General features: G+C 40.5%; 4 protein-coding genes across 8 annotated transcripts; all 4 read left to right on the top strand.

Moving 5' to 3' along the window:
* Positions 1-5,394: 5,394 nt before the first annotated feature.
* On the top strand, positions 5,395-8,543 carry LOC100711395 (collagenase 3). Its single transcript, XM_019364088.2, has 10 exons — positions 5,395-5,779; positions 5,946-6,193; positions 6,282-6,430; positions 6,583-6,711; positions 6,799-6,960; positions 7,089-7,212; positions 7,330-7,463; positions 7,567-7,726; positions 7,835-7,938; positions 8,096-8,543. Exons 1-10 carry the CDS (start codon positions 5,681-5,683, stop codon positions 8,203-8,205), a joined length of 1,419 nt encoding a protein of 472 aa, XP_019219633.1. The 5' UTR covers positions 5,395-5,680; the 3' UTR covers positions 8,206-8,543.
* A 19,903-nt stretch (positions 8,544-28,446) lies between these two features.
* LOC100711668 (collagenase 3) lies at positions 28,447-36,013 on the top strand. 2 transcript variants are annotated; one of them, XM_025910930.1, is made up of 11 exons: positions 28,447-30,366; positions 32,720-32,872; positions 32,971-33,218; positions 33,307-33,455; positions 33,754-33,882; positions 34,002-34,163; positions 34,266-34,395; positions 34,496-34,629; positions 34,712-34,871; positions 34,965-35,068; positions 35,416-36,013. In XM_025910930.1, exons 2-11 carry the CDS (start codon positions 32,774-32,776, stop codon positions 35,523-35,525), a joined length of 1,425 nt encoding a protein of 474 aa, XP_025766715.1. In that variant the 5' UTR covers positions 28,447-30,366; positions 32,720-32,773; the 3' UTR covers positions 35,526-36,013. The 2 variants fall into 2 exon arrangements, with proteins under 2 accessions (XP_025766715.1, XP_003449887.2); XM_003449839.4 differs by lacking the exon at positions 28,447-30,366 and having other exon boundaries at positions 32,555-32,872.
* Positions 36,014-37,890: 1,877 nt separating this feature from the next.
* On the top strand, positions 37,891-46,870 carry acat1 (acetyl-CoA acetyltransferase 1). Its single transcript, XM_003449807.4, has 12 exons — positions 37,891-38,032; positions 41,053-41,100; positions 41,186-41,303; positions 41,484-41,579; positions 41,838-41,938; positions 42,164-42,307; positions 42,392-42,542; positions 42,634-42,729; positions 43,124-43,237; positions 43,945-44,009; positions 44,935-45,092; positions 46,476-46,870. The coding sequence occupies exons 1-12, from the start codon at positions 37,982-37,984 to the stop codon at positions 46,594-46,596; spliced, it is 1,263 nt and encodes a 420-aa protein (XP_003449855.1). The 5' UTR covers positions 37,891-37,981; the 3' UTR covers positions 46,597-46,870.
* Positions 46,871-47,551: 681 nt separating this feature from the next.
* Positions 47,552-58,091, top strand: tmprss2 (transmembrane serine protease 2). Of its 4 annotated transcripts, none has more exons than XM_005454600.4 (14): positions 47,552-47,645; positions 49,122-49,181; positions 49,400-49,550; positions 51,025-51,117; positions 51,245-51,361; positions 51,447-51,576; positions 52,141-52,257; positions 52,348-52,388; positions 52,683-52,851; positions 53,766-53,932; positions 54,037-54,132; positions 56,894-57,036; positions 57,122-57,274; positions 57,619-58,091. In XM_005454600.4, the coding sequence occupies exons 2-14, from the start codon at positions 49,167-49,169 to the stop codon at positions 57,625-57,627; spliced, it is 1,401 nt and encodes a 466-aa protein (XP_005454657.1). In that variant the 5' UTR covers positions 47,552-47,645; positions 49,122-49,166; the 3' UTR covers positions 57,628-58,091. The 4 variants fall into 4 exon arrangements, with proteins under 4 accessions (XP_005454657.1, XP_005454656.1, XP_025766661.1 ...); XM_005454599.4 differs by lacking the exon at positions 47,552-47,645 and adding an exon at positions 47,870-48,005; XM_025910876.1 differs by lacking the exon at positions 47,552-47,645 and adding an exon at positions 47,943-48,011.
* The last annotated feature ends 7,892 nt before the right edge of the window (positions 58,092-65,983 follow it).

The following is a 65,983-nucleotide window of genomic DNA, read 5'->3' as shown; positions in this document are numbered from 1 at the left end:
CTGACATTAATCTCTGCTTTTCTAAAATCACTATTATATTTTATTATTTTGTGTGATAATGTAGGTACAACGAAGAACAAAAGTGGATGGAGGGATCACCAATGTCTATTGAGGAGCAGTGGCCAGGGATCCGAACGCCTATAGATGCAGCTGTCTTCTATGATGGTACTTACGCCACTTTTCTGTTTCAGCCCTTTAAAATGTCAATTTCTCATAAAAAGAAATTCAATCCAACAAAATTTACAGTACATTTACACTAACACTTGATATTTTTCTGCTCCTTGGCTGTTTGACTCTCAGATTAATAGAATATCTTCTCTGGCCAACTGTGACTTGGATATAGACATAAAGTGTTTTTTTTTTAAGTATATAATGTATAAAGGTTTTTAACCAAGGCAGTACTATCCAAGGTACTTACTCCTTTTCATTATGAATACTTTTGAATGCACTGTATGCCACAATGACTCCAACTTCAAACGCGTGCTCTCCATCAGCCACGTTAATGAGCTGCTGGAATGTGAAGTACAGGAAGGCAATGAAACAGTGACAGAGAGGAGATGAGTGAAGTAATGCTTCCCCTGGAAATTGACGGTGCTGTGCATGCACACACAAAGTTTTTCAGAATCTATATTCAGTAATGACCACAATGTATCTCATAGAAAATAGAGAAGTGGTTGGTGTGTGGTTAGTCTTACCTCAGTGTGTAATGCAGTGATGTAATATTGGAATTTGTACAGTTTTTGTGATTTGAAATGTGTGTTTAATTTTAAATCTCTCTATACAAACATCAACATGTGATATAAAGCAAATCAGCCAAATATAAAATTTATTTTAAGCTTCCATCAGAGTGATTTATTTCTTACTTAGCAAAGAAAAATTGATATTTTCCTGATTAAAAAAACTTTGCTTTTCTGTTAAAACATATTCACTATGTGTGTGTGTGTGTGTGTGAATGTCTCTTTTTACTGCTGTTGCCTAATTTACCTGAGGCTGAACATTACTTTATAAAGTCAAAACTATTCATCTCTGTGTCCAGTATGGTGTAGCACTGACAGAAATGTAGTTTGCCTATAACACTGACACATAGTGGTTGGTGGATAATTACAGGTAAGGTGGAAAATAACCACCTGCAGTTGACTCACAGAAAAAAAAAGTTTCCAGTTTCCAAAACTTTGTGCGGTTGGGCACTATTGAATGTGTAGAATAAACTGACTTTAATGTTTTCGTAACAGAAATGATGACAATGCCAACATTAATAATCCTTTCCTGTATGTGATGTGCAGCACTTTAAACCCTCCGAGACCAATTCCTGGCAAAATACTTCTTTTCATTTGGAATCATGTTGGATCATGCAAAAAACAAAGTGTGTATAGTGAAAAAAACCCTTTCAATTCCTCTATGCAGTGTTTGACAGAATATTAGATTTATGTTAACACATCTCCTCCGTGAATCGCTACCTTATCGTGGTGGAGGGGTTTGTGTGTCCCAGGGATCCCAAGGGCTATGTTGTCTGGGGGCTTTTTCCCCCTGGTAGGGTCTCCCATGGCAAATTGGTCCTGGGTGAGGGACCAGACAAAGAGCGATTCAGAAGACCCTTATGAAGAGAATATCGAGGGAACAGTTTACCCTGCCCGGGATAGGGTTACCGGGGCTCCGCCCTGGAGCCAGGCCCGGGGAGGGTGCCCGAGGGCGAGCGTCTGGTGGCCGGGCCTTAGTCCATGGGCCCGGCCGGGCACAGCCCGAAGAGGAGACATGGGCCCATCATCCCGCAGGCCCACCACCCGCAGGAGGCGCCATAGGGGTCGGGTGCATTGTGTGCTGGGCGGTGGCCAGGAGCGGAGGCCCTGGCGGACTGATCCCCAGCTGCCAAGACTGGCAATAGGGACATGGAATGTCACCTCTCTGGTGGGGAAGGAGCCTGAGTTAGTGCGTGAGGTTGAGATTTTTCCTATAATGGTACAATCGAAAGCACCACGGCTAGATATAGTCGGGCTCACCTCTACGCATGGCTTGGGCTCTGGAACCAGTCTCCTGGAGAGGGGCTGGACTCTGTCTCAGTCTGGAGTTGCCCCTGGTGAGAGGCGGCGGGCTGGGGTGGGTATTCTAATATCCCCTCGGCTGGCTGCCGGTACGTTGGGGTTTTCCCGGTGGATGAGAGGGTTTGTTCCCTGCGCCTTAGGGTCGGGGAATGGGTCCTGACTGTCATCTGCGCTTATGCGCCGAGTGGCAGTTCAGAGTACCCAGCCTTCTTAGAGTCCCTGGGGGGGTACTGGAAGGTGCCCCATCTGGAGACTCTGTTGTCCTGCTGGGAGACTTCAATGCTCACGTGGGTAACAACAGCGAGACCTGGAGGGGCGTGATTGGGAGGAACGGCCTCCCTGATCTGAATCCGAGCGGTGTTTTGTTATTGGACTTCTGTGCAAATCACAGTTTGGCCATAACGAACACCTTGTTCGACCATAAGGGTGTCCATAAGTGCACGTGGCACCAGGACGCTCTAGGCCGCAGGTCGATGATCGATTTTGTAATCGTATCACCAGACCTGCGACCATATGTTCTGGACACTCGGGTAAAGAGAGGGGCTGAGCTGTCAACTGATCACCACCTGATGGTGAGTTGGATCAGGTGGCGGGGGAGGACGCTGGACAGACCCGGTGCACCTAAACGCGTAGTGAGGGTGTGCTGGGAACGTCTAGCAGAGGCCCCAGTCCGCGAGATCTTCAACGCACACCTCCGGCAGAGCTTCAACAGCATTCCGAGGGAGACTGGGGACATTGAGTCCGAATGGACCATGTTCAGCGTCTCCATCGCCGAAGCTGCTGCATTGAGCTGCGGCCGCAAGGTGGTTGGTGCCTGCCGTGGTGGTAATCCCCGAACCAAATGGTGGACACCAGAGGTGAAGGGAGCCACCAGGCTGAAGAAGGAGTCCTATCGGGCTTGGTTAGCCTGTGGGACTCCGGAGGCAGCCGACAGGTATCGACAGGCCAAGCGGAATGCGGCTCGGGCAGTGGCTGAAGCAAAAACTCGGGTGTGGGAGGAGTTCGGAGAGGCCATGGAAAAAGACTTTCGGACTGCCTCAAAGAGATTCTGGCAAACCGTCAGGCGTCTCAGGAGGGGAAAGCGGTGCTCTACCTGCACTGTGTATAGTGCTGGTGGAGCGCTGCTGACGTCGACTGAGAAAATTGTCAGGCGGTGGAAGGAATACTTCGAGGACCTCCTTAATCCCACTGACACGTCTTCCGAGGAGGAAGCAGAGTCTGGGGATGAGGGGAATGACCCGCCAATTTCCGGGGGCGAGGTCACTGAGGCAGTTAAACAACTCCTTGGTGGCAGAGCCCCTGGTGTTGATGAGGTCCGCCCCGAGTTCCTGAAGGCTCTGGACGTTGTAGGGCTGTCCTGGTTGACACGCCTCTACAATGTTGCATGGAGATCAGGGGCAGTACCCCTGGATTGGCAGACCGGGGTGGTGGTCCCCATCTTTAAGAAGGGAGACCAGAGGGTGTGTTCCAACTACAGGGGGATCACACTCCTCAGCCTCCCTGGGAAAGTCTATGCCAGGGTGCTGGAAAGGAGAGTTCGTCCGCTAGTCGAACCTCGGATACAGGAGGAACAATGCGGTTTTCGTCCTGGTCGCGGAACACTGGACCAGCTCTTTATCCTCTCAAGGATACTTGAGGGTGCATGGGAGTTTGCCCAACCAGTCTACATGTGTTTTGTGGACTTGGAGAAGGCATTCAACCGTGTCCCTCGGGGTGTCCTGTGGGAGGTGTTGCGCGAGTATGGGGTGTCTGGCCCATTGCTACGGGCCATTTGATCCCTATACAACCGTTGCAAGAGTTTGGTTCGCATTGCCGGCAATAAGTCGGACTCGTTCCCGGTGGGTGATGGGCTCCACCAGGGCTGCCCTTTGTCACCGGTTCTGTTCATAATTTTTATGGACAGGATTTCTAGGCGCAGCCAAGTGGCGGAGGGCTTTCACTTCGGTGGCCTCAGAATCTCATCTCTGCTTTTTGCGGATGATGTGGTTCTGTTGGCTTCATCAGGTGAAGGCCTCCAGCTCGCACTGGAGTGGTTCGCAGCCGAGTGTGAAGCAGCGGGAATGAGGATCAGCACCTCCAAATCTGAGGCCATGGTTCTCAGCCGGAAAAGGGTGGAGTGCCCACTCTGGGTCGGGGATGAGTTCCTGCCCCAAGTGGAGGAGTTCAAGTATCTCGGGGTCTTGTTCGCGAGTGATGGGAGAAGGGAGCCGGAGATCGACAGACGGATTGGTGCTGCGGCTGCAGTGATGCGGACGCTGCACCGGTCCGTCGTGGTGAAGAGGGAGCTGAGTGTAAAAGCGAAGCTCTCAATTTACCGGTCGATCTACGCCCCTACCCTCACCTATGGCCACGAGCTGTGGGTAGTGACCGAAAGAACGAGATCGCGGATACAAGTGGCAGAAATGAGCTTCCTCCGAAGGGTGGCTGGCCTCTCCCTTAGAGATAGGGTGAGAAGTTCGGCCATCCGGGAGGGGCTCAGAGTAGAGCCGCTGCTCCTCCACATCGAAAGGAGCCAGTTGAGGTGGTTCGGGCATCTGACAAGGATGCCTCCTGGGCGCCTCCTGGGTGAGGTGTTCCGGGCATGTCCCACCGGGAGGAGGCCCCGGGGCAGACCCAGGACATGCTGGAGAGATTATATCTCTCGGCTGGCCTGGGAACGCCTTGGTGTTCCCCTGGATAAGCTGGAGGAGGTGGCTGGGGAGAGGGAGGTCTGGGCTTCTCTGCTTAGGCTGCTGCCCCCGCGACCTGGCCTCGGATAAAGCGGATGAAGATGGATGGATGGATGTTAACACATCCATTCCAAGAAAACATAGGTGATAGTGTTTAATAACACTAGAACATCTACATACACTGTGATAACTGTTCTGAGCTTCTTAAGTCCAGATACCAAATACCACTGAGAAAACTAATTTTTAAATAATAACAGCTAAGCTGAAAGAAGTAAACCAGCTTTGAAAACTATATTAAAATGAAGTGAATCAATAATAATAATAATAATAATAATAATAATAATATTAATAACAACAACAACAACAATAATAATAATAACATTAATAATAATAATAATAATAATAATAATAATAATAATTGTGGAACAAACACACAAAGAAAATCCTTGAATATATGATTAAATCTGCTTTAAATCAGCTATGAGGTCAATTCTGGAAAAGAAAAAACTGCATGCTTGTTTTCTTTGTTCAAGAGCTTGAAAATATGAATAGTTTTAAATTTTATTTCTAGAATTTTCATAAAGAGGAAAAACAACTTTACCCTGAGGTCACAGAGCTTCTGTGAGCTTCATGAAATCAATTTGATTTTCTTCACACTGTGGGACATGGAGGTCAGATCTGAATAAAAATCAAATGAACTAAAATCTGATTAATACAGATTTTGGGGCTCTTCTAATCTTTCTCTCATGAACAATTTCCTCTGCAAACTGCAACAATGATGCAACATCATTGTTTTGTTTTTTTGTACATGTAACACTGTCATGAGCAATCACAGCCAGAGTTCCCCTCTCCTCCATAAAAGGATCATTTCTTTAGTCACTGACGGCAGGTAGTTGCTCAACACATCCAAACTCCAGCCTATATAACAGCTTCTCCCAGCACTGAGACACAAGTTGCACACAACGAGGAAGCATGAAGACTTTGACTCTGAGCATTCTGCTTGGTCTGGCAGTAGCAGTTTACTGCATGCCAGTATCTCAGATTACTGGACAAGATGAAAGTTTTGCAAAGGTATGTGTACTTGGCTCTTTTTTATTTTTTGGCATAGGCTGGGGTGGACAAACTTTGTGATTAACTTCGTAATTGTCCATCCCATGTTGTTATTTGTCTTGTTCCTTGAGCTTAAACATGCTGACAGATATTTGAGGGTAAAGCTCTGAATATTTCTCTCTTCCAGAACTACCTGAAGAAATTCTTCAACCTCACAGAGGAGGAGGGTCCAGCTGTCAGAAGGGGCATCAGCCCACTGAACAAGAAGCTGGCTGAGATGCAGAGATTCTTTGGTCTCAAGATCACCGGGTCTCTGGATGCTGACACTTTGGCCATGATGAAAAAGCCCCGCTGTGGGGTTCCCGATGAACAGGTCGCTCGTTTCTCCACTTTTGAAGACAACCTCAAATGGGAGAAAACCAGCCTCACATACAGGTGAATGATCTAAAGATACAACATAACACACAACATGAGAAAATGTGACCACACTAATGATTTTCTTGAATATTTCTTTGTCCTGCAGGATAGAGAACTACACACCTGACATGTCTGTGGCAGAGGTGGATGACTCCATATACAAAGCTCTGCAGGTGTGGGCCAAAGTCACTCCACTGAGGTTCACAAGGCTCTACAGCGGCATTGCTGATATTATGATCTCCTTTGGTCGCTGGGGTGAGTCTAAAACAACATTAAGTAATATAATCACTGAATTTTTTTATTGTATTATTGCACAAGACACGATCATCCCACCTATCTCACCATCTCACCTATATTTTTTAGTGTTTTTTTGTTTTGTTAAGTCTAATACTTCTATCTTCTAACAGAACATGGTGATTATTACCCCTTTGATGGCCCTAATGAAGTTCTCGCCCACGCCTTTCCTCCCGGTCCTGGCATCGGAGGGGATGCCCATTTTGATGAAGATGAAACGTTCACGTTCCGCTCAAGCACAGGTAAGTTTGTTTACTTTTAAGAACTGTGGTGTTCAAATTACTCTGAGTTATCCTAAGCTGTAACCAATTCTGTGTTTTCTACTTCAGGCTACGTCCTCTTTATGGTTGCTGCCCATGAATTTGGTCACTCTCTGGGCTTGTCTCACTCCGATGACCCTGGTGCTCTCATGTACCCAGTGTACTCATACAGTAACCCTGACACTTTTGTTCTTCCCCGGGATGATGTTAATGGCATCCAGTTCCTCTATGGTGAGTGCTAAATTCTTTTTTTTTTCTTTTTAATTAAAAATATTTGACTTGACCAAAATCTTAAAAGAACCTGTGCATAAATAATTTTACGACTTACAACAATGTGATATTTATTAAATTACCTCCAGGTCCAAATCCAGATTCCGTTGAGCCTGGACCTACAGCCCCCATTACTCCTGATGCCTGTGATTCAACAATGGTTTTGGATGCTGTTGCCACACTGCGAGGAGAAATGCTCTTCTTCAAGGACAGGTATCACAAAATGAATGCTTGAATATCTGAGTGAGAAATCTCTCATAGCAGAGCTGGCTTCTGACATTGGCTGATTGATCATTTACATTAATTTACATTTTGTGCGTGTGTTCACAGATTAGTGTGGCGCAAACACCCTCAGTTCAGCACACCTCAGCAAACTCTCATCGCAAATTACTGGCCCGATGCCCCTGTTAAAATTGATGCTGCTTATGAGAACCAACAATCAGATCGTGTCTTACTTTTTAAAGGTATGCTTTCCCAGTGTCCACCTAATGTCGCACTTTTTTCAAGTCAGCATTTTTGTGCCTTTACATAGATTTACTATAAAGTCTACTTCTTGTTTGTTCACAGGTCATAAGGTGTGGGCTTTCAGCGGCTATGATCTTGTAAGTGGCTATCCTAAACCAATATCCAGCTTTGGTCTGCCCAAAACAGTGAAGAAAGTTGATGCGGCCCTCTATGACGAACAAAGTGGGAAGACTCTGTTCTTTGTAGGCAGTGAATACTACAGGTGTGTTCCAGTAAGATCTGAGAAAATTAGGCAACCGATTTCCATACGGCAGCTTACTAGTTGTATTACAAATGTTAAATGAATCTAAACACATTTTTCTCTTCCCAGTTATAATGAGGCCACAAAGAAGATGGATGAGGGATTCCCCAAACAGGTGGATGAGACCTTCTTGGGAATGACCTCCAAAGTGACTGCAGCTCTGCAGCACGGAGGTGAGCAGCAATTCAGCCTTGAGGACCAGTGAAACGAGACAATGATTTCTGTTTTTGATATTTCTGTTTTTATCTTTTGAGTTTACATGTACAGCTATTTACAGCTATTTTAAAAATCCCTTATGCAGCACTAACATGTAGCATCTCTGTTCTGCAGGGTACACCTACCTCTACAGTGGACCACAAATGTTTGAGTATGCCATGTGGAGCGGGAGGCTGTACCGTGTGCTGAGGAACAGCTACTTCTTGCCCTGCACCAAATACTAGAGGAGCCAGTTTTCTAAGTTGTTTACAGAAGAGATTGAATGTTACATAAGGCACAGTAAAAAAAAAAGAAGAGAGAAACTGTATCAATATATTTTTGGATATCTAATTTTATCGTTAAACAATTACCAGCAGCTTATGTACTTAATTTTGTTTTTGTTCTGTTAATCATTGCTTCATTTAGGTTTACCTTTTTATTTTGTTTTATTTATGGCACAGTCATTATTTAATTCTTCCACTCGCTAATTGTTTTTGTTGTGTTTTCAAATTTAATTACTGTGACTTTATGTATACAAAAGATCAAATGGAGTACAGTAAAAATAAATTGACATCATCAATAAGCAAATTTTAAGTATGTTACTGTTGTGTTACAATGTTACAACCAAAGGTGGATAAAGTACACACACTGGTAACTTAAGTATAAGTACATTTCTTTTATTTACAAAATACTGCTGCAAAATTGAAGAACTGCTTCTTTACCTCTCATAATCCAAGTATGAAACAAAAAGTAGCTCTTTGGAGGTATTTTTAGATAACTTAAACTTAGTTTGTCATATTATAATAAAAATATACAATAGAAAGGAATAAAAATTTAATTTTAACTTGCAATTAAATTCTTATGAATGTAGGGTAAGTAGAATAAAAGTGATATAGAGATAAATGACTAAAATAAAACAGGAAGTGAGAACTAATGACTGAGTAGTGTTAAATATCAACACTTCACCGAGTTCTTCTGATCCCTCAGAGGCATCTGATGGAAGACAAAACACTGTTCAGTTGACCATTTCACACTTTATTCTCTTACACAATACTTCTAGAAGGGAGAAGCGTCCTGCATGACACGATGCCGCGCATCTCAAAATGGAGTGTGCCCCTAACAGTTTTATTACAGAAGCGCTCTCATTCTAGTCTAACAACAGTGTCTCAGTAACTTTCCACCAAAAGATGGTCCCCTGTTATCTACTTTCTCCCAGGCAAGCGTGAGCGAGAGTCTACAGCATTCTACCCCACAAGGACACGTAGTCTAATGCCTTTATTTTTCAGGGCTGTGTCCACTTAATACTACACTATAAGGTTATATAGCATTTTAGTTAATATAAAGCATAGAATTGAGGCACTTCAAATAATTTAATCCCAACAGTCGGGAAACTCAGACATATGAATGAACTTAACAAAAGGGATTTGACAAATGAGGATGGGCCAGAAATACACTAAGAAAATACATAAAGAAGAAAATATAAACAATAAGCAAACTAAGAATCAGATATTACTAATACATGGAGCGTGAACTTCCACAAACTCAAATACTCAGAATCATGACACCACGAACACCACAGCCGCTGTGATTAAATATGGTAAACGCCTGTATAGCGCTTTAGTTAGTCCCTATGGAACCCAAAGCACTTTACACTACATTCAGTCATCCTGAATGTGTGTGTGTGTGTGTGTGTATCATTCAGATACAGACACACACACACACACACACACACCCCGGGGCGCACTAACAGAGGCCCTTTTAGCTCGAAGCCTTACATACTTGAAGGATAAATGTCAAACCAGGACAGTAAACACAAAAGCTCAGAGTATTTAAAAAACAAAATGAACAAAACAATGAAAAAGACTCATGGTACTCAATTACTCTACGTTATCGTATTTTACTTACACTTTTCAGTTGTAGTTGCTGACAATAAATAATATTGATTTGAATAATTAATGATTTTAGTTCAAGATACTGATGAGTATAGATACCTATTTCTCAAATATTTTGATTCAATTTTAAACAAAAATATTAAGTACATGCAAAGAAGGTATTCTGTGAACCACATACTGAATTTTTTTTTTCAAATAATTACTAAAAGGATATTCATAGATTTTATCAGGCTCATCTAACTTGTATTTTTAGTGATATTTACTAAGCCTCTGAATTACTTTTTAGAGTGTGCCTCTTATTTTCAAGCAAGCTTTAAATAACACAGCGTAAACATACTTTGTTTTGTTTTGCATGATGCTTCACAATATGCAAAAACAGAACTTCAGCAGTGATAGATAGCACAGTGATATAGTGGTTAGAGCTACTGCCTCACAGCAAGAAGGTTAAATTTTTAAATCCAGCCTGGGATTTTTTTTTCCTTTGTAGGTACTTCAGATTCCTCCCACAGCCCAAAGACATGCATGGAGTTGGGTTAATTGGTGACGCTAAATAGGTATGAATGACTCTGGTGCCTGACACTGGACTAGATAAGTAGACAAAATACAGCAGCTGCAACTTTGACTTGCAGATATATGTAGCAAACTGCAATGAAAGAGTTGGTGTTTATAGATTCACAGTGACAGGAAACAGCTCACCTCAAATGTCTTAAACCTAAAGTAATGAGCTGTTTTGATAATGCAGTTATTACAAATAGAGATATTTCTGTAAAAATGCAGGAAGTGATAGTCAGAAAATTAAGAAAAATAAGTAAGTAAAATAGTAATAGTAAAATTATCTGTGAGTTTTACACCTGAATCTATTACACCTATATGCTAATGGACAATGATGACTTTAGCATATTATTATGCTTCATATGTAGCATATTTAAAAAATAAAATAATTAGCATATTTAACCCTATAGCTATAGTTAGTGCACAAGCATGCTAACGTTTGCTAATTTGCACAAAACACAAATGACATGTCAGCATTGATGTGATGATGGAAGGTCACAGGATCACCAAAAATATTAGTCAAATAAAAGTCATTCTGAGCACTTTTATTCGCATTAAGTACTAACTATTTCATAATGGAAGTGGCTGAACTACAGTAAAACCATATAAAAAAAAATACACTGTAGTACTATTGATAGAAAGAAAATATCAGCTTTGATTTTGAATTCTGTGATCATTAGTGCATTGGTCTTAGCTTTGTAAATAGTTTGCAAGTGAAAACAAGGATTTATCACTAAAGCTAGTCAAGTGTCTTTTATTTGGGCATGGCAATTCTTCACCAGGCTTGGAAAGTTTATTCGTGTTAATCCTGTTGCTCCCACCCATTTCCACACAAACACTAAGCAATCGTCAAGGCATCCCTTTACAGCAGTCAGAGTGGAAAAAATATGTGCATGGGGGTGAGACTGACTTGAAAGCTAAATAGAATCAGTTTGCAAATATGGATGGCACTGTGGTGGAGTCTGAATACTTCCATAGTTTTCTTAAGCTGTTTCTGGTCAGGTCTACTGAAAATCATTAACGCAATGCTTGGGACTTCCAGTTAATCAATCAGTCACTTAAAACAGATTATTATTCATCCATCCATCTTTTTCCGCTTATCCAGGGCCGGGTCACAGGGCAGCAGTCTAAGCAGAGGAGCCCAGACCTCTCTCTCCCCAGCCACCTCCTCCAGCTTGTCCAGGGGAACACCTAGGCCAGGGGTTGGCAACCTGTGCATGCGGCTCTTTAGTCTTTATACTGTGGCTCCACGGGTTTGGAAAAAATTATAAGTATTTAACTGTGTATTTTATTTGTGTTCGTTCTTTTTTAACTTGTAGTTATAAATTGGAAGATTATTGTGATCTTGAAATATAAAAATAAAAGTATATGTTGTTATTTTTCATCGCTCAAAATAAGCATCACACTCGCAGAAACGATACCAGATGCCGTGCATTTATCGAGACTTTCAACCACAGGCAGGCCAAGTATGGATCTTCGGGTCCACATACATATGTGAGCAGCTATTCTCCACCATGAACTATGGTAAAAACAACCAGCCAGCTGTAGCTTTCCAGCTCACAGCTTGACACACACCAACACAACAGCAGAGAGAGCACAGACAGCCGGCGAGGCTTGATTGTGGATGCCGGTCAGGTGCGTCCGCCTTCCCTGCAGCGGCACTGCAGACCACGCCCTGCCACAGGCGTCCCATTGTAAACATAACCACGTAAAATAAATATTTATGCAGATATTTTGCAAATATTTATTTTTCATTTTTTTTAGCAGTTGAGTGATTTTTTCCAATTATTTTTAAAATTCAGGTCAAGGCTCCGCTACAGGCTGAGAAATCCCAAAGGTGATATAAGGATGACGGCTCACTACAGTTTTTGTTTGGTATATGAATAATTTAAGTTCAGCTTTTTAATTCATTTAAAAGAGACCTTCAACTGGGTGTCTTTCCTTTTTGTTATATTTTTTAAGAGTTCAAAATGTGTTCATTACATAAATAAAATTTAATTTTCTCTGTAGCACTTCATGGATTTCATGAGCAACACACTTTCGGTGTTTATGCAAAGCATAAACGTAAAAAAACCAATAACAGTGTTATCTTCATTTTAGATGTCAAAAAGTATTTGCAGCTCCCAGTATTTTCTTTTTCGTGGAAACTGGGTCCAAATAGCTCTTTGAGTGTTAAAGGTTGCTGACCCCTGACCTAGGCGTTCCCAGACCAGCCAAGAAATATAATCTCTCCAGCGTGTCCTGGGACTTCCTCGGGTCCTCCTCCCAGTGGGACATGCCCGGAACACCACACCCAGGAGGCGTCCAGGAGGCATCCTTGTCAGATGCCTGAACCACTTCAACTGGCTCCTTTCAATGTGGAGGAACAGCGGCTCTACTCTGAGCCCCTCCCAGATGGCTGAACTTCTCACCATATCTCCAAGGGAGAGGCCAGCCACCCTTTGGAGGAAGCTCATTTCTGCCACTTGTATACGCGATCCCGTTCTTCCGGTCACTACCCACAGCTCGTGGCCATAGGTGAGGGTAGGGACGTAGATCGACCGGTAAATTGAGAGCTTCCCTTTTACACTAAGCTCTCTCTTCACCACGACCGACCGGTACAGTGTCCGCATCACTGCAGCCGCAGCACCAATCTGTCTGTCGATTTCCCGCTCCCGTCACTCGTGAACAAGACCCTGAGATACTTTAACAATCCCACTTGGGACAGGAACTCGTCTCTGACCCAGAGTGGGCACTTCACCCTTTTCCGGCTGAGGATCATGTCCTCAGATTTGGAGGTGCTGATTCTCATTCCCACCACTTCACACTCGGCTGTGAACCGTTCTAGCGCTAGCTGGAGGCCATCACCTGATGAAGCCAACAAAACCACATCATCCGCAAAAACCAGTGATGAGATTCTGAGACCACCGAGGTGAAAGCCTTCCGTCACTTGGCTATGCCTAGATATTCTGTCCATAAAAATTATGAACAGGATCAGTGACAAAGGGCAGCCCTGACCCATCACCCACCGGGAATGAGGCTGACTTATTGCCAGCTATGTGGACCAAGCTCTTGCAATGGTTGTATAGAGATCGAATGGCCCGTAGGAGTGGGCTAAACACCCCATACTCCCGGAGCACCTCCCACAGGACACTCCGAGGGACACGGTTGAATGCCTTCCACAAAACACATGTGGGCTGTGTTCCAATCCAGCGACCGATTATTGTCAGATTATAATGATATATATATTACAGGGTATATTACAGCAGTGAGCTTGAACTCTGTGTCAAAGATTCAAGTTGAAGTTGTTTATATTTCCTATCACCTTAAATCTTCACTCAAAGACAAGTACCTTTGACAGTGTATATATAGATGTATTATATATAAGAGACAAATATTGTTTGTTTAATATATTGGCATTACATTACATTTGGCTCAATGCTTACATATATGTGTAAAAAGAAAATGTATGAGCTGTGATAACTGTTTCTGATAGAATGAAGAGTAGGCTGATATATGAAATATTCCTTTATTGGGTGAGAAAATCAGACCATGTCATAACTGCTTCAAGTCATACAGAATAGATATCAGAGCCGTAAACAGGCTGACTTCTGCTAAATGGGTCAAACTGGGCAGAAAGTACACAAACACATAACATCCTTATAGAATATGATGTAACACTATAGATCAGGGGTGTCCAAACTTTTTTCACTGAGGGCCACATACATAAAAATATAGGAGGGGCTGGGCCACTTACTAGAAATTAGGTATATAACCTTAACTTTAGTGTATTAAAGTTAGAAAAATCACTTAAAAGTGGTCAAATGTGTTATATTGTTGAATATAATTAAAGACAAAACTGCCTTCATCACAGCTTTCCATAAATGGATCTTTATTGATTTATTCAGAAAAAGCTTTGGTAGCTCATTCTCAGAACAGCAGCCTCAGATTTCTTCTTGGACAGAAGACTTACAGCACAGAGAAAAAACAATAAAGGGGAAAATAGGACGGGGACATTTCAAGCTTGTTATTTAAGTTCTTAGGCTTAGCAACACACCTATTAACGTTCGTTTGAAACCGTTATCAACATTAACAGACTGAACTGGACTTAATAACAGGAGTCCATATAATTTTAGTAAATTATTCTGGTGAGTATCAGCTGCGCTGGGTATGTAAATCGGGCCATCCAGCCGCGGTGCTCATCGTACGCCACTCGTGCCAAAAATCCGGACAAATGTCACTTGATCAAGGAGCAGATCTGCATCAGATGAGATCAGCTGACTACGTGTGCGTGTGCTGTGCACAGCGGTGTGTACTCTGTGTGTTAACAAGAAAAACGCATATAAGAAAGTGGTGCTCAAAAGCAGGGTAGTGACAGAATTGATGCGCATTATTGATATTTGAAGCATGTGTACCTGCACATGCATGCTTATTAACACACGGGTACTGTGGAATATATTTTTTACTCAGCTAAAGCGCCCGTGCTCTCGTCCACTCCCCGCAAAACAATTAGCAGCTGTGCAGTGTCTGTGGCATCGGTGCTCGGATCGCATGCGATGGAGTAAAAATCAAAAGCACAGCTTTATCAGACAGTTGCAGTTTAATGTTGGCTGACGAGTCTTCAGTGCGTGGCACAACTGTATTTCTGGACATGCTGACGTTGTTGAAGTCCTGCACTTTTTCCGGGCACATTATTTCGGTGACTTTAACGAGGCGTGTTTTATGAGGTCTCCATCTGAAAAAGGCTTGTCATGTCTTGCGATGAGTTGGGCGAGCTCATAGCTGCTATTGGAGTCTTTTCCTGGACAATTTGAGCACGAAAAACATACAGTTGCTGACCCCGCAGGAGAGCTACCCTTTGCTTTAATTTCTGCTCTCGCTCAGCATCAGGATGCATGGGCCTGATGTTTGGTTTCATAATGACGTCGTACATTATACTCTTTCATAACTGCCACAGTTTCAGTGCAGATCAAACAGACACACGTCCCCTTTAATTCTTTGAAGAAATATTCACTCTCCCACCGTGTCTGAAATTTTCTGCGCTCACTTTCTACCTTTGGCTTCTTTGGTTCTGCCATGTTTGGTAACTTGGGGGTAAATTTCTTCTGTGATTGTCCTTTTTGGTGGAGCAACTGCCTTGATCAACAGTAGCTCCCCCTGGTGTTAAAACTAAGAAGTGCAATACACTCAAGCAAAAGTTGAAGTGTGGGCCATTTTCTATTCTATTTATAAAATTACTTGAGGGCCAATTAAAAATGGCCCACGGGCCAACTGCGGCCCGCGGGCCGGACTTTGGACACCCCTGCTATAGATCAACTTACCTCAGAATATATAAAGCATATAAACAATTACAGCAATATGATGCAACAAACACAGCAGTACTACTAATCCAAAATACAGCGTGGGCCATTTATATGGATACACCGTAATAAAATGGGAATGGTTGGTGATATTAAAGTCCTGTTTGTGGCACATTAATATATGTGGGGGGGGCAAGCTCCTCAAGATGGGTGGTGACCATGGTGGCCATTTAGAAGTCGGCCATCTTGGATACAACTTTTGTTTTTTCAATAGGAAGAGGGCCATGTGACACATCAAACTTATTGGTAATGTCACAAGAACTTTATTCTTTCATGAGTTATTTACAAGTTTCTGACCACTTATAACATGTGTTCAATGTGCTGCCCATTGTGTTGGATTGTCAATGCAACCCTCTTCTTCCACTCTTCACACACTGATAGCAACACCGCAGGAGAAATGCCAGCACAGGCATCCAGTATCCGTAGTTTCAGGTGCTGCACATCTCGTATCTTCACACTAGGGCTGCCACAAACGATTATTTTGATAGTCGACTAGTTACCGATTATTTTTGCGATTAGTTGACTAATCAGATCATGCATCCATTGAACGTAAAACATACAGCTTATTGCGCCAGCATGCATCTGCTCTTATATAACTATCATTAGCTTACAGCTTTAAGTGTTTAAGGTATGCGCTAACTAAAAATAAAGACAAGATGATAGTTTATTGAATTTAAATGAAATTTGCAGATTGTTTCGGAGGAGTTTAATAAACACAGCCGTCTGATCCTTGCTATCTAAAATATAACAGGACACCGGAGTATATTCTCGAGCATCTCACACTTCTGATAATCAGCTGTCTGCTTGACGTTTATTCAGCTGTGTAAAAACTATAACTTTCATCTCAGCCAAACCGATTTACTCAGGAACAAATAAAATACTGAAAAAAGCCAAAGAATAACATTTTTAAGTTATCTAAGTGACTTATATATCATGTTTAACCTGAGTAGCGAAAGACAGCGGTGGGTTTGAAAACGATTTGCCCGGAGTCCGGTGTTCTCACCGGCTCTAGTGAGCCGTCAACCCCAGCTAGCTATCGAGCTAGTGGGTAACAGACATCTCCAAAAACATCGGAGCGCTTTTGAAAATATGTGATGTCTTGATAAACTACGCAGATATTTGAAGTTTACACAGCTACATTCCCGCCTGAAAATATGTTAAAAGTTTATTTTGTGACCCAGAAAGAATAATAAGAGTAACATTAAAACTAACTAGCTGCCGCCATTGTTGGAAACTGAGCAGGGCCGCGATGGGTCGCGCTATGAATTCTGGGACAGTTTCTTCTTCTTCAGGGTTTAACGGCAGCTGGCATCCTTGTGCATGCAGTGCTGCCATCTTCTGTTTCAGTCCGTTATTACACTCTTAAATCCTACTACTTATTCCTGCGTCTTTTGCGATCTTACAAAGCTTCAAACGACGTGTCGACTATTAAATTAGTCGTCGACGATTTTGATAGTCGACGTAATCGTGACTAGTCGACTAATCGTGGCAGCCCTACTTCACACCATAGACAATTGCCTTCAGATGAGCCCAAAGATAAAAGTCTAAGGGGGTCAGATCGGGAGACCTTGGGGGCCATTCAACTGGCCCACGACGACCAATCCACTTTCCAGGAAACTGTTCATCTAGGAATGCTCGGACCTGGCACCCATAGTGTGGTGGTGCACCATCTTGCTGGAAAAACTCAGGGAACGTGCCAGCTTCAGTGCATAAAGAGGGAAACACATCATCATGTAGCAATTTCAAATATCCAGTGGCCTTGAGGTTTCCATTGATGAAGAATGGACCCACTATCGTTGTACCCCATATACCACACCAAACCATCACTTTTGTTGTTCCAACAGTCTTGGAGGAATCCATCCAATGTGGGTTAGTGTCAGACCAATAGCGGTGGTTTTGTTTGCTAACTTCACCATTCACATAAAAGTTTGCCTCATCACTGAACAAAATCTTCTGCGTGAACTGAGGGTCCTGTTCCAATTTTTGTTTTGCACATTCTGCAAATTCTGTGTGCCGATCTGGGTCATCCTCGTTGAGATGCTGCAGTAGCTGGAGTTTGTGAGGGTGCCATTTGTGAGTAGCTAATATCCGCCGAAGGGATGTTCGACTAATGCCACTCTCCAGTGACATGCGGCGAGTGCTACGCTGTGGGCTCTTGCTGAATGAAGCTAGGACAGCCACTGATGTTTCTTCATTAGTGACAGTTTTCTTGCATCCACATTTTGGCAAATCCAACACTGAACCAGTTTCACAAAACTTAGCAAGCAGTTTGCTAACTGTAGCATGGGAGATGGGTGGTCTCATAGGGTGTCTTGCATTGAAATCTGCTGCAATGACCCGGTTACTGCGTTCACCAGATATCAACACAATTTCGATCCACTCCTCACGTGTTAACCTCTTCGACATGTCGATGGCTGTGAACAAAGAGAAACTTGTAAATAACTCATGAAAGAATAAAGTTACGTTGAAACCAAGCACACCATTGTTTTTCTTGTGACATTACCAATAAGTTTGATGTGTCACATGGCCCTCTTCCTATTGAAAAAACAAAAGTTGTATCCAAGATGGCCGACTTCTAAATGGGCACCATGGTCACCACCCATCTTGATGAGTTTGCTCCCTCACATATACTAATGTGCCACAAACAGGACTTTAATATCACCAACCATTCCCATTTTATTACGGTGTATCCATATAAATGGCCCACCCTGTACTCAAAGCTTCATAGAACTGAAACAAACATTTATTTTTAGCTCCATTCTGCTGCTGATACATACTTTAGGTTTCTGAATATTAAACTTGTTGCTGCCTTTCATAGTGTGTAACTTGAAGGCCCTGAGTACTTTCTCCCACACTGAAAACACTGGAATGATAAAAATTATTTGAACATTACCTAATAAGACTGATTCAGGACAGACAATTAGTTATGTTAAACTTTCCTAGCAGTCCTTTACAAACAGGGAACAGTCTGTCTATTCTCTCCATCTGTCAGCTGCTGCTGGCTCTTCCTCCTCCTCTTCCTCACACACTGCTGAGTTTGTCCTGGTGGATCATCAGGGGTGCAAAGCCTCACAGATGATGTGCAGCAGTGGGTCCCCCAGTCGGTCCTCACTCTGGACACTTGCAGTTGTCACACATGGAAATCAAATGTGTGATAAGCTGCAGGATTCAAACACAAGTGTAACTTATAAATACATGTTCATACTTTTATTGCACAATCAGAGAGAAAGAAACAGAGAGAGAGTGCAGGACAGACAGACAGGTGACAGTCTCAGGTGTACACACTGCTACAAAACAGCACAAGAGAAGGAGGATTTAGTGTTTGTGTTATTACGAGTGCTAAACAAGAAGAGTTCCCAGATGGTACAGTGGACACATGTGTGACTCCTGTGATTAAAGCATCTTTCTTTCAGCTTAACGAGTGAACCGTCAGCTCGTTCAAACACACGTTAAAGTCCGTTTGGCTCGACACCACCGAACAGAGGCAGCAATATAACATAGCTAACATTAACAGTGCAGTGAATCCTGCTTGTGCCGTCATATTCAGGACTGCAAACCGAGCAGCATCACTGACTTTGTGGATATATGACTGACTTTAATTATCCATAAAATCATCACATTCTCTGTAGGATTAAGGTCGACTATTGAACGGCGTATATTTTAAAGTAAAGGCTCTAAAACCAAGTAAACGCTGAAAGTACAAACGTCACTAATGTCACATAACTCTGCCGACATGTGGCCAACAGTAATGTTTTAATGTTCTTCATTACTAAACATTCGCACATAAATAAGTGACATAATATTCATTACTTACTTTTGACAGTTCACTCTTCGGCCGCTCCGCTTCTGCTGTCTGCCGTATTTTGTGGCAAAATTATCCACACCCACCGCCGCGCTATGAATTGTGGGATATATGGGACCACGAAGCGTGCACCGGACCACACTTGAAATTTGGGGAAATCAACAGCGCATTTGGAGTATGCATTTGGAGTACACTTCGAATTGGGACAGCCGTCGTCGTCGCATCGCTGTGACGTAATAGGTCTCAAAATGCGTACTCGAAGCATGCGGTCGCTAAATTAGGACAGCCGTAGACTGGTGGGGCAAACTCCCATGCACCCTCAAGTATCCTTGAGAGCATAAAGAGCTGGTCCAGTGTTCCACGACCAGCTCGAAAACCGCATTGTTCCTCCTGTATTCGAGGTTTGACTAATGGATGGACTCTCCTTTCCAGCACCCTGGCATAGACTTTCCCAGGAAGGCTGCGGAGTGTGATCCCCCTATAGTTGGAACACACCCTCCAGTCCCCTTTCTTAAAGATGGGAACGACCACCCTGGTCTGCTAATCCAGAGGCCAATCTCCACGCAACATTGTAGAGGCGTGTCAACCAGGACAGCCCTACAACATCCAGAGCCTTCAGGAACTGAGGGCGGACCTTATTCTCCCCCCCCACCGACAATTTTCTCAGTCGAAGTCTGCAGAGGCAGAGGGCTATTAGTATTAATCTACTATTATTTATTATTATTATTATTTCAAACTCTTATTTGGTTTTCATATGTACCCATTTTCAGTTATATCAACTTTCTGACTTTGAGTATACTGTGCTAGGAAACTGCCAGGCCACTGTCTGGACCTTCTTGGGGTCCATCTTTGCCTGCCCACCCTGCACTTTTCAGCTTTTACATAAAACAGGTTCTCCTGGAGATGTTGTAACACTCGTCGCACATGGACTTGATGCTCCATTAGGTTCCTAGAAAAAATTAGGTTGTCATCTAAGTAATCAAAAACGAACTGGTTCAGGACATCACGGAGCACATTGTTAATGAGTGCTTGAAAAACAGCAGGAGCATTAGTGAGACCAAATGGCATTACAAGGTACTTAAAACGCCCAAGAGGCATATTAAATGCTGTTTTCCACTTATCCTCCTCATGAATCTGGACCAGGTGGGAAGCATTGTGCAGGTTGAATATAGAGAAAATGGCAGCTCAAACACTGAACTTATGAGAGGGAGAGGATACTTGTTTTTTACCGTAATTAGATCAAGTCCAAGGTCAGAATGTCTTGTCCTTGTTTGCAACGAAGAAGAATCCAGCGCCCACTGGCAAGGAGGATGGCCCGGATAATGCCGGTGGCAAGGGAGTCCTTAATAGACTCTCTATTCTGGAGGAAAAAATTCTGGAGGTGCCCCTGTCTGAAGTTCTTTGTGTGGTCAGTCAGACAGAGAAACACAGAAAAGTGCTACAGTACATAGAATAGAATAGAATAGAATAGAATAGAATAGAATAGAATAGAATAGAATAATCCTTTAATTGTCCCACAAGGGGAAATTTGGTTGTAACAGCAGCCAGAAAGACACATATACAAACAAACAGTACACAGGTCACAGAACAGAAACATACACAATTATTCTTACATATTTACATTAAGGACAATGGTTACTATAAACAGAGTACTGTACAGTTATTAAATTAAATATAAATAACTACAGATAAGAGGCAAACCAGGTTGTAGTGCGAATCGGTTGATTAACTTATTGCAGTTACAGCACAGATGTAAACATCTGTGATTGTTTGGAGCAGTTCTGATTGTACAGTCTGACAGCTGCAGGGAGGAAGGACCTGCGGAAACACTCCTTCATGCATCTAGGATGCAGCAGTCTGTCACTGAAGGAGCTCTGCAGTTCAGCAACATTTCCATGCATGGGGTGGGAGACTCTGTCCATCAGAGATGTTATTTTGGCCAGAGTCCTTCTGTCTCCCACCACCTGCACTGGGTCCAGGGTGCATCCCAGAACAGAGCTGGCCTTCCTGATGAGTTTATCCAACCTCTTCCTCTCAGCTGCTGATAAATTGCTGCTCCAACTTACCACACTGTAAAAAATGACAGATGCCACCACAGAGTCATAGAAGGTCTTTAAAAGCGCTCCCTGTACTCCAAATGACCTCAGCCGCCTCAGCAGGTAGAGTCTGCTCTGACCCTTCCTGTAAAGAGCATCAGTGTTGTGGCTCCAGTCCAGTTTATTATTCAGGTGAACACCCAGGTACCTATAAGAGTCCACTATCTCAATGTCCACTCCCTGGATGTTCACCGGTGTCGGTGTGGTGGGTCTGCGTCTCCGGAAGTCCACCACCAACTCCTTGGTTTTCCCAGCGTTGATCAGCAGGTGGTTCTGCTGGCACCAGTCTACAAAGTCCAGAGTCCACTGTCTGTACTCTGAGTCGTCCTCACCTGTGATGAGGCCGACTATGGCAGAGTCGTCAGAGAACTTGGACGACTCATGTTGCTAAACATGTTTAGCAACATGAGTCCAACATCATCATCAAGTTTGCTGATGACACAACCATCATAGGCCTCATCACAGGTAATGATGAGACGGCCTATAGAGAGGAGGTGATGGCACTGTATGAGTGGTGCCTGGAAAATAACCTGACTCTCAACATCAGCAAAACTAGAGAAATGATAGTGGACTACCGGAAACGACCAGTCAGGGAACACCAGCCCATCCACATCAACGGTGTCAAGGTCGAAAGAGTCAGCAGCTTCAAGTTCCTTGGAGTCAACATCACTGAGGACTTCTCCTGGACCCTTCACACAGACACTGCTATCAGGAAAGCTCGCCAGCGGCTTTACTTCCTGAGGAGGCTGAGGAGGTTTGGCATGAACGCCAGCATCATCTCAAATTTCTACAGGTGTGCAACTGAGAGCTTGCTGACGAGCTGCATCACAGTTTGGTACGGAAGCTGCTCTGCCAGCAGCCGTAAATCACTACAGAGGGTGGTGAAGGCAGCAGAGCACATCACTGGCACGAGGCTTCCTGCCATTCAGGACATTTATCACCAGCGATGCCTCCGTAAAGCACACAGCATCATCAAGGACCACAGCCACCCAGCACATCAGCTGTTCTCCTTGTTACCATCTGGCAGACGTTACAGGAGTCTGTCTGCTCGGACTACAAGACTTAAAAACAGTTTCTACCATCAAGCCATACGACACCTCAACCACGACACTTAAACACACACAACACAGGACTCAGAAGCTACCCTGCAGCTTCACAAGTACTCTGATTAATCTGCACTGGTCACTTCACTTTATTGTTATTGTAATTTATATTTAAAAAGTGCAATACTGTAAATTTCTGCTGCTCATTCCTGTGCAATATCCCATCTGCCCTCCCGTCATATTTCTTTTCAAGATTTTCTTATTTAATCACTAGTGTACATATATTTATATTTATAGATACATATATATTTAGTCATCTTTTCTCTTTTACCATGTCTCTCTAATATTTTGTTCTTTACTATTTTTCTATTTGTTATTTTATTTTATTATATTATATTTTATTATATTTTTTTCCTACTGTATCATGCTGCTGAGAGACCGCTGCTCATCAAACACATTTCATTGCGATGTTGACCCTGTGCTAACTTGCATATGACAAATAAAACTGAAAACTGAACTTCTGTAAGTGGCAGCGTGGGGAGTTGATGGAGAAGTCTGCAGTGTAGAGGGTGAAGAGGAACGGTGCCAGCACAGTTCCCTGTGGGGCCCCCGTACTGCAGACCAGTGTGTCAGAGACACAGCCCTGTGACCTCACATACTGTGGACGTTCTGTGAGGTAGTCCAGTATCCACTGGGACATGTGGTGGTCCACTCCCGATAGCTCCAGCTTGTCTCTCAGAAGTCGTGGCTGGATGGTGTTGAAAGCACTGGAGAAATCAAAGAACATGATCCTCACAGTGCTTCCAGGCTTCTCCAGGTGAGTCAGAGCTCGGTGCAGGAGGTAGATGATGGCGTCCTCCACCCCAATGCCAGGCTGGTAAGCAAACTGTAGTGGATCTAATGAAGACCTCACCAGGGGGCGCAGATGGTTTAGAACCAACCTCTCGAGGGTCTTCATCAGATGCGAAGTCAGGGCTACCGGCCTGTAGCTGCTGAGGTCCTTGGGATGGGAGGTCTTTGGTACCGGTACCACACAGGAGGTCTTCCACAGCTGTGGTACTTTCCCCAGTGACAGGCTCAGGTTGAACAGATAACCTAGGATGCCACACAGTTCATCTGCGCAGCATCTCAGGAGTCTGGAGCTGACGCCATCTGGACCTGCAGCCTTCCGCACCTTGATCTTGCGAAGCTCGTTCCTCACTTGAAGTGCTGAGATAGAAAGAGTGGATTTTGGGGGAGGGGGGTGTATGTTGGAGTCCACAGAAGCCGGGGGTGGGTGTGATGGCTGGGAGCTGGGAGGTGTGAAGCTGAGAGGTGTGAAGTCCTGAGATGAAGGACAGGCAGTCCCTGAAGATGAAGGAGATTGCAGCAGGGGGGACGATGCTGGGGGAGGGGTGGGTGGTTGATCAAACCTATTAAAATATTTATTTAGGTCATTCACCCACCCCAAGTCTCCTGCAGCCTGGGGGGTTGGTTTTTGTCCTGAGATTGTCTTCAGGCTGTTCCAAACCCCTCTGATGTTGTCCTGTTGCAGCTGCTCTTCCATCTTCCTCCTGTAGTTTTCCTTTCCCTGCCTTATCTTCCATTTCAGCTTCTTCTGAACAACTCTCAGTTCCTGTTTGTCTCCAGATCTAAAGACTCTCTTCTTCTCCTTGACGAGAGCCTTAATTTCAGGATTTATCCATGGCTTGTTGTTAGAAAAACACCGTACCTTTTTGATGGGTACGGTGTTGTCCAAACAGAAGTTCATGTAATCCGTAATGCAGTCTGTGACGCTGTTGAGGTCATACATAATATTGTTAAAGAATATTGAAAGATTATATGATCTCAAGTAGTCAAATACTTTACTGGAACTAGTTATATTTGAAACTGCAATGCTCCCATGGCCCTCAGTGTACACTAAAACAATATAAAGATTAAAAAAAAGGAAAAAATAAAATAAAAGTCTTATGTACAACACAATACTATACAATTATTTGAACAGCAGTGTCCAACACAATCATAGTGATTGTGGGCAAGTTCGTGTGCAAGTGGGGATGGGGCAGTTAGTGAAAAGGCAATGGTGGGTCAGAGTTTTGTATGTTTGGGGGGAGGGGGGTTCAGAGAGAAGAGGTGAATGCAGGTCTGGAGTTTGTGTGTGTGTGAGAGCAGCGAGTGAATTCAGCATCCTGACAGCCTGACGGTTGAAGCTGTCTCTCAATCTGCTTGTTCTAGCCCGGAGGCTCTTTAGTCTCCTTCCTGATGCCAGCAAACTGAAGAAGCTGTTGGAAGGATGAGTGGAGTCACCTGTAATGCAGAGGGCTTTGTGGATGAGGTGGGTGCAGGGAGGGAAGAGAAGTACCCACGATCCTCTCTGCTCTCACTACCCGTTGTAACTTTTTCCGGCAGGACCCAGTGCAGGATACCACACAGTGATGCAGATGGTGAGGATACTCTCAACGGCGCCTCTGTAGAAGGTGCTCATAATGGGGGTTGAGGTTCTTTCTTTCCTCAGTTTGCGGAGGAAGTAGAGTCGCTGTTGGGCTTTGCTGACCAGTGATGCACTGTTTTTTGACCATGAGAGATCTTCTGAGATGTGTACACCTAGGAACTGTCAAGGTCTGCACTGGCAGTGTGGGGAAGGAGGACCCAAAGTGCAATGAATGCAGTGCATTTATTTACAGTAAATAGTACACAACAATATAAATAATAGTACAAATAAATCCCTGTGCGTTTCCAACTCCCGTGACGTGTCTTCTTCTCAGTGCTCGTGCTCCGTATCTCTGCTCCTGTGATACTTGTGCTTACTGCCCATTCGTTCCTGCACTCCTGCTGGAAAATAACAGAGGCAGCCATTAACACACACCTAAACAGCAACAGACTATCACTCACTGATTTGCTGAAAACACTGACGGTACTAGTCACTCAATAATCCAGCGTCGAGGAGCGCTCAGCTACACTCCTATGTAGCTCCCTCAACGATCCAGATTAGCTGCAGGTGTGTGGGATCCTCCTTCTCAGGACTGGCCAGCCTCCCAACAGGACACACCCACTAGGCCTGGTGTCCCAGGAAAACCAGGACACCACACACACACATACACACAGTAGAGAGGGAAACCAGGGGCACAAGCACCGCACATAATCATGATAACCACACCGATATATAAACTAGAGATGGCACGATACCACTTTTTTATGTCCGATACCGATACCGATATCATAAATTTGGATATCTGCCGATATCGATATGAATCCGATACAGTGTGTTTTTTAATCAATAAAACTGTTTTTAATATCTTGCTGCATTTTGTATAAGTTCATACTCAAGTTTAAATAAACAACAACACTAAAGCTATTCTGTTATACCTGTATGTAAAAAAAACTACACTGCGCCCAAAATATTTCATAGTACAGCAACACTGATCAATCTAATAAACTTAAACCTGCTCCATCCTCCCTATTCTGGTATTTTAAAGAGTATTTAGCAGAAATATTAAGCAAACTAACAAATAGGGTTGCAAACTCCCAGCAAAAAAAAAAATAGGGAACCACCCTCCACCCTCCACCTCATGATGCTTAATCGACGTAATCAACTTTTATTTGATGCAGTGTGAAAAAAAAATGCACAGAATTAAATTATTTTTCAAGAATAATTAAATACATTCAACATCTTTCTTCAACAGAATTGCAGACTGCACAGATGGTATCTTCCCAAAGGAAAAAGTACTAGCTTACTAGGGTATATTAGACTTAACAGTTACTATATACAATAATGGACTTCTATACATTTTACATCAGATTAAAACTTTGGGTGTAAGATTCGGATAATTATTTATTAAAAGCTAGACATTTTAAATGAGAATAAGAAAGAAAAGTATGTCTTTGTGCCCCCTTTTCCCTGTTCATGCCCTATCGGCCCCCCTGGCTAAACTTTGCTAGATCCGCCCCTGCACAGTTACCAGCCGTCAGCTACATAGAAAAGGATCCTGGTGTAGAAAGTAATATTAAATAAAAATTCTAACAACAGCTTATCAAGCTTAAATGTGCTGCTGTTGTTCAGCCGCTGGTTTCCTCTTTCTGGTGCAAAGTGGGCCAAAAACAAAGAAGAGAGACGGACTCCCGACAGAAAAGCCGATCAGCTGATCATTGATCAGTTTCACGAAGTAGCAGCAGGAGAGGGAGGGAGAGAGAGAGAGAGAGAGGCAGTTGCTCCATATATCGGTTGTTAAGCTTAACGTGGGAACGCTTTACAAACATTCAGAGATGAACTTACACACTTGCTTTACTTCTCTCTGGGATAACTTCCTCGGAGATGAAATGCTGGTTTGGTAGCGAGGCTACAAATACACACAGCCGCTCTATCACGTGAGCACACCGCTCTGACATGCTACGGTTATGAGCCGAGTTACGCCGTGTTGCAAGTTTTGTGAGGCGCTTTTTTGATATTTAATGGATCGATTACATTTTTTTATTTCTCTCCGATATCCGATCCAGTAATTTACGTCAGTATCGGACCCATAGCGATACATAATATCGGATCGGTTCATCTCTATGGGCTCTAGTTCTGTTCATGTACTCACTATAGTAAACTTCCATATCCATATCCTGCATCGTGAGTCCTTCGTTTGGGTCATTTCTTCCTCGCATCCACACACGACCCCTGACAGAAACTGTCAAATATGAATCTGAAAATTGGGGACTGTGTTAAAAATGGCTTTAATGTCTAAACAGTTAATGTAATAACTGCTGAATCCCTAGTTTTAAAGCTGAGAGTCTTCACTTCAACTAATTATTGATTTTTTTTGTTTCAGCCTGTACAGGCTGTTGTTTCAAGGCTGTTGCTGCCTCTCAAGCCTCCAGAGTGGCCTCTACCAATGCCTGAAGTGGGAAGAGCATCAAGGTAGATAGATAGATAGATAGATAGATAGATAGATAGATAGATAGATAGATAGATAGATAGATAGATAGGGACTATCTGGACTATCTGGACTTCTTTGAGTTGCTTGAAGACTTTTCACCTCTCATCCGAGAAGCTTCTTCAGTTCTAAGGTCAAATGGCCGAGAGTCCCAGATTTAAACCCAGTGGGAGTATCCCCCCAAGGAGGGACAAAGGACCCCCTGGTGATCCTCTAATCACATGCGCCAAGGTGTGAAAGTGGGTGTGGGACCTAATCAGCCAGGGTTTCAGGTGAGCTCATTGTGAAACCTGGCCCCACCCTATCATGTGATTTCCTGAGGTCAGATGGCCCAGGATGTGAGTGGGCGTTAAGGTGTCTGGGGAGGGAACTCAAAACTGGATTATAGATGGCAGACAGTTGGTGTCGTAAACCACCGCCTCTGTTCAAAGATGGTCGCTCACAGTGGACATAGATGGCCTCTTTCACTCCTCTTTCAAACCATCTGTCCTCTCTGTCCAATATGTGAACATTGGCATCCTCGAAAGAGTGACCTTTATCCTTAAGATGCAGATGGACTGCTGAGTCTTGTCCTGTGGAGGTGGCTCACCCGAAACCCTGGCTGATTAGGTACCACACCCGCTTTCACACCTTGGCTCATGTGATTAGAGGATCACCAGGGGGTCCTTTGTCCCTCTTTGGGGGGATACTCCCACTGGGTTTAAATCTGGGACTCTCGGCCATTTGACCTTAGAACTGAAGAAGCTTCTCAGATGAGAGGTGAAACGTCTTCAAGCAACTTAAAGAAGTCCAGACGCTTTTCTTTGCAAATTCCTTTGACTACGATGACCTGGATGACTGAGAACCTTCACAGACATAGATAGGGACTAACAGTTTTGAAATTGTACCCAAGTCTGTCTTTTGAAGAGTTTGTTAATAAGTTTCTGAGTATGTTTAATAATGGTTCTTGACGCAATGGTTCATAGATTATTTACAACTTTTTTCATTAACTTTCTCAAGGCAACCATGTAGAACAAATCAGCCTTTTCCTATTCGAAGCACCTTAAACACCCCTGGTTTTCAGTCCTCACAGACTTAGTACTCATAATCCCAATATCTATTGTTCTAAAGATTGCATCTCCAGCCAACACGTTTTCACTCCCAGTGCATAACATTTTATGCTAGGTGACAAATCGTCAGTATATTAAGCCTTTGGCCACCTAACACATCCCTATATTAAAATGAGGAAACATCAGAACTGTTTGCAATAAATCTACACATGTACATTTATTTGACTTAAATCGCTTTGGAAAACACTATCTAACACGATTAAGGTGGTGGTTAAAATTAGGGATAAGGTTAGGGTTAGGCCTGGAATACACGGCTGGAACGTGTGTTACTGCGGGAGCGTCATTCAATTAGATTTCATCCACAATCAGGCACATTACATAGGAACGTGGAAGGTCACCTTTCGCATTCCCTGGAAAGCCTCGGGACGTGACAAATCGTCTTTATATTACGCATCGGGAGTGAGAGCGGGCTGCCCTAGGTGGAGTATAAATTGCCATCTACTTTTCCTCAGATCCACCATTAGAGCCAAAACACCTGAACCCCGTCCCTCCATGCCTCAAGTGTAGTACGATCTTGCAGAAGTGTTTGACAAAGCTTGGTGCTGGGTTTTTTTTCATGGCAAAGAAAAAATCAAGGTCACAAACAAGTACCCCTCACCCCTCCTGTAAACTGAATTGGAACTCTTACAAGGCAACACCGTTTTCACTAAACTGGACCTTCGAAATGCCTATTACTTGGTAAGGATTAAAGAGGGAGACAAATTTAAAACAGCATTCAAACACATCTTGCGCACTTTGAATACCTTGTTATAGCATTTTGTTTAACCAGTGCTCTGGCAGTTTCCCATTCCCTTGGAAATAATGTGCTTCAAGACTTCATTAATCACTTTGTCTTTGTTTAGTTTGATGATATTCTCATTTCCTCTAAGACCCTCCATCATCATTAAAGCCATGGCTGTTTGGTCCTCTAGCACCATCTTAAGAACTGGCTCTATGTTAGCGGTGAGAAATGTGAGTTTCACGCAGACTCTGTTTCATTCCTTGTTTTCATTGTGGTAAGGACAACTCAAATCTGACCCTGTAAAACACCAATTTTCTACAGTGCAGTTTTGAGATTCCTTTCCAGGCGCCTCAACTCCCACCCACACTGTCAAGTAACCTCAATAGGTCGCCTAATAGGGTGATGCAAGTCTCACAATGGTTTCACCTGAAACCTGTGGTGATACTGACCCATGCCTTTTTTCACACATTGGTTCAGAAGGGTTGGCTGTGTACAAAAACATTCGTTTACGAACTGAGAAACTGGGATCGAATTATACTGGTCCCTTTGAGTTGACTCTATCATTACTCCTGTCTCTGTCTGGTTGAAATGACCACAAAACAGGAAAATTCACCATGTTTTCCATGTCTCACAGTCTAGACCAGTCCATTGGCTCCTCACAATTTTGAAAGTTTCTTTGCCTTGCCTGCAAAAGAGTATCTTACCTGCTTTTCCTGTGCTCAGATTTGCTTGGAGGACCTGTGGATACAGATTTGTGAGCAGCCTGTTGTCTGTAAGTAAACGTTTGGAATTGAAATGGTTTGGATTCCAAGGAAAACCCAGACGGTGACTAGAACTCTCACTCCTGTTGTTCGTTTGGATATTGTAGTTGAAAATTAACTTTAAATAAATACATGGAACTATGACCTGGAGCCTGCATTTGAGTCCTGCCTGTTCCTAGAACCTCGATGCAAAGTGGTGAGTTGTTCAACTGGCTAGTGTTGATGGAAGGAAGGAGCATGTTTTTCTGATATGATGAATGGTGAAATGTTGAATAGTGATGGTGAAATTTGAAAGATAATTTTCACACTTTGGTTTTTATTTATTGCCAAATCCATGCCACATCTTTGTTATGTCTGAGATATAGCCTATTTTTAGCCATTTTGACATCTATCATTCCAGGAACTAACATCTGTGAAAATTGTTGATAAGCTGCCAAAATGGAAATGTCTGGATTTGTTGTCTCACTGTCTCACACGCACACTGTTATGTTTAAGGGTGTGGATCTCTGTTTATCATTATAGACTGCCTTTTGTTAAACCCACTGAATCATTGAAGAGTACATGAACTAATTTGATGGCACACCTGCCCACATACACCTGACTGTGGAGATAGACCTAATGTTTGAATCATAATCTCTGTTTAGAGGGAAAATATGATGACTACTCATATAACGATGTGGTTATCAGCATGGTTTTTACACACTGTACCGCAAAGTTACCAAAGCAAAAGCCAAAAGGGTGTATAACAATGAGCATCAGCTTTTGATGTCCATTCAGTCGTCTCAGCGTGGTCTGGAATCTTTTTCTTTTTTTGGAATATTTCATTACCTCATTACCTTAAAAGGCAGCAGATAGAGAGTACTATTCTTGAGAAGGAGGAAGAGTCCCTGAAGTGTTTGGGTAACAAGTCAGTAAAAGATCTTCTGCCTGCAACAACCTCTGTGATTCAATCTCTGTGATTCATGCATCAGATCATCAAGCTGCAGTAACAAGTCATAGGTTGAGTTATCAGTTCCCATCAGTTTCAGCTGCAATCACAATGGACAAACTGGCGTTTTAATGAGGTTTTCTGACTTCTGGAACAGAAGCATAAACATTGTAAGAATGTGGGAAATAGGTACTGTTACTACAGTAGGGTAATGTATTTTGAAGCCTGTTTCTAAATATGAGAAATTTAAAAAAGTGACAATTTCAGTTTCTAATAGTAAAAGCATGAACACTTCAGTGGTATAGAATTACCACTGAAGTATGATTCACAAAATACCTATGACGTTTAATGAATTTGCCCCAAATAAGGTTAAAAAAACTCTGGTACTTTTTTCTTGATGTCATGCAGTCAAAATCCTGTGCTGACGAGTCTCTGATTCATGTCACAACAGCACCAATATATATATAAAATAATGAAAATGCATACTTTCTTTTTTTTGGTTCTGTGGATGCATTATAAGCTCTCTTGTTTTCCAAGACAGTCATCATGCCCCACTACCGGTGGACCTTATACAAGACTTCTTGTAATCCTTATACAAGATGATTACGGATGACTGACGCAGTGGGTGATAAAATCTGTTAACATCAGCTCATTGTGTAATGGAGTGTTGTAATATTGACCCATATAATTGCCTCCAAAATAGGTACTCCTATATGCAATCATGGAGACACAAAAGAAATGATCATCATGTGGTGCATATTTGAACCATAAAAAAATAAAAATTCAAAGTTTCATTTTATGTTTTCTTAAAAAATAAAAGAAGAAAAGAAGAAGGACCTAATAGATACTTAATAGACACTATTTCATAACAGGCACTAACTGGTCATAGTTTACACATGTACTAGCTGGGGTTTTTTACCATTGTTCTACCATTGTTCAGTATATCTAAGACACAATCAAAACGATACTACCATCAGTGTCCAACACTGAAAAGAATGGCAGCACTGTTGTGCACCACATGCAAAATTGAGAGTAAACAGAGGGTTTGTTGACAGCACGATATATCTTGTTTGGGTTTAGCCTCAAGGCACATCGCTCACTTATCAGTAGAAAAAATAATCTAGGGGCTGCCTTTTGTGATGGTATCGATAAATATCTTCTGACTCGTGCTAAACTGCCTTAAGCAAAATTTACAGTGTCTGTTCTAATATAACTTTGAACAACTTGCAAAATTAGGAAACATATTCAAAGTAAAATGACAAATATACAATAAATGTTTCATCTCCCTCCTGTTTAAATACATAGAGACAATATTGTCTGAATGAGTATCAGCAAAACACTGATGAAGAAATACACTAGCATGATCCTACAATGATACGCACAACAGTCAAAACTCACTGGTTTTATTATTCCTTACTGTTTCACTATTAACATAATCTGTAGTTTTGGTATGCAATGTTTTGTAATGTGTCATATCATAATCACAGAGTTGATTTGGGAATTTTCTATCTGTGTTGATCCTCTCCTCAGTCATGTCATCCTAAATATAACTATTACTGAGTCATCAGCTCAAGGAAGTAGTTGCTTAACACACCCACTCTACGATACTTCCACTCCACAGCCTATATAACACCAGACTTCAATGTACGCACACAAGTCAAAACAGTGAAGAAGTATGAGGTCTCTCACTGGGTGTATTCTGTTCAGTCTGGCGACTGCAGTTCTCTCTGTGCCGCTTTCTGAAGTTTCTATGGAAGATGAAAGTTTTGCAAAGGTATGTATATGTTTCCTTTGCTTGTCCCATAATTGTAACACAAGTCCTAGGACTATGGGGTATTAAGAATATTGTTCAGATCTCACGTTCTTTGACAGAACTACCTGAAGAAATTCTTCAACCTCACAGAGGAGGAGGGTCCAGCTGTCAGAAGGGGCATCAGCCCACTGAACAAGAAGCTGGCTGAGATGCAGAGATTCTTTGGTCTCAAGATCACCGGGTCTCTGGATGCTGACACTTTGGCCATGATGAAGAAGCCCCGCTGTGGGGTTCCCGATGAACAGGTCGCTCGTTTCTCCATCTTTGGAAATAACTTCAAATGGCAGAAACGCAGCCTCACATACAGGTGAATGATCTAAAGACACAACATAACACATAAGATGAGAAAATGTGACCACACTAATGATTTTCTTGAATATTTCTTTGTCCTGCAGGATAGAGAACTACACACCTGACATGTCTGTGGCAGAGGTGGATTACTCCATAGACAAAGCTCTGCAGGTGTGGGCCAAAGTCACTCCACTGAAGTTCCAAAGGATCTACAGCGGCATTGCTGATATTATGATCTCTTTTGTTCGCTGGGGTGAGTGCAAATTTTCAGCAATGGAAGATGCACTCAGATAACATCATTATTAAAAATATGAGTCTAAAATAATAGAAAATAGAGTATGGATAGGTCACTCAGAATCAGAATACCCTAAGGAAATGATGTACTTATACACACAATACCTCTAATCGGCATAATATTGTATTACATAGAGTTATATATGTTTTAGATTGACTGTTTGAATTCACTAGGAGATAACTATTTACCAAATGTTTCATGTCAATGTATGCACAAAAAGGTTTGTAAATTTTGGCTTGATTGCCTTATTTAACAGAACATGGTGATTATAATTCCTTTGATGGGCCCGGTAAGACTCTCGCCCACGCCTTTGCTCCCGGTGATGGTCTTGGAGGGGATGCCCATTTTGACGATGATGAATTTTTCACGTTCCGCTCAAACCGTGGTGAGGTTTTCATTTATCATTTTTCCTTTTTGACCTTTATGTGCTGTGATTTTAGAAAATAACTGCATTGTCGCACTGAGTCCTGTAACCAACCTGCCATTATGTGTTTTTGGCTTCAGGCGTCGTCCTCTTCATTGTCGCTGCCCATGAGTTTGGTCACTCTCTGGGCTTAGCTCACTCCAATGTCCCTGGTGCCCTAATGTACCCAACGTACTCATACAGAAACCCTGACACCTTTGTTCTGCCTCAGGATGATGTTAGGGGCATTCAGTACCTCTATGGTGAGTACTGAGGGTCTGAATATTGCTTTGGTATTGCTGCTCGTTTTGACCTTTGGTGGATTGTGAAGCAGGGGTTCCCAAAACGTATCTTTTAAATTCTAGGTTCAAACTCTAGGAAGGATCCCTCTGTGGATGATCCCAAACCTCCCACTACTCCTGATGTCTGTGATTCTACCATGGTATTGGATGCTGTCACAACCCACAGAGGAGAGATTATCTTCTTCAAAGACAGGTTTCAGACATGCTCCGCAGCAGAGTGCTAAAACATCTAAATCCACAGCTTAGTAATGATGATTGCTTGATGGCTCATGTTTGCCTCTATTTATTATCAGCTTCTTGTGGCGTAGCTACCCTCAGAGCCAGACTCCACAGCAAAGCCTCATCAGAAGCTTGTGGCCTAGTGCCCCTGTGGACATCGATGCTGCGTATGAGAGCCGACAGTTAGACACAGTGTTTCTGTTCAAAGGTACTGCTTTCTCCTTATCTATGTAAGAAACACATTCCATATTTTAGAATCTAACTTAAGCGTTTTCAATCATTTTCTACAGGTCGCAAAGTGTGGGCCTTCACTGGCAACCAGCCCGTGCGGGGCTACCCTAAAACACTAACTGCTTTTGGTCTGCCAAAAGCAGTGAGGAAAGTCGATGCTGCCCTTCATGATGTAAACTCTGGCAAAACCCTCTTCTTTGTAGGCAACAGTTACTTCAGGTGAGTTGAAAGTTTACCAGTTCCCATTTTCACTATGAGCTACTCTATACTATTAACGTTAACTGGATCAATCTATGTTCTGTTTTTCTTCAGTTATGATGAGTCCAGAAAGACTATGGAGCAGGGATATCCCAGACTGGTGAATCAGGCCTTTACAGGCCTGACCAGAAGAGTTACGGCAGCTTTCCAGCACAAAGGTGAGTGGTCCTCACTGCTAACCTGAAATTAGAGATTTAAAAAAAATGTCTTGCCAGACTAAAAGTCATTTACTGTCATACTTTATAATGAGTCTAAAAACATAACCTCCCCGAAACAACAGTTAAGTATTAAGTACTGAGCTTAGAGACAGTAGTAAGTGGATTTTTTTGGCAAAGTCTGCTGGCTGTATTTATGCTTTAAGCTAAGCTAACCTTCTTTTAGTTTAGTATAACCAACACATGAAAGCAGTGGCCTCATCTATATCGTGGAATTAAGACAATGTATTATTTTCGTGAACCGTTTCTTTAACTAGTATTTAGACTAACACTAAGCCATTGTTCTGCAGGTTTTACTTACATTTACAGTGGACCCTACATGTATGAGTACGACTTGGGGACTGGGACACTGCACCGTGTGTTGAGGAACAGTTACTTCCTGCGCTGCACGAACTCCTAGACGATTCGGTCTTTGTTTTTACAGTATGTAGTAATTGTGCAAACTAAGACAAAAATCTGTAAAATCTGTAAACAAAGCGTACAGTATTATTCAAGTACTTCACTGAAAATTTTTAAACTGCACTTTTCTCAATTTCTTTTTAAATATATAATAAAAGTGGGGCTTAAGGAATCAGTACTATGATCTATAAATATATGATCTACACATCCTTGCCTCTGCTAAATTATTTTGATCCCAGATGGACACGAAATTGAACCACAGACCAAGTAGTATTATGTTAAAGGGGGATTGAATACTGGCAGGTTAGTAGCATTGTGCTATAGCGGCAGAAGGTATGAGATTGATGAGCACTGCGTTAAGTAATTTTGAGAATATTTTATTGACCTTCTAAATGCAGCTTCAAATGTATTTTCTAAACGTGTTTTGTTGTAATTGCTCAAATGACTTCATTTTAAAAGGAGAATTCACTAATAAATACACTAAATGACTTCCTTGTCTTTAGACTGTTGTTTCTTAACTATGATATGAAAAATGACTGTATGAATTTTAAATAACTGATGGTTACATGTCTTATTTATGTAAAAGCTGAACTGTTTAAAAACATTGATACTTTTTGGTTATTACACCCAATATAAATAATACATTCTCACACAATATTATAAATACATAACATGGCTTCTTGGCATAACAATACATCTGTACGGAGCAGAATGTCACGGTCCTGGGTCATTGATTCAGTGCTTTGTGTTTATGGACTTCTTGACTAATCATTATGATGTTTCTAGAGTGACTCATATTTATTAGTTTAGTTTTTCTTGTTGGAAAAAGAAGAAAAAACAACCTCTGCTTACCACACAGCCAGACCCTGACACAGAAATGCTGAAATGTTGACAAAGTGTGTACATAGACACACACACACACACACACACACACACACACACACACACACCTGCTACCTGATGAAATACCCTGATGTCCTGCTTCAAGGCTTTTCAGACTGAATTAAACATGTTCTTGTTGATGAAGTGAACATGCATGAACATGACGTAAATTCTTTTACACGCAGATCTAAGGAATATATCTCCCCCTATAGACACACAGACACATTCCTGTTGTTCTGAATAGGCCTGTTCAGACATTTGCAGGAATGCTTTATTGTAATGGTGGTCTTATTCACAACACTGGCACTGCATATTTCCATAAAAAAATATGCAACTAGCTCATTATAAGCATTTAAAGTCTTTTGCACAGCATGAAAACATAGCTGCGAATCATGTTAATAATCTGACCTATGCTGAAGGTAAGCTTGTGCTCCATATTATAGTGAATACTTGCATTATAATTCTTCAAATGATCAGATAATGATCAGCTTGCAGTGCAGGGAATTATGTGCCATTTTGCATGAAAATACTTTTGCATATTTCCAAATATGCTGACAACGTATTAACTGACTCATTGCACTCTCTAACCTAGTCTGAAATAGTTAGTACCAGCAATTAAACTATACATTTTAAATTGTTATTATTTTAAGGGAAATATTAACTTAACCAAAGATACAATGGCATAAATTAGACCTCCCTCTTCTTTGATTTCTTCTTTGTACTTTCTTGCCAGACAAAAAATGCATACTGGAAGCAAGGAAACAAAACATAAGGAGTGAGGGGATGAGTGAAAACACAACAAAGAACAGAGAGGGAGAAAGATGCAGGCAATATATACAGACACAAGATAAAAACGGAAGAGGGAACAGGTGGGAAAACAGCTGACACTAGTGAAACTGAACGTAATACATATGATGAGGGACTATCAAAATAAAACAGAAAACCAACACTGAGACACAGACTGAGACATACCAACTTGACACAGACAAAAAGGAAGACAGAGACAGGATACAGAGGGACCAGTCAGACATGGGGACATGCTTGGGGAAACAGAAGATAAATAGACTACAGAGGACAAAATATATGACGAGAGAAAATAGCAATGCACTTGTAATACACACACCCCAGACTTAAATACAAGAACCCAAACCTCACACAAAACTCAAAATACTGACTCAAAGTCCCTGGACCATGAGAGAATCAATTTATATTCTACAGCCATTATGTTGTACGATCAACATTTTTCTTCATTAAGCAGAAAAGTTTCCTATTGGCACTTAAATGAATAAACAATAAACAGGAACCTGTGAAATACTGTAAAATAAAATATTTATTTATATTTTTAAAAAATTATCAAAGTACATGTGATTATTGTGTGTTGATCGTAAAATATATATATAACCCAATATATTTTATTTAAGCAATACGCGTTGGATGTTGTGGATGAAACTACAATAACTACAATGCTTAGCCAATGATGACGTAGGAAGCACACCTCCTCCTGTGATTGGCTGATGCGTTTATTCGTGCGCTACTGAAGGTGAAGCGTTAGTCAGTTCTGTGTCTCAGTCCAAAATGTCATCCAATGGACTTTTAAGCATGCACGCTCAAATCTGTAAACGTCTGGTAAGTGATGGGGTGTGAAATTGTCAGCTTAGGTTTGTGGTCATGTTGTTGTAAGGCACAGGAAGGCTAGGCTGGCAGCACAGGGCCCTGGTTAACGTCAAGTAGCTGTGCTAACCTTTCTCTGTGTGTGTGAGTAGCGTCCTTGGCAAGTTAAAGTAATGCAAACATCTGAAAACATACTGTACTTGTAGCTGGTTGGTCAGAGTACTTTAAAGAAGCAGTAGTAGTATGCTTTACTGGCTTCAATACATTCGACGGTGTACCAGAAAGGACTAGTTGATACCAAAACAGGCTAGTTACAGCAGCAGCTGCAGCTAGCTTGGTTAGAACTCAAAGCGCCCGCAAAGAGTACCATTGAAACTCTAGCTCCTGTCACTTCATTAGGCAGCTGATATTACCTGAATACCTGCCTTTATTATCATATCCAACATATTTTTCACGGTGACAGTTTTATTCTAGAGCTTGATTCTAACGTGTGATGTTCGGGTCTGTGGGACACCTTTTCATTGTTTAGTAAACGGAAAGTTATTCAGATTTATCATTGTTTCAACAACGGCTAATTTTCTGTGAAGAACATATAAAATAACCAATTTTTAATGATCTCGAACTGTAATCGTGCTTGACACGTTTCGCCCCAGTTATGACAGATGGCTTAGCTGCTGCTTCTGGACAGGTTGTTTGTTTGTTTGTTTGTTTGTTTGTTTTTTCCCCGGGATGGAGTCATGTGCGCTGGTGCTTGTAATTATTAAGTCAATGTTTTTAATCAAGACAAACGGGCACGTGCACATGTAAGAAAATTAATACGAGATCTCTCATTGTTATTTATGCTGTGGATTGTGGAGACTAATATAGAGTATTCATTCACTAAAACACCAGAAAGTGTAATTGAATAAATATGATTTTACTGGAATTATTACTTGCTTATGCAAGTTTTTCTACTTTTAACAGAAAATTATATTTGCTGCATCAAGTGGCTTCACACACAGTCTAACATCCTGCGCATTCAGAAACTCATCATTTTGACTGTAGTAATGAAACCAATAAAAATTAAAGAATTGTTGTGCTATTACTATAAAATGATATTATTTGTTACTAGTTGTTAATAATTGTCATTACAAATGAGTCCCTGCCCTCAACAAACAAAGAAAACTTCTCTTTCTTTTTTATTCCCACTAATTCTCTCGGTGTAAATGTGTCATAGCAAACAGGAGAGCTGCATGTAGATGCAATTTCAGTCTAATCCAAACCGCAGACTCAGACTGACACGTTGCAAAAGTTCAGGAGCAACCTCTTAACTGTGTTGTGTTTGCTTAGATTCAAAAAGGTATCTAAAACATCAGAGCTGCTTCCAGCTTTGTTTGGCCACTTGTGGAACAAACCTGATGATGGAAAGTGTCAGACTACTAAAACATAAACTAAACACATCCAAACTCTTTTTTTTTTTTTTTTTACAAAGCTGAGGAGGTGACTTGGAGGGAAAAAACCAGGCCAACTCAGTCTGAAAGCTGAAAACCTGTGTGGCTGTCACAATCAATATAGCCCTCGTTTGTCAGTATGTTTAATTCTATAAATTGGTTTAAGTGAAGTACTCTGCTCTTTACAGTCACAGCTTGTTGTCTTGTTGTCTCAATGTTTTTCTTTCCCTGTTTGTGTGGGATTTAGCCACGATAGCACATACTGTTATCATAATTATCAATAGCCTGATATAACAAGTGCCCTTATTTAGACTTGTGCAGCACCTGCCTGTGTTATTGTTTCACAGAATAGGATTATGAGAATGTGACAATAGTTAAAAGTGGCCAGCAGATGTCACGGTGGAGACGGGTGTCAGAAAGTTTTAAAGCCTCAATACATTTGAACGTTTTAGTGTTTCACAAAACCTCACCTTGCCCGTTTCTACTACGTGGTGTTCTTTTATTGTGTGTCTGTGTGCGTACATGTGTATTTTGTGTTTCTGCTCCTGCTTTTTCCAAACAAGGTTCAAACATTTCAGTCACCTTCATCTGCCTGTTCCCGCGTTCTTGTAATTCTCCATATCGTTGAAAGGATTCTCTGATTGGGGAATTTCAGGACTTTTAGACAAGAGAGAAAATTTGGAAGATAACAGATAGGAAGAGTTTTCAGAACATGAGTCATTTTGCCTTTATTGGATAGAACAGTGCAGAAAGTAGACATCAGGGCAGGGCGAGAGTGAAGGGGTATAACACACAATAAATGATCTGGGGCTCTAAATTCCGTACGTTGGTCACTTCCTCAGCCAGGTGAGCTAAAGCAGCACCATCAGTTTGACACTGAACACCTGCTCTAAAGCAAACTCCTGGATATCAAAAATTATGAGACTGAATAGTGTCCTCGCCCAAGAGTGAGCCATTCAGCTTGGTTGGTAGCATGGTGCAACCAGGGCCAAGACAAATGGTGGTCCATCTTGTGGAGGGCATCAAAGCTGATTTTTACTCTTCATCCTAGATCCCATCTACAAATGTACCAGTGTCAGTTGATGTTCCCTGATTTGATCCGTAGCAACAGAAAGACAAGCTGCAATGTGTGTGTCAGAGGTGGACAGCAAGTAGTACATATGTAACACACACTGTTGTATAGGCTAGCACAAAAAGGCTGCTTGTAGATGAACTGTCAGTCTGTTGAAAGATATAAATGTCAGTAGTGATGACAGTTTGCTGCCTTTTATATTTGATTCATTTTTCTATTTCTATTACATTTTATGACCAAAAATCAAACAGCATTTTATTCATAAATGGGCTTCAATAGACGTAAATGACCAAATATTAACCATGTATATGGTCTGTATTACTTGGACTTGGGGTAAAATAAACATCTGTTAAGTACTGTTAGATACATTGTTATGGTTGTATTGGATAAAAAAATCCCCTAAATGTGTTGGGTCCATCAGACCCACAAATTCTGTTGGACTAACAAAGGTCAGACACCTGTCATAGGCATTATATCAGCTGAATACTTATGTTCACTTATTATTTATAACATTTATGATCTTGTCACTGTAGGTTCACAAGTATCTGTCGAGAACCTACACATCTCATCCTTCCCTCAATGTAAGTACTATCACTGAGAGCCTGCACTGACGGTTAATCATCTGTAGAGCACAATAACATATATACACTAAATGTATGGTCTTAGGAAGTCGTCATTGTCAGCGCAGTCCGCACTCCAATGGGATCCTTCAAAGGCAGCCTAGCTTCAGTTCCAGCCACCAAACTGGGCTCTATTGCCATCAAGGGGGCCATTGACAAAGCAGGTATGTTCGGCCACTTCACTTTCACTGCTTGGAGGGATCCACTTTCCTCTGTTGCTAGATCAACATCAGCTGGTGCTGTGTCCAAACAATAGGTTGAGTATCTGTCTCTCACGAGTGGGAACAGGGCTGCATCGAAACTGAGGTAGCTGTGCACGTTCAGTACGTTGCCTTTGTGTCTAGGAATTGCTCCGGAAGAAGTGAAGGAAGTCTACATGGGCAATGTGCTTCAGGCTGGCGAAGGACAGGCCCCCACACGACAGGCCTTGCTTGGAGCAGGTATGACCACTCAGTTATATTTAACCCACAATATTGATACATCTGTGCTGCCTTGAGGGATATTTTTGAGTCTGCAATATGAAGTATTCCCAATTTCTTGAGCTAAACACTGTTTTTTGAATATTATCTGTTGTTGACATTGGAGGCAAATTTGCTGCAGTTTCAAATGTGCATCCAAGCAGAATCCAGAGCTTGTGAGAAGATGCCTTCATCTAATTTCTGTTTTAGTAAGAATGATGTCTCTGATTGCCTCTACAGGACTGACCCTCAGCACACCAGCAACAACCATCAACAAAGTCTGTGCCTCTGGAATGAAGTCCATCATGATGGCAGCTCAGAGTCTAATGTGTGGACACCAGGTATTATCAGCATTAAATATGCAAGGTGTAACAAAACACGGAGTGCAGATTCTTCTCAAATATTGCATCTTTTGCTGTCATGCTAGTACTCGATGACAGATGTGATCCTGATAAATGCATAAATGCATGTGTTTATCAGGACTGAAAGAAACTTTTGTTTATAATGGGCTATTCCGGCTTTGTAATGCAAATTACTCTGACTATAGTTCTACATGTGTGACTTAGGATGTGATGGTGGCAGGAGGCATGGAGAGCATGTCCAATGTACCTTATGTCATGGCAAGAGAGACCCCATCCTACGGAGGAGTGAGGATGGAAGACCTCATTGTGAAGGACGGACTCACTGATGTCTACAACAAATTCCACATGGTGATCCTCATGTTCTACTTAATGTTGGAAAATTATAAGGCCTGTATGCATTTAGAGCATTATAATATTGTTGCTGTCTTACAGGGTAACTGTGCAGAAAACACAGCCAAGAACTGCAAAATCAGCAGAGAGGAGCAGGATGCGTACGCCATCAACTCTTATAGCCGCAGCAGAGCAGCGCATGAGGCCGGTGTGCTGGCAAAGGAGATAGTACCTGTTACTATTCCCCAGAAAGGTACAGGAAGATGGGAATACCATGTTTATCTCGGCCCAGTGACTTTAATTAGTGTTATTGCATAGCTAACGTTGTTGATGGGGTTTTGCAGGCAAACCTGATGTGGTGGTGTCTGAGGATGAGGAGTGGAGACGGGTCGACTTCAGCAAAGTCCCCAAACTGAGGGCTGTGTTCCAGAAAGAGAACGGTAACGATGAGTTATAGAGCAACCCGAAGCTGTGCGAAGCAGCCACATTCTTCTTGCACTTTAACACTAATTAAAATAAAACAAAAAGATTAAAAATTCGATTTTCTTTATTGTTTTTAAATAAGAAGTGTAACATCAGACAAATACAGTGCGTACTGGGCGTGATCAAAATGCTGTGGGAATCAGGTGTGTTTTATAGATTTTTTTTTTTTTTTTTTAATAGACTCACACATAAATATGTTTTTATTAAAATAACTTAAAATATTTTATACAAGTTCTGCTGCTACAAGAAATGTTAATAACAGTAATGTGGTTGCTCATCTGTGCGTTATTAAAGGTGTAATTTATTTTGATGCGTCTCTTGTTGTTGTTTTTTTTATTTTGCTGTTTTCAGGCACGGTGACAGCAGCCAATGCCAGCACACTGAACGACGGAGCTGCAGCTCTTGTTTTAATGACAGCAGATGCAGCAAAAAGACTCAATGTGACTCCACTGGCCAGGGTTGTTTGTAAGTTTTTCGTGGACGCTTGCTTCATGGAGAGCTTTATTGTTGGCTTGTTCTTGGTTCGCACTCACAAGGTGAAGGAGGAGGCAGTGCCGGTCGATACTGCTGGATAAAAACAAAAAGACAGTGTAAAACCCCAACAATTACCTGACACCATATGATCAAGTATTTGGTGACAGTGGGAAAGAAAAACATTTAACAGGAAGAAACCTCTGGCAGAACCACATTGACTGCTCTTTTTTTTTTTTTTTTTTTTTTTTTTTTTTTTTAAATCACAAGAAAACAGCAAATAAGTTTAAGCACTGATATTCGTTAGAGGCATCTTTAAAAGAGGGTTATTGCAAACCCAAAGGCCGAATGGCTCCAAATAGTTGGACCTTTATAAAGTGAAAAGAACTGGGTGGATGCTGACTTGATACATTTGACCATCATTTGTTCCAGTGGTATCTGTCCAACTATCTTCATTAAAGTAGCAAAAATCTGTCATAAAAAATCTTCTGTTGTAAAACCGTTAGCTGGCTTTGTTGAGTTGATGGTTTTCACTGCAGCCATTTGAATCTGACACCAGTTCTTCAGCATTTGTTTATATCAAGTGGTAAAATGAACTACTTTTGAAATGAAACTGTTTCCTGCTTAGAATATCTTTGGATGACTTTTGGTTGCCAAACAGTTCATATATATCTGTACATTCTCTGATTTCTTTTGCACAGCTTTTGCCGATGCTGCAGTTGCACCCATTGATTTCCCCATTGCTCCTGCATTTGCTGTACCAAAGGTGGGTTATGAGCATGTAGTCTGGCACTTACATTTTCTAATAATGTTGCAACAATGGGGCAACAATGACACAACCCCCAAAAACAGGCCACCAACAGTTTTTTCCCCCCCTCATCTTTTCTATTTTTTCACTAGTTTGATGAGACTAGTCCTCTATTAGGCCAGTCTCTGTATCACCTTATGCTTTTAGTAGTATGAGGCAATACTTGGACCCTACAGAGGTTGCACAGGTAGACCAACTCTGACAGGATGACACATCGACATCTGCCATTGACAGAAGGCTTTCTGTGTCTCCCAGCACAATTTCAAGAGCATGGAGATTCAAACAGACAGGCAGTTACTTTAGGATAGCTGGACTGGGCCGTAGAAGGTCCTTAAAGCATCATCAGGACTGGTATCTGCCCCTGTGTGCAAGGAGGAATAAGATGAGGACTGCCAGAGCACATCAACAACTCGTGTAGGTCACTAAAGAACCCAGAATAGCGTCTGAAGAACTGCAGGCCTCACTTGTTCCAGTCAAGATTACATAATTCAAGAATAAGAATAAGCCTGAACAAAAATGGGAGCGTTCTAAGGAGGAAACCACTGCTGACCAAAATGAACACAAACTCCCATTTTTCAAAAAACTATCTTGATGATTTGGGAAAATATTCTGTGGACTTGGGAGACAAAAGGTGAACAAAGAATTCCTCCCAGTCCAATCTGAAAGGCTCATCGTCAGTTATCACAAATGCTTGATCGTGCTTCTTGCTGCAAAGGGTGACACAACAACACAATGACATGAAACTGCATGTCGTATTTACCTGAGTTATATTTGTTTTGTGATTACTAAAGATTGTTCATATTTATATTTTTAGGTTAAATTCAAAGTATGTACAAAAGCATAATATAATAATTATTTAGACCCGTGTCTGTGTGTCTGTCAGGTGCTGGATGCAGCGGGGCTGAAGAACGATGATATTGCCATGTGGGAGATCAATGAGGCCTTTAGCGTGGTTGTGCTGGCTAACATCAAGATGCTGAACATCGACCCAGCAAAAGTCAACATTAATGGGGGAGCTGTGTCACTGGGACACCCCATTGGGTAGGTGACACAACAAAATGTTACAGCTTGGCTTTAACTCATCTGGTTCTTCTCAAAAGTATTTTTTTCTAGTAAATATGTTTACATTTGTCTGAAATATTCAGACGTGGCCCATAATATTGCAAACAATACATCATAACTGTTTCTCTTTGCAAACAAGAAACCTGGCAAGTAAGACGTGTCACAGCCCTGCTAACGTTTTTGGCTTTGTCAGAGTTAATTATTTAACTGGAGCAATGCTTAACCACAGGTGTGTGCATATTCTCTAAGCACTGACCTTAGCAATTGAGACTTTGTTGACTATGCTTAAAAAGCCAGCTCTGTGCCAACAAACCACTTAATTTAAATTAACTCTACAAATTCTGCAAAGAAGTGTGCTCAAATGTCCAGTCTGAATCATTCTAGAAGCTTGTCGATGGCTACCAAAAGTGCCATGGCCGAGATTAACTTGCTAAGAGACATTTAACCAATATAAATAGGTGTGTATGTATATATTTGAGCCTGTGTATATATAGTATTAAACATGTATAGATGAGAGAAAATCCAAAATAAATTCAAACCTGTTTACCCAATTTATTGAAAGTCATTAAAGAAAATCTCCGAAAAATCATTCCACTCTGGAAAAAGAACAGTCCAAATTAATCATTCCCGAAATGACTATTCATGGCAGGCTCAGCCTACGCTTGAAGCCGCCAAGGTGTTCGATGGCGGGGCTGACGTGATGCCACTGTTATGAATGAAATTTGCCACAGTCCAATAACTCCAGCCATACTGACCTTGTCCATTTAACATCTTTATTGCATTCCATCGGTTGTATTTATTGTTCAGCAGTTCTCTTTATCCAACGTCATTTATCATAAATCACAACAGCACAGCGGTCACAAACTGTTTGCTTTTTCTGACCAAACAACATCTGACACTAATTACGTGTGCCTACCTTAAATACAGTCCCATAAACACACCATACTGTAAAACACAAAATGTGACCCCGACTGGCACACATAAGGTAACAACACAAAACATGGCTCCTACACCCACGAATGAAATGATAAAGAAAATAAATTCTATTAATGTTGTAATCTACAACCATATGCTTTATTTGAATGCATATTGTGCATTTGAATTTGTTAAATTCTTAACTGTTACTGGTGACATGAGCCTAATCATGACATACAAACATGTAGGCCTCACCTGTAACCGCCAAGTCTTCTGGAATCGGCGCTGCTTCATCAGTCAGCATGTGTATCACTCAAAGCACTGAGACGGCAGGCACTGTGAGAATGTTTGATTTCTGTGCACTTTTGTAGTACGCCATGGCTTTTTAAAACTACAGTGGAAAAGAAAGTGAATAATATTGCCCTCCATTTCTCTTTCCTCTGTCAGGATGTCTGGTGCAAGAATTGTGGGTCACATGGTGCACAACCTGAAGTCTGGTCAGTACGGGCTGGCGGGCATCTGCAATGGAGGTGGTGGAGCTTCTTCTGTTCTGATCCAGAAGCTGTAAGGAGACCTGGCAAGAAGCTTCTGTTCCTTTGAGTTTGTTGAACTGTGCAGTGACTGTCTGCTGGTTCCAAAGGACTCTCACATCTATAAGCTCCTGTTAATTGTGAAGAAAGAATCTGTTACGTTAATGTCAGCGGCCTTAGCAAACAGCAACACGGGATTCCTGTGACATCATGACTCCAGTGTATAAAACACTCCTCTTGCTTGAGAACACGTCTTGTGCAAAAAATAGAGTAACATTTAACTCTGGTTAAATAAATAGTTTTTTGAAAGCACTGACTTGTTATTGGTCTGTTGTGAGCGTGTGTATTTACTGGGTAATACTACAATTACCAGTTTCTGTTGTTTTTCAAACTGGCCACTAGATGTCGCAACTAACTTCCTCAAGTTAAGTTGTTACACTGGATACATAAGGTGCCAGAGGTAAGCGATAACATTGACTGTGCTCTGTTAGCTGTTGCAGATAATACAGCCAATGTCTTTTTAACCTTTTGAAATTGGGGGTTAAAGGATCAGTTTGCCTCTTATTATAAGAACTGCACTTTTCCCTCTTCTTAAATATTCCCTGCTCAATCTTTAAAAAGTTCTGAAGGTGGGAAACAAACATTTGTCTGTAATGATGAAACATGAATTAAACTTTATTATTTATATTAAGAGAAGAATGTAAAACTGGCCCCATGAAAAGTGACTGTCCAGAAGGAATCTGAATGCACTGTGGTGCCGAAGAAGTTTTGCCTTTCCAAGAATAGCATTAGAATCTTTATAGACTCCTCTTGTTTCTATTTATTTAATCATTTCTTTTGGGGTTTTTTCAAATATTACATTATATGTGGAATAGTATGACAAAAAAGATGCTAGACAGATACCATTTTTGATGGCTGAAGCATTGGTAAATATTCATAAGTTAATCCATGTGTTTAGACATAATTCGCCCATAGAGTTTAGTGTACTCATGTTTGTGGGGTGTGGTTTAAGTGTAGTGTTGCTGGAAATGTATCATGTTTTACCCCTGTGGGTGAACACCTAGTCAGGATACGCTGCTCCGTAAAGGTAAGTTTCATCAAAACCGGGGGAAGGAGAGTGCAATGAGTGGTTAGCTTTATGCAGGATGTTTTGTTTCCTCTAATTAGCTTGTACTCGATGATCCCTCATTATCCTCACACCCTTTCAAAGTCTGTTTAAGGTTGTGATTGTGTCATTTAGACATTATGTACCTCCCCCGTGTCCTTCGTGACCGTCATCTGTCTTTACCTATTTTGCGTTTCCTGACAGTTGGCACATTCATAGAGTTAAATATTAACAGGGTCTGAAAGTCCTTTGTCCATTGCTTTTTAAAGTCCACTTATATAGACGTCACAAATTAAACTGAGGGAACTCTTTGCTTTGACAGGACCGAGATTTACACTTAATGTAAGTGTATGTATTACACCTTTTCACCCCATTTTTAATCTTCTTCATGTTATTGTTGGCAGAATATAGTAGAATCTTATTAGGCCCCAGAGTAAAGCTGTGAAGACTGGTAGGAGATGGAGCTTTGATTACCAACACATGTCCCTTATGCAAAACTTAAGCTTGTATGAGATGCACAGGATTGTTACACCAATCTGCAAACCTCAGAAATATATATAGAACACTGTCTTTCATCCGTACTGAAGGATGGTGCTTTGTAATGGGACTGGTATTGTATCAAAAGCATTTGTTTACATTTGTCTCAATACAAACGTGTGTATTTCAGTCTGTGTGGAGATTTGTGTGTTTGTAGCAAAAGTTACATGAAAAAAAAAAAGAAAAAGTAAAACTGGATGATTGTAACTTGTGATTTGTGTGTTGTTGTTGTTTTTTATAGAGATTTGAGCTTTAATACTTTTGAACCATTCATACTCACAGAACAGACATGGACACACACACATACAGATTTTTCTACGCACACACAAATCTGATTACACGTACACGAACTGGAATATGCACATGTGAATTAAGATAGTAAGATATGCCCATATTCTTTGCACCTGTCATTTTTTTACCCAATTGTGTGTAAATCCACTTGAGCACCACATGCTGGTTGGGCACACACAGTGGGAAAGGGCGTGACTCTGGCTGTTGATTACATTTGAGGCGAGAAAGAAAATGAGACAGAAAGAGAGAGAAACAAATGAGTGCGGTAACAGAGTCAGAGAACTGAAGGAAACTTTCAAGGTGAGAACTAGTAAATAATTCTAAGTAATTTAGCTGTCCTGGATCACATGATACCTTCATACCAAAGTAAGATGAGGAAGTATTCATTCAAAAATGTTCTCTATTCAGTTTAACTCTTATTTGTGAATAACAGAAAAGTGTAAAGAAGAATTTCTGTTTCATTTTAATATGTGTGTGTTATTTCTTTAGCTTCTTATTGTGGGGCCAAGCTGTCCAGTTTAATGAAAAAATACAAATCTGCAAAGATGTATGAATGTTTTGTTTTTATACCTGTGTGGCACTTAACAACTAGTATTTAAATGTTTTTAAATTTTACACATCACTTCTCAGGTTTGACAGAGTTCCTCTTCTTCAGGCTGTAAAACCAGTTTCACTATGAATAATAATCAGGTAAGGTCAGTTTCACAGTAGAAAGGTAGCATTTTTGAAACACCTCAGACGTTATTCTCAGGTTGTCATTTGACTGAACATACATATACAATCATAGGCTCGATCTGATATCTCAATTTTATAACTGAATCTAACAAACCGATGCTGATGAAATGATTACCTCAATGACAGGTAGAGCAAATAAATTCATCTAATTTTTTTTGTCTGTATATCTCCAGGCGAATGGTCCCATGTATGACAACCAAGTGTTTAAACATGAAGAATATAGTCCTCCATATTCTGTAACAGAGCAGATCCCCAGCCATTCCTCCATCAACCAGTATTATACTTCAACACCCGGAATACCAGCTAATCCAAGGCAAACAAAAGGTACTGGAATATTTGATTTGACCAAGGTTGTCACTTGGCAAATGTCCATCTGGAAATATCTATTGCACATTCACAGAATCATTAACTTATTTTTGTTCCACATTTTAAATCCACACATACTAATTTAACCTAAATAATTATTTCCCTGTTCACATGAATACAGTTTCAATAGACTCTTTTCTAGAGACACAAGACAACGTGGCTAAAATAGTTTTAAAATGTTGTTGTCTAAAAGTTGGCAGGCAAAAAAGCCGTGGTGACTGTTACATCAACTGATGAATTTATTGATTAACTGATTTTTAAAGTCGATAAACTTGAAGAGTTTTACAGTGTTTCCACAAGTTAAATATTGTGCAAATTTTAATATGCAGCATAAAATAGGTAACTGTAACTTCCTCCTAACCACTAGATACTCACAAATTTCAGAACGCGGACACTGAACTTTCCAGACACACCTTTCTGAATATGACTGCATTCATAGAGAGTTGCAAACTATAAAAGACATACAAAACAAAACAATAAAACACAGAGTGGAGTTATACTTTTGCATAAAGTTTACTTATATTGTGCAATGCAGAAACTATTCATATTAAATGAAATGCTTTAGTTTCATAAACTCAATAAAAATAAACTCTAAAAAAAAAGTTAGAAGATGTTAAAAGCAAAAGAAAAGAAAAAGTAAATGATGTGTTTATTTACTTCAAGAATTTTGGTTTACAATGTTTATATGAGCCACAAAGTAAGTTAGCTATGTTTATGACTCTTCTTTGGTAGAGGTTTATTGCTTCTTGTTGACTGTTTTATGGTTTACATTATTATAATATCACAATTGTCATCTGTCATCACAGTGGCTGTTTAGATTTCTAAAGCATGGGCAAACTCACTGCAGCTGTGTCTTGTTTGTGACTGCACATTAATGATTGGGATAGTTATACATTAATACAGCTCCAAATCACAACAACAGTCACCTCAAGGTGCTTTATATTGTAAGGTAGACCCTACATTAACACATACAGAGAAAAACTGTATGTGTTTTGGGGAAGGAAAAACTCCCTTTTAACAGGAAGAAACCTCCAGCAGAACCAGGCTCAGGGAGGGGCGGGGCCATCTGCTGCGACCGGTTGGGGTGAGAGAAGGAAGACAGGATAAAGACATGCTGTGGAAGAACGACAGAGATTAATACCAATTATTATTCAGTGTAGAGAGGTCTATTAACACATAGTGAGTGAGAAAGGTGACTGAAGAAGAAATACTCAATGCATCATGGGAATCCCCCAGCAGCCTACACCTATTGCAGCATAACTAAGGGAGGATTCAGGGTCACCTGATCCAGCACTAACTATGTGCTTTATCAAAAAGGAAAGTTTGAAGCTTAATCTTAAGTAGAGATAGTGTCTGTGTCCCAAATCAACAGTTTTTCCATGAATTTTTACAAATTGATAGAGGATTGTCTTTTTTTAATCTTGGCCTTCAGGAAGAAAGAAATGTCACTGGAAGTACATCCTGGGTGCACTTCTGTGTGTGACTGTTATCCTGGCAGTGCTCGGACTCTTGCTGTGGTACTTCCGTAAGTTGACTTGAAGACTGTTGCAGCTGCATAAAATTATTTTTATAATTTAAGTATTGTAATGTGGCATGATTCTGCATGCTCTTGTATATATGAGGTACACAGTAGTAAATGCATGTGCTCACAGTATACTACCGGTGTCTACTGGGGAAGTCGTGTGGAAAAGGTGGGATGTGTCTGAGCCATACCCGGTGGTGTGATGGAATCATTGACTGTCCAGATGAAGAGGATGAATCTCAGTGCTGTAAGGCATTCAAATCAGTGTCTCAGTCTTCCACACAGTTATTTAGTGTACAAATCTATTTTTTAATAGACTTGATGTTTCACAGTTCGCCTCCAAGGGGCCAACTCCATGCTGGAGAGTTATTCATCAAGCAGCCAGACCTGGATGCCCGTGTGTGCTGACAACTGGGATAATAACTATGGAAGAACTGTGTGCAGACAGATTGGTTACAGCAGGTGCTCATTGTCCTTTCCCACTGACACACTTTTGCAATGTGTGGTGTAAAAACCTCACTCATATTACATGACTTATGATTTATATTGCTACTGGACCCCTAATAATTTCCAAATTAAAGCATTTTTATAAAAATTTACATACAAAATATTTTCTTTGATTAGATATAATAGATATGATTTTGAAATAACCATGTGCGGGTCACATTACTGTAACTCCTCAGGCCTTTTGGGCTTGAGAAAAAATTCAACAGGTTCCTTAAATATGAGAATCATTTTGTAATTTTACACCTGGGGGCCTGTATGATACTTGGGTGATATAATGTTTTTTTCGTTTAGCTGCACAGAGCTACTGCTTACCTGTGAAAAACAATGAATGTACTTAGTTTCTCCACCCACTGAGACAACAACTAATATTCCTTTGAAATGACAAACGTGCAGTATTGATTAGTACATATTTTTCAAAGTTCTAACTCAGAGGGAATGTCCTTGCATGACATGCATGTGCATGTATGAGTACAGTCTGCTGGTCTCGTCGTCACATGTGCCTCTGTATGTGTCCCACAGAGATGATTATTTTGCCTACAGCCAAACCAGTGCAGGTGTTTTGGCCTCCAATGGATATATGAGGCTGAAGTCCGGAAGTAGTAGTGGCTCACTAATACAGTCACAGCTCACTCACAGGTATACACAACCACATATCACTGAGTGATCAATTCATACACACCACAGCATTTATAAAATGTGCTGTTTTTTCATCCTTTCACTTTGCAGCTTACTGTGCTTCTCCAATGCTGTCACACTTCAGTGTATTGGTAAGCTACTGTGTTCACTGTGACATACGTGAAATAATAATGTAAATCCTCAAAACTTGATTCTGTTTATCTGGACGCCGTGTTTTCAGTGCAAGAAGCATTTCGTCACTTGGATGAGTGATGTAGTATTTCTCACTCTGAAAACGCTACGTCCAGAGTGATTGGATGATTGATCATACATCAATGTAATAATTTAGTCTGTCCATCTGTCTGATGCTACAGCGTCTGAATTGGAAAGGTGTTTACAGAAGCTTGAAGGTCAGTGAAAGTAATATTGAGCTCCTCTGTCCTCAGAATGTGGCAAGAGTTCAGCAGCTCCGAGCAGTCGTATTGTGGGTGGCACAGAGGCTGTAAATGGAGCCTGGCCATGGCAGGTCAGCCTCCGGGTTTCGGGTCGACACAGCTGCGGAGGCTCCATTATCAGCCCATACTGGATCCTGTCTGCTGCACACTGCTTTGAATAGTGAGAGCTTCTATTCTCTGCTTTCTTTCACCCATTCTACATGAACATGTCATTGTGCTGTGAAGCTGTGTGTTTCATTTGATACTGACCTGCTTATTCATTTCAGTATCTTAACACGCATAACAAGAAGCACTCTACAAACTTCCGCCAAGGCAATAGTTTTACAGATAATTTATGACCTTGAAGTCCTTGGTAGATATAAGCCATATTTTAATGGAATATTAATATGACCTTACCCACCTCTACCTAGTGTTATTAGAATTTATTCAAAACTTTTCAAGCTATCATGTTAACACGAACAGAGGACACATGGACACAAGCAATAGCAAAAACATGATCCCCTTGACGGAAGTAATCCTGATTCAAAGAACTACCTGTGTGTGTCATATTTACAGCTTAATGACTTAGAGCGTGCCTACACAGGATACATGGGAATTTTACTTTATTGCAATATATTTATTCATATGTTGGTCGAAAGGTTACTGTGTCACTGATAGCAGTGAAGCACGCGACGTGTTGTGCAAGTTTAGTAGGTTTGTCTCCTTTTCGACAACAGGTTCACTTACTGTGTTTATCCCATAGAAGACATTAACATTAACTATCTTACTTCAAGTAAGGTTTGGCCACGCAGCTTTGACAACCATATATTCAATTAGATGATAAAACTGTGTAAGACTTAGAGGCTGGAACTGCCAAGTCGTTACTGTACAGTGTCCTCAATTTCTCAGCAAGAGCCACCTTTACTTTTTATGTCGAGTCTCCAACTATCAGTTGTCGAGTCCTCCACTCAAGTGGAGCATTCATAATGGATCAATAGTGACCTCGTGTTCATCTTTTATCTACAGTGTTATCCACTTTTGACTAATATTTAATAAATCCACCATGCCCATTTCACCTTGTGTTTTCCTTGGCAGTTACTCTTCTCCTTCATCGTGGATGGTATACTATGGGGACGTGAACTTGAATAAGATGTTTAATGGTGGAGGAGTTCAGAAAATCATCAACCATAAAGATTTTGACACAAGAACTAATGATTATGACATTGCTCTCCTAAAGCTTTATACACCTCTGACTTTTAACAGTAAGTAAAGTTAAAGTAGTTAAATTCACATGTTCATTTCAATGTTACTGTGATGATGTTACTGCAAATCCAGCACTCTAAGGTGATACATGTTTATGCCTCAGATAAAGTTCGGCCGGTGTGTCTCCCCAATGTTGACCTGAACCTTTCTGGTAATCGTCAAGCATGGATCACAGGATGGGGAGCATTGCAGTCAACAGGTGAGGCAAAACCATAACTGAATATGTCAAACCTTCAGTGTATAGTTTAATAGAGAATTTTAAACATAAAAAACAAAAACATAACACGTACATAGGTACTCACAGCCTTCACCATAACACCCAAAATGTAATTCAATTGTATTTCTATAGCACCATTTATATAGCAGCAAATGTTTAATACAATACAGGGAAACTCCAACAATCACATGACCCCCTGTAAGCAAGCACTATGGTGACAGTGGGAAGGAAAAACTCCCTTTTAACAGGAAGAAACCTCCAGCAGAACCAGGCTCAGGGAGGGGCGGGGCCATCTGCTATGACCAGAGATAAATAATAACATAAATAAATTAAGTGTATCCTGGGGCCTGTTCTTCGTACCTCGCTAAGTAAGTTAGCCGGATTTGAATGTTGACGATTTCGCGTGATCTTGGATCGTTCGGTTCTCCGAAGCTCATCTGGGACTTGCTGTCATAGCAACAGATCCGTAAGCGTAAACCTGCTCGGGAGCAGGTTTACTTTATGTAAACAGGATTAGATCGCGGCCACTCAGGTATGTCCGCTGCAGTTATATGAAAGCACGAGCGATATTTCGCCACTGTTTTACCATAAATAAATATCATCAATGTAACTAAAGATAATGCAGCATTTGATTCTTTTATTGATTTCATACAGATACATACAGGTCATTTCCGAAAAAAAGGGAAATGTACTATTAATCATTCTATTACATGTAGTAGATCATGTCAGATGTAATTCATATTTTAGAGTAGTAATAGTAAATTACTACGTGCAATCAAGATGAGAGACCACGACTATAAACGCGAAGGTGGATTTGGGAAGTCTGTCGCAGCCATGTCCTGTCCGTTTGTACGCGAGCAAGGAAGGTGCAAGATTGATAAGGAGAGTTTACAGAATTTAGCGTATATTGCGGGATAGACAGGATCCTTTAGCTCAGCGCGACGGTGTGCTCATAGAGAGATATCGATTCTCCCGTGAGGGTATTATTCTCTCTCTCTCTCTCTCTCTCTCTCTCTCTCTCTCTATACTTACTGTACTGTATATACTTACTCCCGACTTACTGTGCATGCTTCAGTCACCCCTTGCATGGGAACAGGTAAAAGTGATGGAGTGTTATGTCAAACTACACACAAAAAAACCCACAATGTCAATAAATGTCACAGTACAAAAAGGGGTGTGACGAGGGGGTGCAGGACCACCACCTGTCTTTATTTGCTCTGCCCTTTTCTTGGTTGCTGTTATAAACAAACAAACAGATTATTCCAGGGTCTCTTGTCATAGACTAAAAGCAATATAAGTGATAAATATTACCATTCTGTGGAATATTCTTATATTTCACTTTTACTTGTTCCCATGTTCTAGTGGGTCCTGTTGTGGCTCTAATGTGAAAGAGGATATGATGTAATATAATATAATGTGGTATAATATAATATCACATGATATAATGTAATATCGTGGATCACTTACGAGTTTAATTTGTCAGCAACTTTCTGCCAGCCCTCTCTCCTTGCTTTTGCAGCCTTTGCAGTGTTCCCCTGCGTTTTAATTAAACTCTGAAACTCCTGATATCCCTCAATCAAGAGTTCTTGGTCTGCTGCCGTGAAATACTGAGCGCGCTCCTTCGACATCTTCGCCGACCAATCACAGAGTTGCTGATCAATGTTTCTACTATCGATGCGTAGCCCCTTTTAAGCCACCCAGTGATCTCAGATTACTTCATCCAGCTATACTAATCGTCAACAACAGGTGTGTTCGGAGAACCGGATTAGCGAGCTCAAAGTTAGCGCGATGATTTGATCTTGGATGTGTCATTTGATCTTGGATGTAGTAAGCGAGGTACGAAGAACGGGCCCCTGTTTCCACTGATGACTTGCCAGATGTTTCTACAACTTGCATGGTGTCCACCTGTGGTAAATTCAGTTGGTTGGACACATAGAAAAACTAACTAAAAACCTAAACTGAGGAAAAACTAAACAAAGATCTAACCACAGGGAGCGTGGGAAAACTACAGAACATGAGCATGAAGAGATGACCAGACACGGGTAAACAAGCAGATGACCCAACAATAAACAAAGACAGAGGACTTAAATACACAGAACGGCAATGAGGAAAGCGGAAACACATGGGGAACACAGCTGATACGAATTAGCGTGACGCCACAGGGGAAGCAAAACTAAACACACCGAACATGGACAGTGAGACTATCAAAATAAAACAGGAAACACCGAGACATAGACTGACACATGACATAGACTGACACATGAGCTTGACAGGAGGCAAGGCAAATGAGAGAGGGAGCGAAGGAACACGAGAGAGAGACATGACGGGCTGAGGAAACGTGGAAAGACACACAGGAAGGGGAGACAAGGCATCTCGACAAGACAACATGGAAACTAAACATAGCCCAAAAAGAAAACCAAAATATTACACACAAAGAAATCACAAAACACCATTAATTCCAAAAGGCTGGCTCAAATGACCCAAGTCACTGGAAATTAGTTGATTCCGGTCCTGGCCAATTGATCGATGCATCTCTAATTGTAAGTTCTTATATAATCATGTAACACTGACCAGGATCTTCAACAAAGACAGACATAATCACTGTTTAGACTATTACAGATATGTTAAAGCTAGTGAGCAGAACAGGCTCTTTCCAACCGAGAAAGAAAAGAAATACAAAGTTCATTGTGTGACCGCCTTTCATGTTTGTCTGAGTTAACAGTGTGAATAATCCTTTTTCCAGGGCCATCCCCCAACATAATGAATCAAGCCCAGGTGACCATTTACAGCAGGGCCACTTGTAATGCACCTGAAGTATTAAATGGTGAAGTCACCAAGACCATGTTCTGTGCAGGTAAACTGCAGGGAGGAGTTGACTCCTGTCAGGTCAGTCTGATCTCCCTGTCACACACTCTGAGATGTAGCAATACGTGTATAACCTGAGATATGTCTGTGGTTCTGTGTGCTGCAGGGTGACAGTGGAGGTCCCCTGGTCGTGAAAGAAGGAGATCGATGGTGGCTGGCAGGAGCTACTAGCTGGGGTTATGGATGTGCTTTGAAGAACAAGCCAGGAGTCTATGCCAATGTACCATTCTTTATTGACTGGATATTCAAAAAAATACAGGTACATATGCAATAAAGTCCTGTGAAATTATCTGTTGATTAATCAGTGGTGTCAAATGTTTATCCCATATTTTCTCTGCCACATAGAATATACATTTATATTTGTAAGTTTAGCTAGAAAGTCATAGCAGTGCTTTATTTGTGCGTACTGTGCTCTTCTGTGCACTTTTCACATGACTTTGAATGTTTGACTGTTTTTCAGGTTGTGTCTTTGATTACTGATAAGAATGAAGGATCATACATCTCTGATACATAATTTGGTGATTAATAATCATCCAAGAGAACAAAAGAGAATCTGTTTTTCCCCCTAAATCTAATCATACTTTTTCTTCTTTACCTCCATAGAATAACTGAGACATCGGTGAATATTGAAAGGAACTACTTGAGTTACTTGCAAAACAAAAATCAACCAACAAAATGAATGATCAGCATTTTTATATTCTTGTTTTCAGCATGCACTGAATGTCTTGCATTTGGACAAAATAAAGCTATTATTTGGTCCAATAAAACTAATTTTCAGCAAAGAGTTGTTTTTTGTAAATTCACATTGTGTGATAGATGTGCTACAGAAAAATGTAGCTTTGCTTTTCTTACTTCTGCCTGGCTAACGAAACTTGCCATGCCATGCCTGATACAATGAAATGAATTCATACATGTGGCTTTTGGCTCACACCTCAACTAAGTATGATGTCCTTGAAGTGGAACAGCAAGGTCAAAGCCAGGAAATCAAATTTTCACAGTCACATAACGTTATGTAATAAATTCCACTAGAGTTGTATCTCATAACTGTTTCAAAATAAAATATGGCCAATGTAAAACTTTCTGAAATGGTTATTTTTTCCCCCCAATTTTTCCCCTATTGGCTTCTCACTAGAGTTGGATGTCTTGAGACCGGTCTCGAGACCACTTTTACGTGGTCTTGGTCTCGTCTTGGTCTCGACGGACTTTTGTCTTGGTCTCGCTGTTTCGGTCTTCCGTTCTCAAATCGACATAGTGTTCGGGAGATTTGGAGTCAACCATCAACGGAGCGGGGGGGGTGGCTTACTGGGCTTAAGCCCGGGTCATTTTTTCAGAAGCATGGGGTTTTTTGGAGTGTAATTTGTTAGTTAGATGCCTGGCTGACAACTGTATAAAACAAAAACAACACACGAAGCACAGAGCGCACCGTCGTAATTTTGGTATGATCCGAGCTTGGACACTAGGCGACTGAGCACAGCACGCATGTGAGCGAGGGGGGAGAAGCTGCTGCCTGCGAGTTTGCTGCAGACAGAGGAGAGCTTAAGTTTGACCAGGTACCAAAGCAAATCATTCGTACTGAACTAATAATGTAAATATGACGGTGTATCACAAAAGATTGACATAAACTGATCACTTGGTTGCGTTACTTACTCTTCGAGTGAATCAACAAATGGATAAATAAAAAGCCGAACGACAATGCTGATTTTTTTTAGAGAGTCTTAGCTTACATTTCATATTTTCAGTTGTTACCCTCCACCGCTAAACAAACTCTCTAAATCGGTTTCAATTGTGTACTGATGAACACAACAATGGACATAAGGAGCTTCTTTCAAAGAAAAAACTCAGGTAGATGTTATTTTACATATTGTGCTTTGTATGTTGTTCAGTATATCTATGCAAAACAAGAGGAATTTCAATACACAGCAGTATATTCACAGATGAAACCAGATATTTACATACACTTTAGGTAGAAAACATAAAAACTATTTTTTACTGTTAAACATCAATTTAGAGTAAACTTGTTTTGTTTTAGATAAATAAATGTTGAAATATCTTTTGAATTAGTTAAATGTCAGAATAAAAAGAGGGAGCTGTCTATTTTAATCATTTTCATCAAATTTAGGAGAACATATACACTAAGTTTATTGTTAATTAATAAGAAAACTCCAGACAATTCCATTCTGAGCTGAAGAAGCTTCTGATAGGTTAGTAGAGTCCATGTGAGTAAATTGGTGGCACAGCTGTGGATGCATATAAGGCAAAACACAGAGCCTGTTTCTTTGACATGGGAAAATCAAGAGATGTCAACCAAAACACCAGGAACAGAACTGTGGAGCTCCATAAGTGTGGCTCAATTTTGAATACAATTTGGTGCCATTTGCAATTAAGAAATACAGATAGTTTCTCTCTTTACTCTTAAATTTAACAAATATGTTTTTTATATTTATCAATCTAAAAAAATAAACATTTAGTCTGATTTGATGTCACAATTAAAAAAGTGTTTGTGTTTTTATCTGAAAAGTATGTAAATATCTGGTTTCAACTGTATATTTGATGATGTTGGTGTTTGGCTTGATTGTCAGCACAAAGAGGGAGAGAGAGGAGAATGAGGACAGAACAGAGATGGAACAAGAGCAGGTGAGACACACAAGTTAGTCAAATGGTTGTTTGCCAAAACTCATCAGAACATGTATCTAGTACCTGTTTCTTTTTAGATACCATTTGTTACTTTTCAAATTCTATATTTATTAAGTTATGCAGGCTTGTTTGCACAACAAGGCTAAATAATTATATAAACTTTTCAGAATCTAAATAGTGTACTTTGGTAGAATTAAAAAATAAGTGTAGTGCAGGTCTATGATGATTTTCAGTGCTACTATCATCTAGTTCTGATTCTGGTTCTGTCTTGGTTACTGTTGTAGTCCTGTTTTAATTCCGGATCAGTTCTGGGTCTGGTTGAATTGGGGTTTAGTCCCTGTGTCTTGATACAGGCCTGACTTTGTTCTGCCTTGCTGCTTAATTAAAAAACTAGTTTAAGGTGTCCTGCATATGTATATAGAAGTATATAGAAGTTATATATATATATATATGTATATGTATATATATATATATATATATATATGTGGAGGATATAGGATAATATCATTATGTGAAAAACAGAGAGGGTGAGAGACGCGACAGTCAGGTGGAGCATGCGTCTGTCCTCTCAGTAAGTGAGTGAGACAGTAGACAGCGGTGAGGAGGGCTGTGCGAAAGCAAAAACACATAAATATGCCTGACACCCGTAAACGTAGCAGCATCTGGCTGCAGTTTAAAGACTTTTTTTGTCTCGGTCTTGGTTTTGGTTTTGGTCTTGGTCTCGTCTCGACTCGGTCTCAGTCTTGGTCTCGTCTCAACTTGGTCTTGGTCTTGTCTTGGTCTCGATACCCTCTGGTCTTGGTCTTGTCTTGGTCTCGGATTAGGCGGTCTTGACTACAAGTCTGCTTCTCACTGAGAGTACCCCACACCTCTCAGAGAAGATGCCGTTACAGTTAAAGTGTCTGATTTTAACAGGGACTCAAACTAATTTTACTTTAAGCTGAACATTGTGTTCTGTGTGGATGACAGCGTTGCTCACACTGGAGTCTGTTTCCACATAATGTTTTATGGTGTATTACTGTCACACCGGATACACTGATTGACAGAAATCCATATTCTATGTTTCTTACAGCCGTTGACGAAAATGAAGTTTTTGAAATTGTCAAAAAGTGTAAAAATCAGAAATCTTTGGATTGTAATGATATTGACATGATAGTGGTTAAAAGAGTCATTGAGGCTATTATAAAACCGTTTACATACATCTGTAATTTATCATTTCAAACTGGTCGATTTCCAGACAGAATGAAAATAGCAAAAGTTATACCTCTATACAAATCTGGCAACAAACACCATTTCACAAACTACAGGCCTGTCTCTTTATTACCTCAATTCTCAAAAATTCTTGAAAAACTGTTTAAAAACCGACTGGAAAAATTTATAGATAAACATAAACTACTCACTGAGAGTCAGTACGGATTTAGATCAAGCAGATCAACATCATTGGCACTATTAGATTCAATAGAATACATCACAAATTCCATAGACAAAAAGCAATATGTGGCTGGGTTATTCATAGACTTGTCAAAGGGATTTGACACTATAGATCATAATATATTAATAAGAAAACTGGAACGTTATGGTGTCAGAGGGGTAGCTTTAGATTGGGTCCAGAGTTATTTAGGTGACAGGAAGCAGTTTGTGAAATTAAATGGTGGTTGCTCCTTATGTATGGACATTGCTTGTGGTGTACCCCAAGGGTCAGTTTTGGGTCCAAAATTCTTCAACTTGTACATTAATGACATCTGTAAAGTGTCCAAAGTATTAAAAATGGTACTCTTTGCTGACGATACAAACATTTTTTGCTCTGGTGATGATCTGCAGAATTTATTGGAGGATATGACTAATGAAATAAGTAAAGTGAAGTTCTGGCTTGATAAAAACAAATTATCATTAAATTTGAATAAATCTAAACTTATGTTATTTGGAAATAGTAGTTTAAATACAAATGCAAAGATTCAAATAAATGGTGTTGATATTGAAAGAGTCAGTGAAAATAAATTTCTGGGGGTAATAATAGATGAAAAACTTAACTGGAGAGCTCACGTAAGATATATTCATTCCAAAGTATCACGTAGCATTGCAATACTAAACAAGGCAAAGCAGTTATTCGACAGAACATCCCTTCATATTCTATACTGTTCACTGGTTTCACCATACTTAAGCTATTGTGCAGAGGTCTGGGGCAATAACTATAAAACCACATTACATTCACTTTTTACTCTTCAAAAAAAAGCAATTCGAATCATCCACAATGCAGGTTATAGGGAACGTACAAACTCACTATTTTTGCAGTCTGAAATATTGAAAATGGATGATCTAGTGAAATTCCAAACAGCACAAATTCTATTCAAAGCAAAAAATAAAGAACTGCCAGGTAATATTCAGAGTATGTTTTTTTTGAAAGAAGGAAGCTATAATTTAAGGGGTTTTTGTAACTTCAAAACAGGGAAGGTACGTACTACAAGAAAAAGCTTTTGTGTTTCTGTTCATGGGGTGAAACTATGGAACAGTCTGAATATGGAATTAAAGCAATGTCCAAACATAAAACAGTTCAAAAAGAGTTATAAAAATATGATCTTCTCGAACTATAAAGAAAAGGAAAATATTGAAATTAAGTGAATGTCTCTATTTAAAAATAAATAAATAAATAAAAATAAATAACAACTAAAAAAAAAATAAAAAATTCATGATGTAACATTATAGCATAATGTAGATCAGAAATCTGTTCACTATTTCTATTACAAATTATATCAGTAAGGAAGCTGACTAAATATTAACTGATAATTTATGGCAACGGGGTGGGATTAAATAAGTGTTTACTTCTTCCCACTCCCTTTCAACATGTAAATTAATCAGAATGTTCTTTGGGGGTGTTTTTGTATGTATTTTGTATAGTGTATATATATATATTTTTTTTCTCTCTCTCTTATTTTCTTTTCTAAATGTACCTGTATATTGTTCACATGTTGAAATAAAAAATTACCAACCAACCAACATGTTCTAAGGCACTTGTCTACAGACAGGTTTTTTTCAGCTACTAGCTGTTATTTTCCATTTCACTGTCTTAGCTATGATATTTACATAATGTTTTTTTCCAAGTCCTATACTAAAGAATGGTTAGGTGCAAGAAGAGACTGAGCGGCACTGGCCACGTTTCAGTAACATGATCGGGTTTAAAAAGAGCAGAGAGGCAGGGTTTCTCACGCTTATAAAGATAGGCAGAGGTTCCCCAATCTGCAAAAAACTGTCTATAAAATGTGAATACATTTCAAAATAAAGACTTTGAGTATCTACAGTACATAACCATAGTTTATAACCTGGCAAAAGATTTTAGGAATTTGGGACAAAATTTGCATATTGCGTGTCCATGACCTTTGGGCCCTCAGGTGGCAGTGCATTAAAGACATGCGTGATTCCTGATGCCTGATTCAGTTCATCATGCCATCCACTAATGCAGGTCTCTAGCATGCAAAGAAGGAGTCATGTGATCCAGAGACACCAGGTCCTCGCCTGGGCTGAAGCAAAGTGGAACTGATTTTTTTTCTGACTTTTTATTTGGATACCATAACTATGACTTCCAAACTAAAGAGAAGAGATACTTGTTATCTGCATCTTGTTATCAGGACTCAATTAAAATGCTTACTCATGGTATGGGGTGCAGAATTACCTATTGAAATAGGAGCTTCCACATCTGGAAAGTCACCATCAGTGCTGAAAAATATATACAGGTTTTAGAGCAACATATCCAGATGATGTCTTTTTTAATGGAATTGTTTGCATATTTCAGTAAGACAATGCTAAACCATATCTCACATCTCTTACAACATCATGGCTTCATAGAAGAGTCTGGCTGCTTAACTGCCCTGCCTACAGTCCAGAACCTCTCACCGACTGAAAACATTTGGCACATCATAAAACAAGACTTACAACAAAGGAGACCCAAGACTGTTGAGCAGCTAGAATTCTACATCAGACAAAAAAACAAAAACAAAAAACAAACAAAATTCTCTCCCAAATGGTAACTGGTCTCCTGAGTTCCCAGATGTTTCTCCACTGTTGATGCTGAGCTAATGCTGCACAGCGGTGAACGTGGCCCTGTTTCAACTTTTAAATTGAAATAAGATAAGAATGAGATTTGCAAAACACTGCATTCTGTTTTTATTTATGTTACAACCCAAGTTTTTTGGAATTGTGATTAACAATATTCCATTTTTGTGTTACCGGCGTCATCTTGTTTTAAAGACTTACTGCCCGTAAGAAAGTTATAATTACTGTGAAACTGTGCGTTATTGCAACGCTGATCATGTTTGTTGATGCTATTACCAGTAAACAGTCAATGATGAGTCATTTACTGACAAGCAGACTTTTGAAAAAGGTGTGTCACTGCATACAAGGCAAATTTCCTGTTTCCTGATCCTTCCTGGAATGGTTCCAGGAAGGATCAGGAAACAGGAAACCAGTTTGTTTCCTTCACCTGATGTTTTGCAAAACTCTGTGTGACATTTCTGAAATTGTTTTTCAGTAGTTTAGATATTTAGAAGGGTTTGTTTAAAAATGGACATTTTAGCGTCAACTTCTCTCTTAAAAGCAAATCTCTTCTGATGAGTGATTTTATGTTAAAACTATTGCAAATCTATTTTCATGGATGGATGGATATTCTACAGTAAGCAGTGTGACATACGATTATAATTATATTGAGCGATTTTTAAATAATAGCTTATTTGTTATATATCACCACATCTTTCATGTTGAAATTACAAGCAGAATTCAGTGTCAGTAAAGACAGCACAACTAAAGATCCTTAAAACAAACACAGTTAATGTGTGCTATAGCGCCCTCTCCTGGCAGCCACAGTCACTCTCACATATGTCACTCTACATCGTTTTGCGCTCTTTTAATACGATCCTTTTTATTTCTGTTCTGTGAGTACGTTTTAATGGAATCTGACTCCGAGAAACGTTCTTATCAGACAGTAAGAAAGATGAAATGCATAAAATGCTGTGTGGCTAAATAAATTCCAAATGAAATACTCACCACGTCCCCTCCTGCGTGTCCAGCCTTCACATCAAATTATTGCTTGATCTTTACCAGCTAGATCTTTTTTTTTCTTTGTGCCTCATATTTGAAATTATAATGACATGCTCTAAAAGACAGATTCAACACTTTGAATCAACTTCAGATATTACATCTGTTTAATTAGTTATGAAATAATGAAGGGAACAGGAACTGTTTTCCAGTCAATTATCCAGTTAACTTAGAGTATATGAAAATAGAGGACTGTTAGACATAAAAATTACTCTAATTGTAATTAATTCAAAATGTTTGAAGTCTGCACTTCACAAATTTCTCTTTACTGGTGCACAGAGGAAACATAAATTATTTTTTTTAAATGCATATAATAAGCAAAGTGTCCTTGTACAACAAATTATGGACCTAACTGTACACAGTGTAAACATTGTGTCGTTAATGATCTGATATAACAATTAATGATTTAGAAAATGTTCCAGTTCAAGTGATCACAGAGGAGAAGTCACTCACAAATAGATATCTGCCTGGCAGACATTTAGATTTAGAAGCAATTTATTTTCTTGTGACTTGTGTGGATTAACAATAATAATGATAATAATAATAATAATAATAATAATACATTTTATTTATAGGCGCCTTTCAGACCCTCAAGGTCACCTTACAGTAGCACATAAACAATACCATAAAAAACGTTAAAAAAGATGTATATATAGCAAACATGGTAGATAAAATTTAGACATAAACAATCATAAAAGCAAATATAAAAACTGAGCAAGGTAAAAATGGTCTAAGACAGATCAGGTGTATGCAATTCTGAACAGATGGGTTTTGAGTAGTGATTTAAAAGAGGTGAGACAGTGTGTGGTCCGTAGAGCAAGTGGAAGTGCATTCCAAAGTCTCGGGGCAGAACAACTAAAGGCTCTGAGTCCCATGGTAGTCAGGCGAGCAGGTGGAATATATAAATATTATATTGTACGAACGTGATAATTATGCATATTGTAATAACGTGATATTATGTTGTACAAACATGAAAAGTATCTTGTTAGAACAATAAACTTTTCACGTTATAACGTGATATACTTCTATTTTTCTTTTGCCTGGGTGGCAGCTCTACGCTTCCGTATTTTAGCCCCTTTCATGTTCATTAATTATAAGATTTTAAACTACAAAGTCTTACAGAACATGCAGTTGTGTCATTAGCTGATGATTTAGATGAACTCTCAGTTTATTACAGTTTATTATGAGTTAATGAGTATATCAACTGATGTGATAACTTCTAGTGGTGTTGTCATGTCATTTATGTTGA

Source organism: Oreochromis niloticus, linkage group LG10 (assembly GCF_001858045.2).
Source record: "Oreochromis niloticus isolate F11D_XX linkage group LG10, O_niloticus_UMD_NMBU, whole genome shotgun sequence".
Lineage (NCBI taxonomy): Eukaryota > Metazoa > Chordata > Actinopteri > Cichliformes > Cichlidae > Oreochromis > Oreochromis niloticus.
The sequence above is the reverse complement of the archived record's forward strand: the minus strand, read 5'-3'. Positions and strand labels throughout refer to the sequence as shown.

Coding starts and splice junctions, on each gene's coding strand:
- LOC100711395 (XM_019364088.2), top strand. CDS start 5,681: ATGAAGACTTTGACTCTGAGCATTCTGCTTGGTCTGGCAGTAGCAGTT. Junction 6,712..6,798: donor CACGTTCCGCTCAAGCACAG/GTAAGTTTGTTT, acceptor TTTCTACTTCAG/GCTACGTCCTCTTTATGGTT. Junction 6,961..7,088: donor TGGCATCCAGTTCCTCTATG/GTGAGTGCTAAA, acceptor AATTACCTCCAG/GTCCAAATCCAGATTCCGTT.
- LOC100711668 (XM_025910930.1), top strand. CDS start 32,774: ATGAGGTCTCTCACTGGGTGTATTCTGTTCAGTCTGGCGACTGCAGTT. Junction 34,164..34,265: donor GGGCATTCAGTACCTCTATG/GTGAGTACTGAG, acceptor TTTAAATTCTAG/GTTCAAACTCTAGGAAGGAT. Junction 34,396..34,495: donor ATTATCTTCTTCAAAGACAG/GTTTCAGACATG, acceptor ATTTATTATCAG/CTTCTTGTGGCGTAGCTACC.
- acat1 (XM_003449807.4), top strand. CDS start 37,982: ATGTCATCCAATGGACTTTTAAGCATGCACGCTCAAATCTGTAAACGT. Junction 42,730..43,123: donor TGTGTTCCAGAAAGAGAACG/GTAACGATGAGT, acceptor TGCTGTTTTCAG/GCACGGTGACAGCAGCCAAT. Junction 44,010..44,934: donor CTGCATTTGCTGTACCAAAG/GTGGGTTATGAG, acceptor TGTGTCTGTCAG/GTGCTGGATGCAGCGGGGCT.
- tmprss2 (XM_005454600.4), top strand. Junction 52,258..52,347: donor CAGTCACAGCTCACTCACAG/GTATACACAACC, acceptor TTCACTTTGCAG/CTTACTGTGCTTCTCCAATG. Junction 57,037..57,121: donor GAGGAGTTGACTCCTGTCAG/GTCAGTCTGATC, acceptor TGTGTGCTGCAG/GGTGACAGTGGAGGTCCCCT.